Source organism: Aphelocoma coerulescens, chromosome 2, assembly GCF_041296385.1.
Source record: "Aphelocoma coerulescens isolate FSJ_1873_10779 chromosome 2, UR_Acoe_1.0, whole genome shotgun sequence".
NCBI classification, from domain to species: Eukaryota; Metazoa; Chordata; class Aves; order Passeriformes; family Corvidae; genus Aphelocoma; species Aphelocoma coerulescens.
In genome coordinates, this window is record NC_091015.1 from 41679279 (window position 1) to 41751367 (window position 72089).

The window sequence follows — 72089 nt, forward strand, 5'->3', positions numbered from 1 at the left end:
TGTTAAGCATGGGAATGGACTACCCAAGGAGGGGTAGTCACCATTCCTGGAGGTGTTCAAGAACAAGACATTGTTTGCACTTAGTGCCACGGTCCATCTGACAAGGTGGTGGTCGGTCACAGGTTGGACTTGATGATCTTGGAGGCCTTTTTCAACTGAAATGATTCAGTGATTCTGTGATCAATATCAAATAAACTGACAGAATAACTGGAAATAAAATGATGGAGTCTTATAGGAAACATGGCAAGGTATGGAGAAATCTGATTTCCTTTCTGTTCTCAAAAAAAAAAGTCAACAGTGGAAGCAGAAATGTGAGACATACTTCCAGGGAAAGGCTGGTTACATTCCTGCAATGAAATCGGGGTAGGTAAGAGCACCAGATTATTGAGGGTACTAGTGATACATAGGTGACAACCGTATTTTTAAAATGCAGCATATGTGCATCTTTCTTCTTATCCTTCTTATATTCTTCTGTATATCAGGGAATGCTCATATAATTATGCTGTATCTCATAGTAAAAAAAAATCCCTGAGGCATAGTGCAGGTAAAAGCCACATAAAACTACCTGGTTTAGTTAGCTCTATTAAAAATTTAGAATTAAAAAACACCAATAAAAGGCAATGTCCCATATCTTAAGAACCATGAGCCATCTTAAAAAGAAATTGTCACCAGACACTCACAACTGAATGGGGCCATCAGAAGTCAATTTTTGTGGATTATTGTGAGGGTGAGAATAAAGCTCAGTATTTCTGCTAGCAGCTTTTCATTTGAGTGCTCATGACCAGAAGACTGGTAGTGGGGTAAGACACTGACAGCCCAGACTTACACACAAAAATATGCTTTACCACGGAGAAAAGAGAAGATGGATCTGGAGAGTGGGTGATTCTGAAAGGAACAAGGCAGTGGCTCACATTGCATAAGCAAGCTGCATTGAACAGCTTTAACGAGATGTAAAACCAGCAGAGTAATGACTTCTGATCTCTACTGCCAGATTTATTTTTATCCAAGATGGTTTAAAATTAAATGCATAAATAACCAGGAAAGGACACACCTCCCCTGCTCCCAGGTATGTATTTTGAATGCTGTGCTATAGTTAGTTCCTCTTTTGCTAATTTTCTTTCTGGCTTTCCTTTTGCATAATGACAGCTTCAACAGATGGATAGAGAATCTTCATTCCCAGAACACAGGTTCAGTTTGTTGGTTATTGCAGCCTTCTGGAAACTGAGGATGTGAATCTGAATGGTGTTACAGAAGCAAATACCACCCACTTCTCTTAACTGTTGTGACACTGACCTCTAAGCAGAAAGCAATCATTCAAAAGGTGACTATGATATTTTCTGTATTTCAGATCACAAGAACAATCCTGGAAAAAAGCAGTCAAGTACTTACATGCAAGCTCTGAGTCATGAGCAGAGCGACAACTACCTGGAGCCCTGACTCAGCAATTGCAGCACCAGGAAGGGACAGGATTTCATTCCCTTTCGCAGGGTTAACATGTCCTACTGCTAGCTCTGGGCTGCTCACCTCCCAGAATAACCTGGTTTTCAAGACATCAGTTTGAAATGGTTCAACTCATCCTGTATGTAGCAAAACAGACTTCTCTTGGCTTTGGGCCTGGAAGAGATTTAGGATGTGTTTTGGATAAAGGCAAATGACAAGGCTTACTACAGAGGTAAGCGTGTGCATTTCAGTGGGCTTTGATATACATGAGAGACTAGAATATCTAATTATTACCTATTAGCTGGTTTTGTTCTCCCCTGTGAACAGGAGGAGGATCATGTACCACACTTATTTTAGAAACTGATGCTGTACTTTATACCAAAAAAAGGAAAGTATTACATAATCCCATACAAGACTAGATCTATCCAAATGAGCAGATCTTTAACTGAAGCACTTATATACAATTGTACAGGCAGCAACAAATGGAACTTTCCCAAGTTGTTCGTAGAGTGGTTACACTTGAATTGTTAAGACTCTAAATAAACAAGAAAGCTTCTGTATCATTAAATTTCAATTGGATGTACAACGAATAAATATCATAGCTTTTTAAATATCCTACTTATTATGAAGTCATATTGTGAAAAGCTGTACTTTTGGATTTTACCTTTTTTCTAGTCATTAACTTCATCTTCATTCGAGTAACTACATGTGAAAATATCACAAAATCAGTTTCAAAGACATGCCCCATCATAGCTGTGAACTAGTAGCCAAGAACAATTTTTACGGGATGGTGCAATGTTTGGCAGTGGTGTTTTGATTTCATCATTGGGAACTGTAAAGGAATTACTGAAATACCAGGTGTCTAGACTGGTATAACTCTCAAAATGAAAAGCATTAAACTTGGTACTTCACAAAACAAAAGCAAACCCCACCCCTCTACTCTGTAAAATAAACTAAGAAACAAGGAACTAAAGCTTGATTATTTAACTGATCTTGATACCTCCTTCCTGCCCGGCAAAGAACCCACCCAAGCCCTTGCACTAACACCAAGTGATAATCTAACCTCCTTCCCTTTCAATATTTGCTTATCCATGAGTAGAAACACCATAGTATTGTTTCTCCAGTGGCAAATGGCTGCTAGTTACCTACTGTAACAAGACTTTTAATTCATTGCTGTCTAGGGCTGTACACACAGAAAGATGAAATTGTAAAGGTCAGAATGGTCTTTTCCCTAAAATGTAAAAAAGGATGCATGCTCAGTCTACAATTAAAGTTAAATTTTCTCAGTCTTCAGTGTTATGCAGAAGCAACACTTGTCTTTGTACAGATTGAAGAGCCAAGCTAAATTGTGCCCCCTGCTTACTTTGGGCAAAGTTTGCTCCCTCCTGAAGTTTTTCTGATGATGGATAACTTACTTGTTATAAATTGTAGTCTGTAAGAATTAAAGACCACACCTTACTGAAAAATCCTCTTCCCTAATTGATCTGGAGAAGAAAAAAGTTGTGAAGAAGAGCAGCTTGGAGATCACAGTCTTCCTTCACAAAGGCGCTAACAGAACAAAGTGTCACAACTCTCACCATGCACAACTCTCTTCACTATCATCAACTCAGAAGACTGTAGAGCTGGGTACAGCTACATTCTCTATCTACAACTGCTCTATTGGGATTTTGGCATGGAAAAAATTAAGTTCTGCATAGCCATAGAAGTGCTATGACAAACACCACTTCTGAAAATTGGAACAGTAATAGACTACTACAATTTGAAGTTCTCTCTGAAGCTTTTAGTAAAAAACCTGCTGTTGGTCAACACTGTGCCCATAATTGCAAGAAATGCTGTTTGCAGGTTAGTCTGGAAAGAAAAAAGAATCACAAGACATATGGTAGCAATCACTGAGACCACTGTTAGTAATCTTAGGTCTTTTCACTCATTTACTCTGAGTAAAGCCCTTTGCAATTCCATCATTAAGTACACTACTCCATACAACTCAAATGCAGCCCATCCTACAGCACAGCCACAACTTCAGTTACCCTGAGTTTTCTCCCATCTCACTCTGGAAGCACAGCAGAAATGCTGTGGAACAGCACATTGCTGAAAGAGCTTTGCTGGCTCTGGTCCACAATACTAACTTTGCCACATTTGTACTTCCCCCACCAACTCAATTTAGCATCTACCTTTTTCCACGTGGAGCTTTTCCTTGTCTCGGTTCCCAATGATGTAAATCTGGGTATCCAACTTTGCTCTGCATTCCCACTGTTTTTCACTTAATTTCATACACATACAGCAAGCAAGACTTTTAATTTTTTTTTAATTTACAGTATTGATTGCTCCAAATTATGCCTTACTGTTGGTACACAGTAAATACATTCTTCTGAACAACTTAGTATGAAAAAAATGCAGTTAAAACATTAAAAATACTGCTTTACAATGTGCGAAACAGAACCTTCAGAAGTAAGGACATTGCCTACAGCCAGGCACAGAGGAAGACTGCTTGTTTTTGTCTTATTTTTCAGTCTACCAGCACATTCATTCCCCTTCATCTGAAACTGCCTGTAACAGTAGATCTTAGGTGAACATGTCTGCTGAATTAAGAAGATTAAATAACTTTCAGCTTGGCCTTTAGCACTTGTATTCCCAGAACAGGATGTTTTTCTCTTACACTAAGAATGGCTGTTCTCAGAAGATTTACTGAGCAAAGGGCATCAATAACACATCAGAACTGGAGATGTTTCTAAAGGGGAGTTATACTTTATAGGTGCATGCAGTTGACAAAGTCTGGATGAATTAGGTAACATGCTTCCCCTCGATAAAAGACAAGTTGCTAGGCACAACTGCCAGTTCACAAATAGTACTTAAATCAGATGAAATGCATTTTTATCACAAGCTTTAGACAGATTAATATATACTGCAACACCTAGCACTAATTAAATTTAGAAAAATATTATGTTGGGATTTTTTTTTCATAGTCTTCGCTGTCTTGTTTTTAATGTCACAGAAGATGTATGGCAGATGATGCCAAAAACCACCCTGCTTTTTAATGTTAAAGAGCTGAGCTGTCAAAGCTATTATTCTGCTGAAAATTACTCATTTGATTATTTACACATTTTTTTAAACAATGAAGAGGCAGGAAATGTTTATTTATTGTTTTTTAATATTTATGATCAAGGATGACTGAACCCAATTACATAGTCTTTGTTAAGTTAATGGCTGCCAAACAAGCGTGTACTCCCGTGACTCACCGTGAGCAAAGTTATCTGATGGGTGAGACAGATTTTAAGGTTAGACACAGTACATGTAAAAATAGAAAGTTTAAAAACCAATCTCGTCACAGACATTTCCATTGCCATCTCCTTTGTGAAATAAATAAGGCAGCAGATAACTTTTACTTTGCAGTGGCAACTTTGAGGTATGCTATTAAATCTGCTCTCTCGCCCTTCTTCTTAATACCCGCAAAAATCATCTTTGTTCCGGGAATATACTTCTTTGGATTTTCCAAATACTCCATCAGAGTATCCTCATTCCAGGTGATACCTAAAAAAAAAGTAAAAAAATAAAAAAGCTAATAAGTTCAAAATAGTAAACATTCATGTTATGGTCCTCCACTCAATTTTTGGCAGATTTTTAAAACTATCACCAAGAACTGAATATTTCTGTCCCCTAAGGGCAGCTTTAAGTTTACCTTTGTTCTTATTAGCATCCGTGTAAGAGAAACCCTCAGCTTGGCCAGTCTTACGTCCGAATAGGCCGTTCAAGTTGGGTCCAGTCTTATGCTTGCCTCCCTTTTCAACTGTGTGGCACTGGGAGCATTTCTGGACAAAGATCTTCTTGCCTTTCTCAACGTCTCCCATTGTCAGTACTAGACCAAGAACATACACAGAGGTCAGTATCGCAACCTCAAGGTCACTGATTGAGCTGAAACTTTATAAAAAGTGTCCCGCTGGTTTACAAAACCAACAAATGCAGCCCGTGAATCTGGCAGTTCTCCAGCACACTTTTTACCCACAAGCTACAGCTCCTGGGCTTGAAGATTAGTATGGAATCATAAGACTACCTAAAAGGTATCAAGGTGATAAACATGCTTGAAGGGCACAAAAAACCTTCCCTCAGACAAAGTGATTGGCCCACAGCATTTAAAGGGTACGGCGATAATTTCGGAACAACAAATTTAACACAACTGCTATGCATAGCTCGTACACCTGTGACAGGAGGGCTTCCTAGTCATGAACGACCTCGTGTAAAAGCACAGGACTCTTGGCAGCCTTTTCTTCTGCAGCTGAAAAAGCGCACCAGCCACGCACCTGGGCAGGGCCGGAGGGCAGACAGCACCCGGCTGTCACCACGACCCGGGATGACCCCAGGGCTCCCGCCGGCAGCCACGCGTGAGGAGGCGGAAGCTCCCAAGGACGCGCGCACCGCCGGCTCCGGCTCTACCCGCGCCCAGCCTGGCCTCAAGCTTCTCCCCAGGCTCCCACCCGCGGCGGGGCCGCCCGGCCCCACGGTGACCTTCCGCTGCACCCCGGCCGCCGCCTCAGGCCGCGGCCCCAGCAGGCGGGAACGGCGCTCAGGACGGCCGAGAACAACGCCCGCTCGCCCCGTTCCCCTCCCGGCCCTCACCGCCCCGCAGGGCCCAGCTGCAGCCCGGCCGTCCAGCCGCACCTGCCTGCCCGGCTGCCCCCTCAGACACGGTAACCGCACTCCCGGCACCTCCTGCTCCGTCTGCGCCCAAGGACACGCTGTACTCCGCCCTATGTAACCCGGCACCGCCGCAACCAACCTCTGCCGGCACCCTTGGCCCGCCTCTCCGGCCTAACAGCCAATCAAGTGCCGGCTTCTGGAGTTCTGATTGGCTGCAGTGGCTGTCCGCCAAGTGACGTCAAGCCGCCGGAGGGTAGTGGGATAGGTTGCGACCGGCGGGCCCCCGGACTTCCTTCCTTCCGCCCCTTCTCCCCTCCAATCCCGGCGGAGTGACGTCAGACGTCACTCAGGTGGGAAGGGGGCGCGCGGGAGCGGGGCGCGGGGGTTGCGGACGCATGCGCACAGCGCAAGTGGGAGCAAGGGTCGCGCGCGCCCTCAGCACGTGGCCGAGGCGGAGCGGTGGGCGGGGCCTGCGCAGTGACGCAGGAGCCACGCCCCTGCCCGCGCGCCGTGGCGGCGGCGGTGTGTGGCGGTCGGGCTGTGAGGGCGGGAGCAAGGGGCGGAGCCGCAGAATTGCAGGGTCAATGAGGGCCGGAAAGAGCTCCGGTCGTCGTGTCCAACCTATGGAATGAACAGCACCGTGTCGTTTAGACCATGGCACTAAGTGCCGTGTCCAGTCTTAAACACCTCCGGGGATAGCGACTCCACCACCTCCCTCAGCAGCCCACTCTAATCACCCTTCTGATGTCCAGCCTGAACCTCCCTTGGCACAGATTAAGGCTGTGTCCTCTCCTATGATCACTGGTTCCCTGCGAGAAGAGGCCAACCGCAACTTAGCTACAGCCTCTTTTTAGGGAGTTGTAGAGAGCGATAAGGTCTCCCCTGAACCTCCTCCAGGCTAAACAAACCCAGCTCCATCAGCTTTTCCTCACAGGGCATGTGCTCCAGACCCTTCACCAGCTTGTCCATGAGTTGTAAAAGCCAAGGGAATAACAATGTGGAAGTGTCACAGGTAGCCAAAGTGAGGCGAAATCCCCCTGGAGAACATGGCCAGGAGCGCCTGCCAGCATCGCCTGCCAGCATGGCCTTAGAAAGGGCTGGTGGGGAGCGGGTGTGCGGCTGGATCCTCTGTCTGTGTGGGATGCCAAAGCCATCCTGTTCTGACAAAGATGCGAGGGTTATGGAAGGGACTGCCACATGAAGGGATGGAAGTGTTCCAAACGCCAGTCCAGCAGTGTGGTGGTGCTCGAAGAGGACATGTCGATATTCCCACATAGTGGGCTTCCAAGCAGAATTTAAATGATGAATTCCAGACATGACTGCCATCTCACTCTCCTTGGCAAGGAGGAGGAAGAGCTGTTGGAAAAGCCCAGCGTAATAATGTCTAGTGTTCACAAGAGTTGAACTGTTTGCTTTGACTATGGACATTAAAACAGATTTTCCACTGTCTGGCATTTGAAAAACATTTTACTTCTGTGTGTGCTTTTATGCTGTGCTGAAACTGGTGTAGGTGTGCCCCTGTAACTGCCCATGGAGCAGTGCTGATGTGAAGTGTCAACATGAAGCAGAAAGGAGTGAGGACTGTAAAAATACATCAAGGGTTCCTCTGATGGCAGAATTTTGCACATAATTCACAAGAACATTCAGAAATCATCACTCCCTAATTCAGACAGTGCATTGCCTTCCAGAGCTCATGGTGTCTAGAGCATGACACACAGGTTTTGTGCAGTTTCTAACACTTCATCACAAGGTATATACAAAATATGTGTTCTTAAACTTTTAGTAGTTTATGCTATAATCTTATTGACAGTTCACTGGCCACAGTAAAACTGTTTTGCTTACAATATACAGATAAACTCATGTACATGAAGAGGGAGGAAATATATGCAATGAAACCGCTTTAAATTTGCTTTGAATTCTGCTGTTGTTGCCCAACTCAAATCTCAACTCATATCAGACTCCCATCATTATAAGGTTGACTGGAAAATATTATTTTAAAAACTAAAGGCATCCTCTGTTTCTTTTATTTGCTGTTTGGTTTTGAACCTTCGTGGTGCCTTTCACTCTTTTTTTTAGACTTTTTACTATGATTGGAAGGACGGAATTTCATTTAGTAAGGCTTCTGTGTCTTAGATGATTCCAAGGGCCAGATGTAACTTAATATCACAAGACTCGTGATAAAACCACGAGTCTCTCCTATCTTTAAAGACACAGGGAGCTGAAAGCACCTTTTAAGCTGCTCTAAGAAATAACAGTGTCAATTATTAAGCTTCTTTAAGCACTTGATTTGGACTGATGCCCGCTGACACCTATTCAGAGGTTCTCCCTTTCTTCACAGAACTTCAAGCATCTGTAGCTCTCTTCATTTCTGTTGCATTTTGCTTTTTAAATATGTATGTTCCATTCCGAGAATTGCATGTTGTGCTTCACAGTTAACCCTTCCAATGCATGTGGAGGGACATTGTAGCAATGCTTTTTCAGGGTTTTTTCAGGTTTTTTTCCAAGAAGCTGTTTTTGAAAACTGCAACTTAATTCAAGACAACTGGATTGATTTTTGTTAAACTTCTGAAATAAGGAAGTAATGCTCTTGGGGAAAATACTCAACCTTTGAGCTTTTCAGTGCTAAAGATTAGTATACTAAAATCAGTCTATAAAATGAACTGTTATCTTCTCAGCCTTACACCTGACTACGCCGATGTCTGCAGTGTGACTGGCTGCCAGCAGTCATGATGTAATACCCTTTCCCGAAGGTGTAAATGAGACAAACGCAGTATTAATGGATTTCCATACTGTATTAGTGGAAGCAGAGCTTCTGCCTGATATAACAAGATAGTCGGTTAAGGGATGTATTTTCACCAGTAAAAAGAGGTCTCTTGAATGGAGAGGATTTCTCATATCTTTGAGCCCATTTGGGCATTACTAAGGGTGGATCTGGAGCAACTTGGTGGTAAGAACTGACCTGTAAGTAAAGTAGAAGGTGCAGGAAGGGGTGTTGTTCAAGGTGCCCAGTGTTTACTTTTTGAAATGTTCTGTGATAGGACAGTCTAATAGTGAAATTTTTGCCTTCTCTGCTAAATATGGCATCTGCAGTGTATGTGTTAAATCCTGCATGTGACTTCCTGTGTAGGACAGAGTATGTTGTGGGGCTTCCAGAAGCAACACTAAAGACAAGGGCAGGGCTTTTCTGGCTTTGTGGGTTTGAATTGCTGGAGTAAACTAAAGTGACTCAGGGTGCATTTTCAGTGCTCTATACTTTTCTACATACATTAACATTCATTAGACTATTTGCCTTGGTATGGTTTGCCTAGAAGGCTCATATTTTAGTCTTCCAGTTATTCACTGTGGTTACACCTGGAATACCTTTGCCTTTTTACTAGCTCAGGCTATTACATGCTGGAACTATAGTTATTTTGCAATCAGAATTCTGAGTGTAACTCTATGTAATGTCCCAAAGGAAGCAAGAATAAACCAAATGTGCCAAATCCAGTAGTAAAGAAAACATGTCAGAAGAAGCATCCATATCTTTTTAAAAGGGACACTGAAAATAAAAGGAAAAAAGGTAGCCTTGCATTGTGGGCCTAAACTGGAACTCAGGAGAATATGTGATTTCTTTTCTCAACTCTGTGCTAAACTTCTGGTTTGGTCTTTGATAAATACCTTAGAACCCATTTCTTATGGAAATCATCACCTCATCCCTGGTGCTGGATGTACCACCATCCTCCAAGGTGCTGGAGTACCTTGGTCATTTTTAATCCCCTTATCATGTGGAAGTGGGACAAGCCTGAGTTGCTACTGGTTATCAGCAAACTGTGCTAGCATTGGGGAGTCTGATTTGTGCTGGAGTCATGGTGGTGTGATGCTGGTTTTAAGAAACAGTTTGGCTTATGATCTGAGTCATAAATCTTACCTCATCACAAAGTAGTACTGATTAATTTGCACTGTTATGATTTCTGAATTGTACTGAAGCTATTCAGAAAACATGGTTTTGGGTTTTTTTTTCTGATTTTATCTTTGCCTTTGGAATTGTTTGGGAGAAAGGTATGTCTCTCCATGGGTTTTCAAAGCCCAGTTTATAAAGATGAAAGAGTTATTCTGGGCTGGGCTTGAAAAGTTTTTTATGCTAGTATCCTTCAGAAAGGAGTATTCCACAGAGGCAAACATACAGGTTTAGGGTTACTTTTCAACACTTTCATGTTACAAGTCCTGTCATTTGGAATGTACTGCTGGCCTTACGTTTATTATGTCTTTTACGTTTTATTTATGTCTGTTTATTATGTCCCAGGCTGTTCTGGGAACCTGTTCACCCTAACAGCTAAGGAACAAAGTCGAAAAGCATTAGAGACTGAAGAGGAAATAAAAATGCCTGATGAATGGCGTGCCTCTAATGATTACTGCTTGTTGTGTTTTATACAGTCTAAGACAGAGAAGCCAATTTTGCTACTGCTTTGAACAGCTGCAAGGGCAGTCTCTGAGATGATGCCGTTCCTAAAGGTCACTATGTAGTCCTTCTTAAGACAAAGCTAAATATTGGCCTAGCATCTAATTTTGTGTAATATTTTCCCGAACAAGTCTTGGTTTTATTTTAAGGACTGCTTAAAATAAAAGGCAGTGTATTTATTCTTTGTGCAGTTGTCTCTGACAATGTTGTGATTTTTATTTTTTTTTTCAATGACAAGTGTTACATTGACTTGAGTATCTGGATTGCATTCAATGCTTAATTGCCATTATTGAAAAGGTAAAAACTATTCCCAAATTTAAAATAACTGCTGGTGTATTGTCCCATGCCTATGTTATAAAGACAAATTATTTGGGAGTGGAACATAGAAATATTTTCTGCAGCCAGTGTATGGAGTGGTAGTTGAAGGATTTGATCTTAGCAGAGGAAGGCAGAACTTGGAATTCTTCCCATATCTGCTGTTCCCGTGTTTTTGGAGAGTGAGTTTGGTAGGGCTGTGAAAACAACTACTTGGCACTAAGGGACATAAGAATGCCTCTTAAGTGCCAAGTAATGAGAATTGCCTGGCCAGGATGTTTTAAGTCCCACTTTGGCACAGGGTGAGGCATTGCTGCTCAGCATCACAGTGAGCTGTCAAAAAAAGGACAAGAGGCACAGGTAGAGACAGCAGCCAATCCAGCCAGAGTGCAAAGCATGGTGAGCAGCTGGGCAATTGCCAAGCTTTCATAGCTGAATCAATTGCATAACCATTATAATGCCATGGCTTACTGAGTGATAAATTCACTGATGAGTTTAACAGGTGTGAAAATAGCAAAGTACTTTGACCATTCTTTGATGCTGTGGTTTTATGCCTCAGGCATGGAGATTTATTCAGCAGCCATTTATTGTGCTATGAAGTGTCTCCAGGACTGGGGGTGGTAGAGGTCTCTGTCATTCATCTGGCCTGTGGGGAGCTGGGTAGATAAGAAGATCCAGGGTTCAAAGTCACTCTTTGACAACTTAAACACAGATCTCAAGCTGAGAGCATTGACTTAATGACTGCCTGGGTTGCCCTGCTCAAGCACTTGTCCCAGTAGCTGCCTGTGGACTGATAGATTTCTTGGCAAGTAACCTTGGACCTCAGAATAAGATAAGAAGTGTAGGATACAACTTCTCTGTAATCAGTTGGTGGTTTGAGACGAGTAACACAACAGAGGCATCTTGTTTGGATGAGTACAGAGGAGCAGTGAATACAAAACATAAGTGCATGAAGTTGGGGTAATTTGCATTGAAGTGTGGAATAGCAAGGAAGGACTCAATGCAAGACTTGTCCTAGGATGGAACTGCATCAACGTCCATTTTACTATCAGAAAAATAATTCTGAATCCTTAAAAACCAATTCTCATAGTGAAAGTAGGCCAAAAAAAGAGGTGATTCAAGATAGTAATTAAAAAAACCAAAACCAAGCAAACAAAAAACCCAAACTTTTTAGTTCAAGGACAAAGTTAATTAGGTTAACCCACAAGGACATCCACATTTGGAAGATTCAGGACCCAGCAAGTTTTCAGAAGTTCAGCTTTTCTTAAAAATATAATTGTGTTTCTTTTGGAAAAGAACTTAAAAATTAACTTTAGAGATTTAAGAACTGAAAGGCAAATGAAAGGGTATTCTTTTATCAAGTCCATTATGTTTTTAACTTTAGAGCTAGTCTCATGCTATTGTGGAGTCTGCCACAGTTTACTGGAAAGCGTAAAATAGTAGAGGTGTAATAAATGTCCTTGAACATTGTCTGAAAGTCTGATTCCATCTGACAAAAAACAAGCCACAATAACAGTAATTTCTATTGGCCTCAGTTTCTACTTTTGAGTGGCAAGTAATTGGTCAAAACTACCACATTTTCCATTATTTTTTTTTTCTTTGTAATGAATCAAACAGTTGGAAGAATTTCAGGACTATCCTATTTGGTGGAGATGACAATTAGCCACATTGATAACACATTTGCTTTGTGTATCTGTGGGAGCCAATTTCTTCACATTTACATGATCATTTGTGATGTTGTCTTCTGAATAATCCAAGATATAGAATGAGAATTACCTCTGCAACAGCCTGGATATTGTGAAATTAGTCTCCAAAGCATCAACTTAGCCCCAAGAAAAGCTTAAAATTAAGAGTCCTTTTGTAAGGAGATTTGTATGGTTGGGTCTCCTTATGTGATGATGATATGCTAATCTAATGTAATCTACTAAAGCCTATGCAGTTTTTGTGTCTAAGGTATAGGCCAGATAGGAGGACCTTCATGAAAAGTGAGCGCTAGTATGGCCCCATGAGTCATATGAAAGTTTTAAAAATAAAAGCTTTGCTTACCTTAGAATTTTCAAAGGAGAAACCTTTTATAACATAAATAGAAATTAGGCCATAAATTGGCAAATTTATCTCCACTCTCCCAGAGAAATGAAACTGGTGTGCTTTGGCAGACTTAATGCTTGTAAGTGTAAACCCAGTTCTCTGCAAGGCTATGAGAGCCCTGTGTAGAGCAGCAGGAGGAGCTGTTGAATGAGAAGCCTGACCAAGTTTCAAGACAACACATTCATGGATTGTCTTCTTCCTAGTCTTCTTCATTGAGAGGAAGTCATTGATGCAGGTGGTAGAACACATGGGGTGTTTCTGTTAGTGGAGAGGTGGATTTCCTCCCTGTAAGGATCTTATGCTTGTTTTGCTGCCTGTTGTGTCGAGTTTTCATGGGTTTGGTGACCAAGTAATCACCTGGCTTGTAGTTTAGCATTAGATTTTAATAGCCCAGCTTCACTGCTTCTTTTTACATCTGACTTCAAGTATGTGTCAAGTGTTCTATCAGACCAGATTTGGTCTGAAACAGAACAGATTGTCCTGTTTCTGACAGTGCTGAATGCTGGATGTTTTGCACACACAAAAAACTACCCAGGATGACTTTATAATCCTAAAGCATGGAGTTTTAGAGCTCTGAGAACACTTAATCCAAACTACTAGTGTTGAAGATGTTTTTCTTATACTGTTAGGACATGTCTCTAAGGCTTTTTAAAAAACGATGTCAATCTTTTTGCCTTTGTCATATTCCCAGACTTTTTTGCTTTTTGTTACTTAGGAAGTGTGCTGAACAAAACTAAATGCAAGATACACGAAGAATGTAATATTCTGTCTTCTCTGCTGCTAAACATTAATCTGTCCTGAATGGTACTAGAAACAGAGCATCCAGGAAGTAACAACCATTTAAAAACCCATTTGTGGCTGAGTTGTCTTCAGCAGTTCTTTGCAGTAAGTTTCTTCATACTTCACTTTTAAATTTCATCTGTTATTATGCTGCTCAGTTATTTTTGTGCTAAATCCTCTAGATGCTCTCCTGTACTCTTCTTGTGTCCTAATAAATGCATAAATCACCTCTGTTTTAACAACTAAAAGTCTCATTGTTTCTGAAATGTGTGAAGGTGGGATAGAAAGTGAGTATCCTCTCCTAATGGAAAAGAAGGTGTCTGACTCCTGTCCTGTCATTTTAGTTATATCCTTTTGGTAGCCATGGAGCCCTTTGTCCTCTGAATACTTGCACAGAAAATAGCACGCTGCTGGGGCACTGTGTCCTGACTGACCTCCTGAAGATCTCACACATGAATAAAGCCATAGGGGATTTATGCCATGATTCTTTGCTAGTATCTTTTTGTAAGGGAAAGTTCAGTGGATAAGGACTAGCTGGAAGCAAGGTTCTTTTTGAGCCATGTATTCAGGGTATGATCCTGCCAGTCTCCTGAACTCTGGTGATTTGCTTGAAGGGAGAGGGAAATGTATCTGATTCCTTGATGGGACAGCTTAGAAGAATGCAGTGAAAAAATTCTCAATGAAAAACACAATGGTATTTTGCTCCCTCTTCAGGTTCTCTCTAGGAAACAACTGAATAATCCCTCATTTAATTAGGAGTTTAAAAAAAACCCCTGATGAATGTCTGTGTGCTGTTTCTGCTTCTCTAATCCCCACTTGGCTGCAGTTTCTTAAGATATGCATCGAACCAATATGAGCTGTTCCTGCAAAAGCTGTTCCAGTATTATGTTCCTGAAATCTGTGTAGCAGCATCATAAATCTGTCAGCACATGGAAGATAGCAATTTAAGTGTATTCTTTGCATTCTATTATGAGATAGCTTTCCACAAAGGTTTCCTTCACTGCGTTCTTATTTTCAAAAATCTTTGCAAAAATTATTCAAGATATTTAAATATATTGTATTTGAGGACTGTTTTGTTTAGGTGGTTTTTGTTCACACTTCTCAGGAATCTAAAACAGTTCTGTGACCACAACATGGCAGCAGAGCTGTTCTTTCCTTATCTCTTGCTCTTAATTATTTTTATAACCACCAAGTTAATGCCCATTATTAATCCCTGGGTACTGTACTGATCACTTTCAGCCATCTAGGCCTGACTCCTGATAACAGATTACATGTTTTCAGTAGCTTTCCTTCTTTTAAAGTTCCTTCAAATCCCTGGGGGGACTATTAAATCCCATTCTCCCTCTACCATACCTCCCTTCAGTTTAAATACAGTCTCTGTGGCCTTTCCAGTTCTCTGAAACATTCTTGTTTTAGACAATGAGTGAAGAAGGAGAGGCAAGAGTCTGAAACACAAGCCACAATAGTCTGACATAGGGATGTGTGTTTGGAGAGGCCACAGTCAGCCTTAGAGCATGGAGACTTTGGGAATATGCTGTGCACAGACAAAGAGACTCCACAGCTCATGAGAATCATGTTTGTGCCTGTGTGTGCACGTAGCAGTGCTGTGCTTATTGGCATTTGACTCCCTGCAAAGTAGCAGAGGATCCTTTTCAGTGGAAGTTTGGTGTTTGTGAGGGCCTGCAAAGAGCCGTATTGGGTCAGTAACTGATCCCCAGCTGTTGTCGGCAGCTGCGTCACAGCTCCTTTCATAAACGGAAGCAGCTTCTTTTCTGATCCTCTCCTCAGCTATTCCTGAAGTTCCACGCTGTGAACGTTAAAAATCATCCTGTGATACCTACCCTAAGTTTATTCCCAGTCAGACTGTAATGCTCATTTATTAATCCATTTGGCCTTTAATGAACCAACTCTTTCCATAACCAGTATTTATCCCATTAATGTGTTTGTCTAGAATAGTCATGTTTTCACAGCCTCTAGACCCAGACAAGGTCTTCTGGTGTTCTCAAGTAGTCTGCACATGTCCTGGGATACTCTAATTGCTCTTCTCTTTACTGTTTGAACTTACTATAGTTCTCTGGGAAGGGCCAGATAATTTGTATTGAAGTTCTTTTTATTTGTTATTCCATTTTTAAAAGAATGTGTCAGTTAAAGAAATAAAAAGCATTGAAACCATAGGACTTGTGTCTCTTTCTCTCAGTAGTGTTATCTGTGAGGAGTTTTTCTCTCTCCTTTTACAGAATCATGTAAATGTTTTTGTGCTGCTGTCTTAGAAAAGGAATGTTGCAGCTCCAGCAGTACTGTCTGGTGCTGAGGAGCTTCACAGCTACGGATCCATTCAGGCAGTGTTATCTCTCTTGGCCCATCCTCTGGTCTCCATGCAGGCAGACATGTTTCTTGATGCCAAAGTTTGTGCAACAAAATTCTACTTTCCTCATACTTTATACCCAGTGGTAAGCTTGGCTTACTTAGGCTGACTGGATTTTCCCATATTGTGTGTTGATCCAAATATCTGGGCTTGAAGTCTTTGTAGGTAAGTGAACATGCAGATTTTGGAAGGGATTCAAATTTGGGCCTTCCTGAAAGCTGCTGCCTCTGCAATGCTTCTGTTTGCAACATGTCAGTGATTTTCAGAAGGTTGTTTATTGTTGGGCTTGAAGCAATATAAGGAACTTTCTGGTAGCATGGCTGAGACAGAGTGTCCTGCTCTTGGCTCACATCCCATTTCTGGTCTGTGCTTTCTGTTGCTTTGCCCTGCTAACCTAGGCTGGCTGCTCTTTTTATTTCACTCACCTGTGAAATACCTCACATTATATTCATATATTTCACTCACTGTGGCTTAGCAGCTGGTGAAGACAGTGGGAATGCTGAATACAGTGAAGGCATCTGAACGCTGAAGGAGTACTGTTCTTGCAGAATTGATACATGGGGATGTTCACCTTGAAGGAAGCATGCAGTGCACCCTTCAGGAGGTCTCACTTGTGACAAACCAACAGAAATGTTTCTTTCTTTACGGAGAAAGTAGCAGGATTTATACTGCCATCTATGTCTGTTAGCAGGGACTGCTTATTTTAGCTGACCATTGCCCGTGACTAGTGAAAAGGCACAGTTAGAGGTCACTGAGGCAAAGAGAAGCAGCCCAGACCTTTGCTACTGGCCCTGTCATATAGGGAGCTCAGAGACACTCTTTATGCTTTAGAAAATAAAAATGTACTGTTCCACTCCAGTGCATAAGATAGAAATGGCTGTAGATGTCTAGTGCTTTCTTCTTTCTTCTATAAGCATCTGTCTTCTCATATGAGACCTCACATGTGGTCTATCCTACATGATAGTATAAATGTTGATTTGCAGTAGTGTGTTTTTAACTTCTTTTAGAACAGCTGCAGGTGGTTTTTAGGATGCTCACTTGCACGTGACTTTTTAGCTTTCTCAACCGCAGTTTGATCCACTGCTCGCATGCTGTTAACCTGTATGAATAATTTGCATTGTTGAGGCTTCAGATACTGGTGCAGAGCCAAAGGAACTGTTCAAACATAAATTTGAGTCCTGTAGCCAAAGAATGAACTTCAGCAGTTACTGTGCTGAGCAATCGGAATGTTTGATATTCAACATATGTATGCTTTAAGTGGATGAGTGTTGTTCAGGTAAATCAGCCTGGCCCAGGGTAGGCCTCTGCCAATCACACTTTGGAAGCCAGAGGACGATAAAACTGCTCAGTTTTGAGTTATGTAAGGTGCGAGTCTGGATTTCATTTCCAGAGACAAAGTGTTGAAAGTGTTCTTTGAAGTGTTCATTATCATAAAGCAAAACTTTTTTTTTCTTCATCTCTGAAGAAAACGTTAGGCTGCTTTTCCATTTCAGATACAGGGATTCAATTATCAGAAATTTGCAAATGCATCAGAAAATGTAAATTGTAAATCAGAAGGGATTTCCTTACTTGGATTTGTTTTAATCCAGTAGAAGAAAAGCAGGACAATTTGAGGACTTATTATCCAGGGCCATTTTGGACTTTAACTAAGAAAATGACAGCACCTTACTTAGTTGCCCTGCTTTATGTAAGTCCATGCAGTTTGAACCCGGAAGTGCTATAAAGCCAGCAGAGCTGGAATGTGTTCCTTCTGTTTTACCTGCAGAATTGCTTAGTCAGTTACAATTGCTTACAGTTACAATCAATCAGAGCGGTGTATATAAAGCCATCACAAGTAATGATGCATTAGCAAAACACAACTCAACTCTCAACTTAATTTGCTCGGCTTATAGACCATATTATGCTCTGCTTGCATGAGTAGCATTTAATGCAGATAGTATCTTTTCACTTTTATACAGGTCACAGAGAATATAAAAAGTGTTGAAGACAACAAACACAGAAGTTTTTCAGTACTATTTTATACATTCTTAAATCTTGGCATTAAAATAGAATCTGCTGATGTTGTTGATGCACCCTGAAGGAAGAAAGGCAAATCACTCATGCAAATGGAGGAGTGTAAACCATAGAAACTCTGGCAAACTTATACTGGTATGGTTAGTAAGGAAGCAGTAGTCTGCAATGGTAGTTAAGTCACTTACCAAATACACAGTGCAATAAGGACAGTAAATTGGTGGGTTCAGTCAGACTGTCTTGAGTAATAGCAGCTGAACCTGTAGCCAATACATTTCAGTCTCTACAGTGCTGCCCCATTCACATGAGAGCTGCCAACTCGTTCTATGGACACTGTTACTCACATTACTCAAGGTAAAAGGTCTTTTGAATTGCTGTTGTGTGTTTGTGCCACCTTAAAATGATAAGATAAAAAGTAAGCAGATAATCACAATAACGTCCCCTCCTGCAAACCCTCAAGAAGTCATTAATCCATTACAGAAGTTCTGTCAGCCGGCTGTGTCAGGACTGATTTAGTATTCTGAACTTTTGCCTCTGCTTTAGAGTGAGCTTTCCCCCGTGCTTAAGTATTATCAAAGAGAAGGTTTAATTCTGCCAGCTAAGTCTGATAATACTCTTGCCAGTATTACTTGTGGTGGAAGTGTGAGATTCTTAGTAAATACAATACCTACTAGTTCCTTGTCTTCACCTAGTTCTCCAGTCAGTCTGCAAATTGCTGTTACATAACAGTTATCCGGGATAAGGGGATATATTGGAACTATTCTTAATCAGAGACATATGTTATTGTCACACATTTTTATGGGTTAGGGAAATCAGAATAAATGCACAATTCCCCTGAAAAATCTCAGATAATTTACAGTTTATGTGTCCTTTTGTTACTAAATGACAAAAAAATCAATGTCTTTGAGAAATTTAGGAGCTAACAATTTGTGGTCTCACATTGCTATCCCAACTAAATTAATTTAATAAAAATTGCTTACCTGTGAAGACCTGACTGTATGTTGTGATCTCCAGAGCCCTTTCAGTGTTTTGTAGCATATTGGTTATTCTTGGAGACAAGTTATAATTGAGCTCTTTAAAAGTGGGGTTGGGGCCACTATCTTGGGTGGATTTGGATAAAATATTTCACCCTTTTCTTCAACAAACAAGAAGAAATAGGTAAGGTATAAACCAAATATATGTGCTGTATGGAAAAGACTATTTTAAAGACTTGAAATAACGTGTTGGTCACCCTCCTCTCCCTCAGTTATCTGTTTAGCAAATGCTAATAAAAGTAAAATCTGGTGGGAAAATGTATTTGCTGCAGTATTAGTACTCAAGTGGAAGTTTCAACAGGTACATAGTTTAGCTGAACTCAAGTCAAATAACTTGAAATCAAGTTCTCCATGATAGTCACATATGGTAGGCAGGGAAAGCTGTAAGCTTTCTTTTGTAGTCATGATTATAAAAACTGCTTTAAAATGAACTGCCTCTTATTGTTTCCGTTGCCACATCTGTACACAGTGTGTCTGTATTGATCAGAATGACAGATGGATCTGCATTTTTAGCTGTAGATGAGTAATCACTATAAAGACAGCTGTGCTGGTGGGAGAGGTGCTTTCTGTGAGCTGCTGCTAATATCTCCTTTGCCTTTGGAAACTGACCTGATGGATGTGCAAACAGAGCTCATCTTCACTCTTTTGGTACAAAATCAGCGGGATTAGACCAGATCAGCTATTTAATCAACATAAGTTAACCCAGTGATGTGTGATAAAATCTTTATGGAACTCTACATGATCATCTGCACCACTAGATCTGGAAATCTGATTGTCTCAGGCAAAGAGGTGGTGACAAGCAGCTGAGAGCTGGATCTTATACCAGATAAAGCTGTCTTTGCAGAAGGCCATCTTCCCATTGCCAATTGCAGGAGCTCTGGGTTGATTCACACACCAGCATGGAAAATTCTTATTGCATTTTCTGTGCACGATTTTTACAAACAGAAACAGGAAACACTAAAGCTTAATGAATTGTGAAGCTCATTCTGAACTCCTAATGTCACAATAAGGCATAACTAAGTGTTTCTAGATGTCTTGGAAAAATGAAACTGCAGTGCAATTAGTTTCCAACCCTGTTTCTGTCACCACTTTTTCTCTTTCCAGTCTTTCTGCCTCTGTTTCCTTATTTACCTCACAATGATGCTGCCAGCATTAATTACTTAATAGATACTATGAGTTTTGTAAAGGTGAGATGTGGAAAAGTCTTTGAAACACAACCTTCTGTTGGTAAAAGTCACCTGAGTGTGGTCTGGGTTATCCATATTTAACCAGGGATTTCTCCTTCAGTCATGAGAACTGGAGTGTCCCAATCTCAGAGAAAATCAAAAACATATGGAGGGAACAGCAAATGAAGTTAAAGTATTCCCTAAGTGCCAGTGTTAACTGTCTCCTTAGCTGGTAATTCTGAACCTGTTAAGCTTTGCTGGAAATAGATTTTGGTCTCTGATGATCTTCCTGTTGTGCAAAAATAGGCTTTGTAAGTCCACCTCCACACATGATTAGTGTTTCTTAAACTGACCAGTGATCCATGAAAACTGACTAAAAGTGACTATTCCTAACATTACATATTCTGTGGAAGGATTTTGGTTTTGGATGGACAAATACTCCACTAAAAATCACTCATGTACCCAATTATATAAATAACAGTACAGCTATGTACTGATGACTGGGAATGGCACCTAATTAATGCAAATTGAGCTCCCACTTAGCATTATCAGCTTTTACTTTCCTGAAAAGCTTCTTATCCGTGCCACCGTATGCTTTTTCTGTTTCAAACAGTTACTGCCAAACCCTTCCTGACAAGCACTGCCATGGCACATAGAAGTGCTGGCTTTCTCCTGTCCCAAATTCCCCATAACCCTGTGTGGTCAGTAGCTGCCAAGGGCTCCTCATGAGTTCATTCAGGTGATCTTTGAAATATTCCAAAACAAAATACCTGTCAATTCAGAACAATAATTTCATGCCCCTTTCCTCCAGTATTTTATGTGAAACACTCTCAAGGTAAAATGCTTCTGGGTAAAATGAAAAACAAACACCTTGTAATGGCTTGCATAGTGTTCTGCAAATAGTGAATGTCTAGGGTTTCATCTCAGACTTCATAAGGGATAGGAAGAGTTAATTTTTCTCTCTGGATCTTGTTCTACCATTTGTGTAGTGATAAAATGTTTTAAAATCACTCAGGTCTTATTTCAGGGGTATTTCTGTTGACGTCAGCAAAGGTGGCAGGCATAACTTTGGCCCAAAAAATTCTACTTTTTGATCCCACTGAAAATTTTTTTTCAATTTTCTTTCCCTGTTTTGGACTGTGAAGAATTAGTTGTCTGGCAGAAGATATGAGACACACTAAGTGATCCATCATGCCTTTGTTGAGAATGGCAGCTGTGCTAACAGCTCTCGGCTTCTGAGGCTACGAGGGGGCCACATGAGTTGCTTTTATTCTCAGTGCTGAGACATCCTCCATGAGACTGCAACTGTCAGTACATATACCTTTATTTTAAACCAAGGTGCTTACCCTGACCACTGAGGAATTCAGATTCTGTTAAACTCCAGCAGAAAAGCATCACAGCTGCCATAGTGTTTCTAAGTAAGTTCCAAGAATAAAGGACAAACCAACGGAGTTCTGTCTTACCTCTGGTGTTCCTCAGAGCAACTAGGTTAAAAGCCTTGCTAGAGATACTGGGATGGAAAGGTTGATGACTGCTTGCATTGATCCCAGTATCTCTCCCCTCAGGTGATCTGAAGTTTGGGAACACAGTGTACCTCTGTGTAGGGTAGAGCTGAGAGGGGGAAAATGGCAGGCACAGTGGTCTTGGGTTGGTTTGAGTTGTCAGGAAGAAGGACAGAAAGAAAGAAAATTTCCTTATTTCACATTTCACTGAGCTTTAGATTAAATATAACACTTTGCAAGAACAGGGAGAGATGTGAGAATCAAGAAGGAGTTATCTTAGTTCTTTAATCCCCTTTTGCTTGCACCTTGCAAAGAATTCCCAATGATGCTGCCCTTGCAGCTTTTATACATGATCAATCATACTGATTCTCATTTACTTTTATGTGGCTTAAGGGAAGGAAAATGTGGACTAGATTCTTGCACAGCTACAATTAATAGTAACTGAGTTTGTGCTTGTGTAATCAAAATTTGTCTCTAAGATGACATTTATTTCTGGGAGGAAGGGGGATAAAGCTAAACTGGAGATTTTATGGGATACTGAGAACTGAGATTTCATTGAGTGCCCATGTTCTGGTGGCTGTTCTTTACAGCTTTAAGTTTTTAATGATAGATTAATTAAAGACTTATTAAAATCAGGGGAGTAATGAAATTTGAGGAAAATTAAAGCAGAGGTTTATTCCAGTAAGAAAGACTAGCACCCTGTTTGGATTCTTTTAACTTTAGCACCACTGCATACAGCAGCTTACTGAGAGTAAACACCTTCCCCCAATTGCTGTGTAAAGCAGAGTCACAATCTTGTACAGGAGCCAGATTAATTCAGTTCCTGAAGCTGTGCATCATGACATAACGAGGTCTTACCAAGCCGGACTTTTCTGAGGCTTCTCTCTCATAAATCTGCTTTATGAGAGAGAAGTTGTGCTTTATAGGTACTCTCAAACACTTTAATTTACCTTAGGTAAAGAGGCCATGAACAGCACAGCCAAGAAAACCCAATTAGCCCATAGGCAAGTCAGCAAGATCAGTATTTGTTAGGGGAGTGTGTGTGCTAAGCAAACACTGCTAATCTTCTAAAACTGATAATTGCATGCTTTCTTCAAGAGAGATTTTTGTGCCTAATGCTGTTGCTGCTGCTTATTGCCAAGGAACCTGCACTGTGCAATTATGGCTATGAGAGGAACAACATGCTCTTTTGTTTCATTAAGGAAAGATAAGATACAGGTGAAATGTACCTAGCCAAAGTGTGTGGTGGTTTGGGAAGCCTATATTAGGGAAGAAATGTAATAGCTTACCTGAAGCGACCTACTCTCATTTGCATCTCCCACACTTTATCTGAATCAGTGCAGTCAATGTACATTAGGGACAAATCAATGTGCAAGCAGTGCAGGCAGTGTTCTTACTGATACCACTCATTACAGGAGGCACATTTTGTGTTGCCAAGTGCCAAAGACTGAAAAGACATCAGGAACATGTGATGTGATGAATGTCTTTTTAAAACAGAGTGAAGAAAAAAAAAATCTATCTTCTTAGACTTTTGCGTAATAAGCTCTATATTAGTTAACAATGGGATGCAGTATTAGTACAAAAAAACAAATAAACAAAAAAAATTCCTCTTATCATTAATGCAAAACAAAAACCATAGCCTGTTTATACGTGCAGAGAATATACCTATTCATACCATGCTAATATGTTATTTATATTTTACCTTAGAGACTTATTTTTTTTTTAAGACAAGCAGGATAAAACACTAAAGGGCAAGAATTTAATCACTAAGCCTGGCTAAGAGTCTCTTGGCAATTTTACCACGTCATAAAAATATCTGAGGTTGAAAAAGTAATTAATTTGCTTAGTTTTCTTTGTGGTATAATAAAATATAAAAGAAATGCCTGAAGTACAGTATTACTGGGCTAATCTAAGTCATTCACTGAGAGCTACAAAATCTCGTGCCTTTCATTAGAAAGGCTTGTCTACCAGGCCTTGCTTCAAAGGGTCTTTATGGTAAATGGGTAGGAGATGTCAGATGATAGCCCTTTTTTAAGCTTTATTATTTGTACATTGTCACACAAGGTTTCTTGTTTCTTCCAGCTGTATACCAAAATCTGCATATTGCTAAACCCCCATTTTTTCCTCAATGAGAAGAGAGATGTCCCAGATTCATTTCCAAGGAGGAGATAATGGTAACTGCTCAGGGCTCCTCCCCTTGCTCACCTTGAGGACACAGAACTGTTGGGATGTTCATAGGCCCTGCAGAGACTCCATCATTTCAGCTGTGGCAGTTCCTGTGGGAACTCTTTTCCTCCCATGGCTGGGGTTTGTTCAGTAGCCTGGTTAATGACATAGCTGTGACTTGGGAGCTGCACCCAAGCTCTCTTCAAGTCATCTGTGACTCAGGGTGCAGCTGGGCCACTCCATCATTGAATTAGTCTCTGTAAAGATAGGTGTTGCACGGTTACAAAGAGGAAATATGTCCCTTCACTCAAAGAGTTTAAATACAGTCCTGCACTTATTTCTCTGCATATTAACATGGGTGTTTTAAACATAAACTTCAACTGCCAGATCAATTTTATTCACACATTCTGATACAACATACAGAAATCATGCACTTGATTGTGGAATCTGTGCTGTGATGCTATGGGGCTCGCTGCAATCAACATGAGGTGTGATATCTCACAAATTGCTATGCCAGAATTACTCATACCTCAACTGAGCTGAACAAAAGATCTGCTTTTTAATGTGTGATGCTACAAAGATAACAGGACTTGTGTTGAATTCTGGCAACCATTTGTATATTGTTACCTTTATAACAAACTGGGACTCTGATTCAAACTTCGTGTCTGTCTTAATAATGGGAAGCCTTTATAGAAATGTCATACTTACAGGCCAGCAGTCTTTGAAAGTTTATTTTATGGATAATTCTAATTGATTTTCCATTTCTACAGTTAGAACTGGCATGTGTCTACTGGTGCTGTAGATGTGAAGAATACTTCTTGAAGTTTCTTTTCAATTCACATTCTGTTACAGTTGTATTATTGTAATAGAATGTGAATTGAAAAGAAATACTAAGAAGTATTTTCAATATCCATTTTGTTGTGTTACAGTGTGACTTACTACATTTTTCACTTCAATAATTGGACATATTGCTGATACACATACACATAAATAAGGACAGTCAATCTGCTTTGAGCTCTGGCATGGCAGAGCTACTTAACTACCATTGTAGATCACTTTTCATTTTAACATCTAAACTTAAGGCAGCAATAAAATAAGGATGAACATGCATTTTCATGACTGCCATGATTTAGAGAAGGTTTGTGAACTCAGGTTGTAACAGCCAGCAAAGTTTTGCATTTTTAAGGGTAGACAGTTGTTTAGAATATTTGTTATGTTTTTAAATCAAACCTGAAGCCACCCAGAATGGGTGGCAGAAGAGAAGGAAGAAAGCTTTTTCAGGCAAGGAAGTAAGATATTAACAGTTTTTTAAAATTTGGCACTGAGGTGTTTTCACCAGAGTTCTCTTAGAATTTTGCTGGAGTCTGCCAGTATCACACAAGAAACAGTTGCTCAGTATTGTGTTACCTGCTCCTTTATGTTCAGTCAATAGAGCATATGGAGTCTGTCTGTCTATTGAAAAGAAGTCAAGGCTCATGGTGGAGGGATTTATGCTTCCAGCTTGGAAAGGCCCAGAATGAATCTGGGGAGTTGTCCAGATGAACGCCATCCCATTTCCCTAGCGATGACTGCACTGTGGGCACTCTTCAAACACTTTTTGATAAAATAGGCATAAATCAAGTTTCACATGAGAGAGAGTATCCTTATGGAGACTTTGGCTTCTGTGCAGAAGTTCTGCAGCTTCCCTCATGATGTCAGAGAATTAGGTGGAGAGATGCACTTGCTCAGTAATAGTAATAAGAGACACATTGGAACCCATGTGACCTTCATGACGGTCTCCCACTTCAGTACTTTTCAATTCTCTGACACATGCTAGGGGCCTCTAAAGATCTGTTTCTTTTCTCAAGTGTGGTTTTGGCCTGAAGGTGGTGAAGCATGGGGAGCCTCATGACCTTCATCTTCTTTTCCAGATCAGAGAACATTTTGCTTCTCTTTCCTGTTACTTTCCCATGTATTCTGTAAATTATTAAGAGAATCAGATGTATCACTCTTACCAATTTTAACAGAAAGGAAATTACAACTGGAGAATAAATTGTTTCAAATGTGTAAATTTACTTTCTCTGCAGCCTTTTATTCTTTCAGAGGGAGGCAATCACTTATCTTGCCTAACCTTAAAACCTACTTGGTCAGGAATCTGAGGTCTGGGAACCACCACGGGGTCAAGGAGCTGGGAGACAGCCAGAGGAATGTAAATACTCTGTGGCATGATAAACAGCAAAACCATATTAGAACCCATAAGGCAAAAAAAAAAAAAAGACAATTTTCATTCATTCTGTGCTGTCACTAAATACACTGGAAACTTTATTGGTGTGGCTTGTCAATGGAAGGACAGCTGCCAATGGTCTAACCTGATGTGTGCGTGTAATTAAGGCTCTTGGCAGTGGCTGAAGGGTGGTTTTTTTCAAGGCCTTTCCCAATTTTTGTGGTCTTGTTTGATGGGAACTTGAGGACCCATTACACCTATAGAAGCGAGAAAAATGTATTTTCTCCAGTACATTTGAGTGGGAGGGCATATGTGTGTGACCCAGTGCCAGTGCACTTAGCAAAGCACATCTGCATGGTCACTGATTGATTCTAGTGCAAAACTGCACAAGGATAGATAGTGTTCATCCTTACGGTAAAGGCATTGTTGGTCCATGAAAGTGTAAAGAGTTATTGCAAATACCTTGTAATTCATTTCCCACAAAAGACAGTAATGGCTCAAAGGAGCCTTCACAGGCTAAAAGGTAAATAAACGGAATGTTAATAGCTCCCTGGTAGGTATACTTAGCACCACTCAGAGTGCATTTTTCAGGAAAGGTTCCATGTAGCTGTCACCATTTAATAGTTCCTGATGGCAGGCAGAATATTTGCTCTGAAAGACCTTGGACTATGAACGTGGAAGACTTCTGTGTGTGTTTTTCACTTTTTATTTTAAAGGATATATTCTTTCCTTCAATTTAAAGGTCTTTTAAAGACGAAGAAAGTAGAATATTATAGAGAAAGAAAATGCTTAAACTAGGACAAATGAAAATGTTTTTAGAGACCCAGCATATTTCAGGTTAAGATGTGAGTGCATAATAATGGAGAAAGCATTTTAATGATCTATTGATCAAAATACTCAGAGTCCAAGGTTATGTACTTTTCAGTATGTATGGGGGCAGAGTTTGACCTACTCCTGTAAAGTCTCCTTCCTCCTTATATTGCTGGTACAAGGGCGTAGAGTCCCAGCAGTCCCTGGTTCCTTTCTTTTAAGGAAGAACATCCACAGAAAGGTGCTGTGATCTCTTCCTCATCCTCTACCTGGATGATCCATTCTGGTGAGCAACTGTCACGAGGAATGCACCTCACAGCCCTGTAAAGTTAACTGTGAAATCATCACGGAATTATTCTCAGGTTTCTAATACACTTAAGTTATCAATGCTGATATAAGAGGTTGTTTATTTTCTCCTTTTGAAGTATTTACATCTATGCTTCAAACTACCTTAATCTAAAAGCTCAGCAGTTTGATCAAGTTTAAGTGTTTTGCTGGTGCCATCAAGTGGCAAAATGTTGGATTGCAAAACTCCCACAGCATTCAAATTCAGTCAAATACGTCTTGAGCAGCACCAATGAGGAAAATAATCTTGAAAAGCCTCCTCCAAAAATACATATATATAAATATGTATGAGAAAAAAGGACTGAAATACATATGGTGTCATGGTTACTTCAGTTTGATCTGGATTCTAACTAGTAGAAAGGCTAATATTTTTGGTATTACTAGTTGATAAATATAGGCAACATATAAAGCAAATTCAGAGATCCTTGTTGAAGAGCTACTTGAACTGAAGTGGCACAATGCCGTATTCTGAATTTCCTTCCCAACTGTGTTTGCTGTCCTTTGTTACTAACTAATCCATTTTTACAGAACATGGCCCTTTGATTTCATATCATAGCTATACTTCATATCATCAGAGTAGAATGAATATTCAGTTTGCTGCTATATTCACTACATTCACAATATGGTTAATGGAAAATTTAAACTTACAGGTCATCATTCATACACACATCACTTTTTTTTTCCCAGCTGAGTGGCATTGTGTTGTTCATTAGGAAGGCCTCTGTGCAAAGAAAACACATAAATATATAAAGCTTATGCTCGATTTCCTTATAAAAATCCGAATAAATTGGTATGATTTTGTCTTGATTTCTCAGGGGACTGCTAATATCAAAACTCATAGATGCTGCCGGTGCGGAAATTATCCCGTGTTTCAAAATCTACATCATGCAGGGCTGGATTTTGAGAAGTGCTGAGCACCCATGCCTGACTTTAAAGTTCCTGAGAATGCTGAGCATTTCCCCCTGTGAAAGCCTGACTCTTACAGTTCCTTACCACAAACACCTAACACTCAACAGGAGCTGTGGGAATGCCTCAAATGGGTACAGGCTCCAACTTCTTACCCTATAAGGAGTTATTTCTACACTGTGGGGATTGCTTTCAGCTCCTTCTGATGCCAAAGGGATCACAGAATCCAGCCAAACTGCATGATGGTTTTCACTGACAAGAATCTGGAATACCAAAACCAAAACCAACAGCAGAGAGCGAATGAGAGTGTGAAAATGATGGAAATGCAGATGAAAAGATCAGCCATAGCCAGTAAGATTTTCCTGGCATTAGAAAAAGCCTTACAGTTTAATTAATTCTCACTGTGGATACGTCCTGAAGTTTTATTTACAGATTTCATTATAAACATATCTATTTAGGCTTTTACTTTCCTCACTGAAATTTGTGCCAGTACTATCAGAGGCACAAACACAAAAATGCTTCATTTGCATCTTGCCTGCTTCAGCTTTTTACTCTGTAATTATTTGCACTAGAGTAAGCTTTTAATTAATATCTAGCCTGTATCCCTGGTAGGTTTCATTGAGATCAGAGAAACTGTTGCTGTTGGGGTTACCATAGCTCTGTTGCTTGCCTGTTCTTTGTGTTTTACAGGAACTTAGTATGGAGGAAAGGCTACTCTCTTTTGCTCCAGAGTAGCACCATCAGGATTGTGGGTACCTGTGCATGCTCTGAACAACTCTCCTGCAGTAATATTTTACTGTGAGAGTTGTCTAAGATAAACGGCAAATAGATGTCATTAACGTAGGTTTATGAAGTAACTTGCAAACCTCTTCTCCCGTTCTGACTGCTATGTTGGCTTTCTGAAATGGGATGAGTTGTTGCTATGACTCATCTACTTGCTCATGAAGTACTGTGCCTGAGTTGGCCAAAATCTCTTCTGGCTTGCAATGTGAGGGTAGGAATGTAGAGACACAGACTACCTGCCGCCTAGGCAATTTCCACCCTGTGGAAAAGGGAAGGTTTGTTTCTAGACCTCTTCTTTCCTTTGGAGTGGGATTTGCTTGGATTAGTTAGGGGCTCTACACTACTCTGCCTGAACAACAAATAATCCAAGGGATTCAGAAAAGACAAACACAAGAGCAATGAAAATTCTTGTCTCAAGCTTGTTTTACATTCTTGCACCAGTCCTATCACTGGGATCACAGCACTTTGCCATGGTTTTGGTATGGAAGTCCCATCAGCATCATTTAACAAGAGCAAGTGCTAGACTCTTCCCCTGGGATAGGGTAACCGGTTATAGGTACAAACTGGGGGATGAGAAGCTGGAAAGCAGCCCTGGGGAAAGAGGTGTGGTGTTTGCATTGATTGCAAGCTGTACGTGAGTCAGTAGTGTGCCCTGGCAGCTGAAAGGGCCCGCTGTGTCCTGGGGTGCACCCAGCACAGTGTCGTGAGCCAAGCGAGGGCAGGGACTCGAGGGCAGAGTCCTGCCCTGCTCTGCACTGCTGCAGCCCCACCTCGAGCACTCTGTGCTGCTTTGGGTGCCTTAATGTAGGAAGGACACCAAACTATCAGAGTGTGTCCAGAGGAGGGGACCAAGATGATGAGAGGTCTCGAGGGCAAGACTTACAAGGAGTGGCTGAGGTCACTTGGTTTGCTCAGCTGGGAGAAGGCTGAGGAGTGACCTCCATGCAGTCTACACCTTCCTCAGGGGGGCAGGGGAGCGGGAGGTGCTGCTCTCCTCTCTCCTCTTTCTGGTGACCAGTGATAGGACATGAGGGAATGGCATGAATCTGCACCAGGGGAAGCTCAGGATGGATATTTGGAAAAGGTTCTCCACTGTGCGGGTGACCAGTCACTGGAACAGACACCCCAGGGGAGTGATCATGGCACCAAGTCTGTCAGAGTTCCAGGAGTGTCTGGACAATGCTTGTGGTCATGGTTTAGTGTTAGATAGTCCTGTGAGAAGCAGGGAGTTGGTGACCCATATAGGTCCCTTCCAATTTGAGATATTCTATGATCATTTCACAAAAAGGTTAGCTCTTGATAACACAGAGGGAGGCATGTTTCCAGTCTTTGAGTCATGTTTAACTCTTTGACATTCTATCCTGCATCTTCCATTGCTGTTGTCCAGGAAAGGCTGCAGGACTGAAGGCTATCCTTGGACTTTTCTGAATCACTCTTAAGCAGCATGTCCTGCTTCCAAAGCTTTCCTAAGCAGCGTGCTCTGCTTTCAAAGCTTTCCTGTAAGTCAGTAATGGTGATCTGAATGCTACACGAGTTTCTGAACAACAGAGATTTGGCATCATCATTTGCCTATCTTTCAGTTAACCAGTCTTTTTTTTTTTTTTTTTTTAAGTTATGCTGTCATGAAGAAAAAGAAGTCTTGAAACTGGTTTCAGTGGAAGCAGCACCTACCCCAGTATATTTTAAAGAAGAAATCGACTGTGGTAAGAGTCTAGGAAAAGGAGCCCTAATTCCAAAAGTATTCCCCAAGGAGCTCCTCATCTGTCTAGACATATTGCTTCTTTTACAACATCTTTCTGAAAAAGCTGAGCATTGACTTTTCATGTTTATGTGTATGGCATTTGTGTATGCTGTAAATTAGGCCAAAAGTTAAATCTTTAAGCTCAGGAAGTGTGTTTGAGACAACAGCCAACAGTAAATAATTATCAAATGATGGGCAAAAAATAAATAATAGAAATTTAGAACTTCAAGTGTTTCAGCAAAATACCATGTGGAGATTTCTGAGTACCAATATATTTCCACATTAATATTTAGGGCATTGTGAAAAGAATAAAAGCTTAAAGTGCCCATTTTTGGAATGCAGATATTTGTCCTTGTCAGTCTAAATTTCTATCCAACCATTTCACTGCCTGGTTCTTTTCTTGGTAAAAGCACTTCACTTAAACATTTTGACTGTGAAAAGTAGATGTCTTAGCCTATGTTGGCTGAGGGTCTTCTCTGCTATCATAAGGTTGGCATCCTGTAGCAAAGGTACATGGAGGTCCTTTTCCTTTGCTCAGTTGTCTTGTGGCAGTACACGTAGAGCAATTCCTCCATGCTTCCTGTCTGCTCCTCAGGGAAGCTTGCAGCAATTAAGGAATTCCCTGAACTCTTTATGTCTGAAAAAAAAAAAACAAACCAACAAAATGTCTTTTGACAGCAGCAACAGTGATGGTTACCTGAAGTCTTTTAAACAATGACAACTTGGCTCTATTTTCATGACTCTGACTTATTCAGCTTATTCTGGCTAATGCTGTTAGGATGAGCTGTCACCAGGAGAAGTTAGTACAACAGTGATTGGCAATTGGTTAATGAAGGTTGGATCAAGGCGATTATGTTTTGATCAGTGAGAGGAAGAAAGAAGGCAATGAATACATGCAGCAGGTGCATCTTGCAGTGTAATTGAGTCTCAGCTGCCAGCACATACGTACCTGCACTCTCCTTTCAGTACTACATAAGTAGCATACGGGCAGCAAATATATGCAGTAGCACAGATGGAAGCTTTAGCATCTAATTCCCACTGATTTCAGAATCTGTTATTGCTGCCTTTGAAAACTTCCCCTCTCCATCTCTAGAGAGGGGTGAGAAATAGTTTAGTAGCTGTAGTTCACACTGAGTGAAAGCTGTGCTAGGCACTCACATGGACATGCTAGAGGCTGAGGATACCCTGTACATTTCCATACATTGGTGTCATTTGAAATCAAGCCGTTTGATGTGTATGATGAACCAAAATAAGAATCTGATGTGTCATAGATTATCAGAAAACTTTTCTGGTTTTACGTTTCTGAAGGAACTCAAGCATTCATTTACATGTTCTATCTAAAGTTTCACCCCCATTCTGAAAGTAGTCAGGCAGATGCCAAGTCACCTATGTGGCTGCGATGTTTGTATTCATTAAGCCAACTCTCACTGGAAACATTAATAAATCATTCCTGTTGGCTGCTATCTATAGGCTACTAAGTTGCAGAACAACCACTTTACCTTAGACATACAAGAGAAGCATTGCATACGAAGGTCTGATAGTCTATTCAGCTGAAACAGGACTATGTTAAACTCAAAATATTTACAAGTCTCCTTCTCCCAAAGAAACATTTATAGCCAATGTTGATCCAGTGATATTTGAGATCTCAACGACACATTAAAAAATGTCTCAACCCAGAGATTATCAAAAAAGGGCTAAGGTGAACATAATTTTAAAATGTCTATTGTGAACAATCCTTAAGAGTCTCAGCACTATAGTCAACGATTTAATAGAGACTATTAGCATTTCTAACTTCCACAATTGTAGATTTATTCTGAATTCTGACAGACAACTTCCAGCTTTCTGGCTCTTTTCTTCTGAGAAAAACCCACACCACCAAAAAACTAATGTTCTGGGATCAGAACATCAGTTTGGTAGTGCCTTCTTTATTATTAAAAAGTTACATTTCTTCCCTTCAGATTTGTTTTGTATGTCATGCAGAGCTCAAACCAGAGTGTAAGAATGCAGTGTCTTAAATTATGAGCTTGTGAAGGCCTCCAGTAACTGATTTGATCAGTGCATGGAACCAACACATCTGAGGGTGTGTGCTGCCAACAGCTTCGAGAAGGTCTTGGAAGGAGAGCTCTTATTCATACTGGGATTTTAATCCAGGACTCCACTTTTGACGTGAATCTCCCAGTGGTCTCTGTTTTTCAGTGCCTTGGTCTTGGAGTGCATGAACTGGATTCCTTATGGATGTAATTATCTGAAAGATGTGTTCCAGAAATACACCAGGAAGGCACCACAGCCACAAATGGACCCTTAACCCAAAGTAAAGAGCACCTGAAATGTATTTTTCTGCACCTCTGATTCTCAGCACCCACTGTTTCACTCTACACATCTCCTGGAGACCACAATACATGCCAGGTGACATAGTCACTGAGCAACATAGTGATTTGGAATTCATTGCATTTTTTTTGGAGTGGGATTGGCTGAATTTGTATTTATTAACTGTTTCCCAATAAACCTATAAATAACTACACACATAATCTTAGTATATCAATGCTGAATCTGACTATCTGATCATAGGGTAAAATACATAGAATACCTTGTTTGTATATATATATATATATATATATACAACCTAACATTATTCAAATATATGTACATGCTTCTGGTTAATCAGGGGCACAATCTAGCTATGCAAATATTGGTAACAAATGCTCTAGTCCAAGAAAATAATGTAATAAAATTAATTCATGCATTATTTTTAAAAGCTGAGAACAACTGTTCTATTTATTTATTTACTTATTTATTTGTATTTATGCGACTAGGAAAAAATGCAACATTTTAAAAACATGTATGATATTGTAAAACATGCAGCCATCTTCTTTTCAGGTATGGATTGTGAGTTCATGTGAGTGTGTGTTTACAGTAGCAGAAAAATGTAGCTTACTACCTGTGTGACAATAGAGATTTTCCTGGTCACAGAGAAGACAATGCTACAACCTTGCTATGTGTATTTCATGTTTGTGTTTTAGAGCTGGGTCTAACATAGTTGTCATTTGAAAGATGCTTTGCTGTTGTATTTCTTAATTTTTCCTTTTGCTGGGTATCCTATGTAGCTAACATGATTATTTTCTGTATATTCATTAAAATTTAGATCAGTTCTATAATTCAGTAAACTTCCAAGCTTATTAATAGTTAAAAGAGTGCAGATGGAAATTCACCAAATTCCTGCAATGCAAGGAATACCACAAAAACTTGCCTCAGGGCAGATATGTAAGTGGGAGGCATCAAGACACAGTTTGACAAGCATGATAATCCAAAGTACTCTGACTGGAATTCAGATGTTGGATAGGAGACATTACAAGTAATGGAAGAAGTTATCAACAGTAGTAAACCAGAAGTCTGTCAGAAAGATAGAAACTAAGACGTGATTTTACTAACAATAGAGATAAAATCCCAAATGAAAGAGCACTGGAGGACTTGAGGCTCACTCTGGAATCTGTTATGTGTGGAAAAAATACAAATTTAGTTTAAATAAAAAATTGTCATGAGTGCCAAGCAGCATGTAAGTTCAGCTTTCCAGACCTTTAAAAACTGCAGGAATTCTGCCATATCCTGCCCTCCAGCTAATAGTATAATTAAGCCCTCAAAATACAGTGAAAACACATTGATTCTTGAAACTTCCTGATTACACATTGGTGATTATGAAAGCAAAATGCAAGCTTCCTGTAATTTTAAATTTTAATTTAAAAGTTTATTTCAGTAATTATAGATCAACCTGTAATCTAGGAGAAAAAAAAAAAGGTTTAAAATAGGAGTAGGTACGATGATAAATGTTGGTGATTGATTTGTGAAATATGCTCATTTTTTCCAAATTAGAAATGCAATATACATGTTCATTTTATTCTTTATGAAAATTATTTCAGGAGATTTTGAATGCTAAAGCCACAGTATAATTTATTTTAACAGTCCTCCTTTCAGCTGTAATGAACATATTTCCTGGGGAACTGACAGACTATTGCACAAAGTAGAAGATATTCTATTTCATTAAAGCAAAAAGAAAAAAAATGTGTCTTGCCAGAAAAACATAAAATATAATGAGAAAATACTTTCAATAACACTAAATTGGTATCAAATACTTCTAACGGAATAATTTACCTTTACAAGTTCTGTTCTTACCTGTCTTTTGAGACAGTTGCACAAGCAGGAATTTGAAATGGAGTTAGTACTACATTCAAATGGAAGGTTCTTGTAGGACTTCAAGTCCCTCATTTTCTTGGTAGTGTTGGGGCAGGTTATGTGGTAGCATCATGCTTCATATTTGAACTTCTAGGGGAAGATGCAGGATAAAATACCAAATACCAAAGCATTTGTTACTGCATCTAGATACTAAGGAGAAAACAGATGAGTTCTGCTTAATTCTGGCAAATGTCAACAAGAAACAATGGTTGCTTTTACTACTGCTACTGGTTATTTGTACCAGGTTACAAAATAAAACAAACATACAAACGAAAAGAAAAGAAGCAGATTAAAGAGGTGTGATACTATTGCTCTGTGTTACTGATGAACAGAAGCTGGAAATAAGCTTTCAAGTAAGAGCAGAAACAGGACTTGCACAAAAAAAGACTTATGCACAGTAAGTCTCACTTGGTGAATTCAGATTCACTGTAAAGTTCCAGTCCCACTCTGAAAAGGATATTAAATTCATGATACTTTTAATAGAAAAGACTTTTTTCCTTAATTGCCGTGTTTCTTGTCTCTACTGTGCTGAGGGGAAATGCTTCAGTCCTCCTTTCACTCGAACAAAGTTGTATTTCAATGCTGGTTGTTTAGCTGTTTGTGAGGAGAGGAGCTGTATTAGGCCAGTATAAACCCCTGAGCTCTCCAGAACTTCATGCAGGCATTTATATCTAGACAAATTGCCTCTGCTTTGAGCTGCTCTGCTGTGCAAAAGAAAAGCACCAGGACTTTTACTTTCTATCAAATGAAGCTTTGGTTCACAGTGACCAAGAGTCTTCTCTCAAAAAACACCATCAAGTCCTTAGATGAAGTAGACAAAGAAGCACTACTGCTTCTTCCCCCATCCTCCAAGAGCCAGCAGAGCATTCCCTTTTATCTGTGCCTTCTTTTTCTGGGACAATCCTGAGGAAACCCTCAGGAACCTGTTTGCTCCATGACAAGCACAGTAGGAGTGTGTAATAAGGGCTAGGTAAGTTCACAAAGAGAAGCACTGAATTCACTCTGCTCTCCACACACTGTGACAAGGCTCATTTTGACAAAAACCAATGGCTCATCATGTGAAGAAGGCTGAGAGACCTTTGTTTTACCTTCTTGCATTTTGAGTTGTATCTTTAAGACTTCCGTGTTGCTCTGCACTAAATGATCTGCTAGCTTTTGGATATGGATCTTACAATGGGAAGTAGAGTCTGAGGAGAGTCTCAAGGAGAAAGGAGTCATCTGACTGGTACATGTTTGCTATCCTGAATTTGGCAAAGCTTTGACAAAAAGGATATATTAAACAAGCCCTCTTCTTCTCTGGCATATGTTAGTAAAATACAAAAGATTTTGCTTTGCCTTATTAAAGTAGAGAACTAATTTGAAACTATTTGAAATATGTTATTCTTCCAGGATGTCTGGGAATTTGGACCATAAGTTTTTGAAGAAAAGAAGCTAATACAGCATATTCAAGTGAAAAAAATGAAACTAATTCTATCATGCTGGCAGTTTATAGAGTATTGAGTGGCTGCTATGGTGTCTACATGAACACTATGGGAATCTTACACTGGTGACTCAGATTCAAGTACAACTGGCTTCCAATGAGAAATATGTTCTGAGTTGTTGATCCATAATCTGCAAGTGGGCAAGAAACAGAAATCAGACTTTCCTTCCAGCAGAACTGCTGTGGTTCTATAATGTAATGCAGTTCTGAGTCCACACTGTTCAGACCCCAGTGGAATTTCCTCTCTATCCAGCTTTATTAGCCTTTCTCAGAAATTTATTTCTGGTTGCCAGAATTACAGATGGAGCCTGTGACTCATAGATTTTTTGCCCCTGCTCGTTGCACATATAGGGAGGTATCCCATTTCATGACTTCTCTTTGCAACTCCATGACAGCAGCTGCCAGGTGAGGCAGGGATTTATGCCATCAATTTTACTTCATCAGTCTCCTAGCATTTCAAGCATCATCCATAGCACCAGATCGTGATTTGACTGCACTCATCTTCGAATCCACAATGTACACACAGTCTTAAGCCCATCTGCAGTCTTACCCAGCATACCAGCACCAGGACCACTGGTTTGCAGTAATCCACACTCCCTCATCAAAAGGGTCCTGAACATCTATGTCCCATGTCCCTGCAGCTGCACTAGCCCAAAACCACCATTGAAATAGTAAGACTTGCCTTCAGCTGCAGAAAAATAGTTCATCGTACAGCGCTTCCAGGTGGCTGGCTCAGGGACCTCAAGCTTCTAGTCATTGACACCTCCCTTTAGCAGCAGGATCCAGACAAAGGGTCAAGATATCCCTATGAACAGTGTTGTCTGGACACAGGCCAATGCATGCAGAGGGGCCCACACTCTGTCCGGTTCTGTTTCCTGGCAAACTGACCCAATTACTTGGCAGAAGAAGCCAAAGGGATTTTAGCTCAGTGACCAAAGTCACAAGTCCTTATTGATCCAGGGGAAATGACCTACAAAGGAAATCATTAGTTTCCAGGATGATATCTCTCCAAAGCAGGAGCCACAGTCATACACATTTCAGCCCCAGAGCTTTCAGAAATCCATGGTCAAGAGAATGAATTATCTCACTGGGAGGCTTTGCTGAGGCAAAGCTCCCAGTGGGAGAAAATAGGAAGGTATAGGACAGTGATACATGATTATTTTGAGAAATGATACATAAGTAAAACTTGATTTCTAAATGTATCAACCTTTCAAGTACTGTGCTTACAGAACCCTAAAGAAATATTATTCCAACACAGGAGATAATATTTGGAGATCAGCCCCTCTCTTCCCAACCTTCATTGTCTGTCTCTTTGGAAGAAAAGCATTAATAGGAAACTCCGAAGGGCTGAACTCTGAACTAAGCCTACCTTCTCATTCAGTGCAGTGCACTCTGACTGTGCTTTGGTCTGTGTTCTGGTAGTATTTGACATCACAGCAAGAGGGTGTTGGGGTCTTCTGGAGTGATACATAGGATTGGACAGCTGGTGATGTCAGCAGGAGTTTAACTGTTGAATGTGGGGGAAGGATGTTAGAGCTGGGATCCAAGACACACATAGGTCATGTGGAGTTTTACCTCTCCTGAATAAAGCAATAAATACAGCCACAAACCAAGACAGTTTGCTACAGAAAATTTGATTGGGAAGAACGGAGTGAAGTCATGTGGATATTGGTTCAATTCTTGACAAATTGGCCGAGCCTAGTGAATTTCAAGTAAGGCAGGCAGCCCAGCACCAAGATTTCTGTGAAGTGCCAATTTTTATTCCCATTCTTGAAGATACCAGTATTCTTTGCTAAGGTCTTGTGTGGGATGTTCACACCATCCTTCAAAACAGTTGGAGTTGGCCACCACTGGTGAGTTTGGATTCTGGTTAGTTGGCTTGCTGGATGTTTTTGCCCTCCTATGTTTGACAGACATGGTGATAGATTTTGATCTGTTTTACTTTCTTCTGCTGACCTTTTCTTTCTCTCAATGTGTTTTTTGTTTGAGTTGAATTGGCCTCAAAATAAATGGATGCATTTGAAAAGAGTGTTTTTTCTGTTGTTTTTTTTTTCACCAGTGAGACCAAAACTAGCTGGAGGTCCTACTTTTCTTGGAAAAGCAGTGTGAAAAAAGCTGGGAGCATGTCTTTTGGCAGGTGATAATACATAAATTATTGAAATAGGTATTTTCTAAATACCTATTAAATGCACTATTGTGTTATTAATAACCAGTCGAGATGGTTTATTATGATTTTGAACCACTGATTTGTTTTTAACCTGGATGGCTTGGCCATCACATTAAAGTGAACTAAACTTTAATGTATGTGTCATGTGCAAGTGATATAGCTGTATCAGTGATTTCCAGAGTTCACAAGTTTAATATATTCTGAAAAAAAAATATTTCAGTATTTCTTTTTCATGCTTCATCTTAGTCTAGAGCTGAATGTTTGGAAAGGCTCAGAAGAATATTTTCCTTCATTTCATTAATTACTCAACTGTTGAAAAATCTCTGTTATTTCCTTCCAAAAATATACTATGGAAGAATTAAAGTTGTGGTTTTAGGATACAATGGGAATGACCTACCTCAGCTGTTATTATAGAGGGTGTGCTGACTGGAAAAAAAAGGCTCAGGACATCACCTCTACACTCCAAATCTTCACACAAAAGAGGTCACCCCCAACACGTAAATCTATCAGTACCTAAGTTGTGTGTTTTGCTGCCAGCTGTATCTCCACATTACTGGGTTTCTTTGGAAAAAAAATAATTGGGAGGATGAAGGCCCTTGATACATCTCTGTATAGCTCCCTTACCAGGCTGCAGTGGAACAATGGTGTCAGGGAAAGATGGATATCACAAAATCACAGAATGCTTGAGGTGGGAGGGGACTTCTGATGGTCACCTGGTCCAATCCCTAGTCAGGCAAGACTGTCTAAAGCAGGCTGCCTAGGACCATGTTTCCAAGGAGGAAGACTTCACACCCTCTCTGGGAAACCTTGTCAGTGCTCAGTCACCCTCATAGTCTAAAGTGTTTCCTTTGGATTGACTGTCCTGTGTTTCAGTTGGTGTCCATCACCTCTGGTCCTCTCAACTGGGAACAAATGAAAAGAGCCTGGCTCCATCTTCTTTTGCAACCTCCCTTCAGGTGTTTGTACACGTTGATGAGACCCTCCCTGATGAGACCCAGACTTTTCTTCTCCGGGCTGCACAGTTCCTGCTCTCTCAGCCTTTCACCATATGAGAAGTGTTCTAGACCCTTCATTAGCTTAGTGGCCTTTCACTGGACTTTCTGTAGTAGCTCCATCTCCTTTGTTCTGGGGAGTCCTGAACTGGATGCAGTACTCCAGATGTGGTCCCACCAGTGCTGAGTAGAAAGGAAGGACCACTTCCCTCAACCTGCTGGCCACTCCTCCTCGTGCAGTCCTGGATACCGTTTGCCTTCCTTCTAGTGAAGGCAGGTTGTCGGCCCCTGTCCATCTTGGTGTCCACCAGCACCCCCAGTCCTTTCTGCAAAGCTGTTTTCAGCTGGTCAGCTCTCCCATGTGCTGGTCCTCCTCGCAGCATGCAGCTGTTCCTCCCTACATGCAAGACTTTCCATTTACCTTTGTTGAACTGCATGAGTTGTTGAATTGCATGTCAGTCCATTTCTCCAGCCTGTTCAGATCCCTTTGGTGGGCATCATGACCCTCCCAATTTTCAATCATCAGCAAACTTACTGAGGACACACCCTCCCCCATCACCCAGATAATTATGACAAGATTGAGCAAGTCTGTCCCCAGCATTCTTTTCTTGGGTACGTTGTTCATTATTGGCCTTCAGTTAGACTTTGTACCACTGATCATCACCATCTGGGCCCAGAAATTCAACCAGAAATTCAGTTTTCACTCTTATTCAGGCCATAATTCATCATCTGCTCTGTGTGAGGATTTTATGGGGAACAGTGTCAAAAGCAAGTCAAGGTAAACAATGTCCATTGTCCTGACTATGTCTGTCAAGTGGTCATTGCATTGTCAAATATCATCAGGTTGGTCAACTATTACTTTCCCTTGGTGAGTCCATGCTCCTGGTCATCTTGTCCTACATGTGCCTGGAAGTGGTTTCCAGGATGAGTGGCTCTGTACCTTCCTAGGGCTGGAAATGATTCTGACCAGCCTGTAGTTCTCTGGGTCCTCCTTCCTGCCCTTTTCAAAGATACGAATTCCAGTCCTCAGACATGTCTCCCAGTTGCCATGATTGTTCAAGGTTTAGAGCGGCCTCAAGATAGTATCAGCCATCTCCTTCAGCACTCACCTCAGCAGAGCCCATAGACTCATGCATGTGTGTTCTAAAGGCTTTTCAAAGACTACTACGTAAAACACTCCTGTGCTTTTGGTCCCATCTTGTGTCATGAAGAATACAGAGAATAAACTTGTCACAACCAGTTGTACTTCTAAAATGCTGTGAAGATCAGAAGTCAGAAGCAAAAATGAAGTGGTATTAAGAAGCATAATCATTCAGGAATTCTTCCTTGGCAATTCAGGAAACCCAAGAAAAGGTGACTTCAACCCAGTCCTAAAAATGACAAGCCTGAAAACTATACTACTCCAGCTATCTACCTAGGCATATTAAAAATGTTCTGCAGTGAGTTCTCCTTGTAGTGCTTCCATTTCTACCTCTCTGTGGTTTTTCTTGAGAGCTTGCCCACTGTTTTCCCCTCTTACTCCACTGCCCTGTTAATTGCTCCTATAATCCCACAGTCAAGGCCTGTCCAAGGTTGTTCCCATGCTCTTGCAGTTATGTGGAAAGTGGGATAAAGAAAACTATCCCCTTTGCTGGGGCTAAGAGAGAATGGAGCCTTACAACAAGGAATTGAAAGCATAATCCACCTTTTTAAGCAAAATACTCCTCTAGCAAGGACTAAAAATCACCTGATGACTGACAGACAAGTAAAATACTAATTTGTATTTAGCTGTGGTATATATATGATCTCAGGGAAGGGATCTTATAACCTTCCCATTGACTAATGCAGAAAAGATGAAGACTTGCTGAGGCAGTTATTAAGCCAGTACCCCCTTCATGCTATAACTCAGTATGCTTTGGATGGTGAGATGGGACAAAGCCAGTGGAAACCAAAATTAGAAACCTTGTTTCTCAGTGAAGAAAGCTCTGTTACCTACATAGTGGTGGGTCAAGAAAAGGTGAGGCCAGTTCAGCTCAAGAGGGAGAAAAGTAATTTATCTAATTCTTTCTTCCCCCATAATTTTCATGGAGAAAATAGAGGGATGGGAGCATTTTGGTTAAGAAGACAGAGACATCATTCTCTGGACTTCTGACTGATTTTGATATTGTGAGGGCTACAGATGCATTTGGATCCAAAAAGAGTCAAAGCAAGCTGTTTATTGAAGGGAGAAATTATACATATTCTTATCCTTAAGATGGTGTTAAAAGGCAAAAGTTAGAAAGCATTGATAGATAGCTTAATACACACTGCAACATCTCTTCAGTCTTTATGTCAGATGTCACTGTAATTTCTTTTTTTTAAATTTATTTGTTCTAGGAATAGTTATTAAAAGACAGAAAGTTGAGATGGCCAGACTTGTTAAAGTTCATGAGATAGATTTTGTAGAGCTAACGGCGTAGTTTTCATTTTCCTAACTCCTCCAGGAGTTTTTCGAGCTAATTTACATCCCAGGTTCTATCAGGGAATACACGATTCTTCCCAAAATCAAGCTTTACAAAGAGTGTTCTTTCTGCCCTCTCGTGGCCACGAGTCAGTTTTGCATCGGCGAGAATTCCATACTTGAATCGCATTTCGGTAATTGCAAATGTCTTGCTTTTACTTTAGAGAGCAGACATAAGCGTTGTATCTCCAAGTCAGTTTTTATGAAAAATGCATTTATGTATATCTTTCATTTGAATATAATACTTGATGATTTAGATTATCAAATTAATTACATACAATTCTTCTAGTTTTATGTCATAACCCAGAGTATGAAGCTGTGACTTGCATGTTACAAGAAACAGTTAAAGAGCATTTATTCTCTAGCAACTAAAGCGATTTTAGTTTTAGGGCCTTTGTCCCGCTTTTGGTCTGTTCACATGAAAATGTTGTATAATTGCATGTGTCAGCTTCTTTACAACTTCAGTGAATCTTCAAGTTATTTATAAATTAAATTGCACTCAGTTCCCATGTCATGTCAATCAATCAACCAATCCATCCCTCCATCCATCCATCCATCCATCCATCCATCCATCCATCCATCCATCCATCCATCCATCCATTTATTCCACTGGAGTTACTTTAAATTTATCCCAGACTGGTGGCAGGATCAGACCACAAGGTCAATTTCTATTCTAGAAAGATCCTATGCATTGTCAGGGCAACCATGTATCCCTTGTATGAATAATGCTGTCCACGACAGACTTATAGAGGGTTGAATTGTTTCAGTTAAGGCTGATGCTTATCGCATTTTCTGATAGTCAGTTGTCCAGAGACAGAACAGGTACATATGCATGCACAGTGATTTCTCTTGTGCTTATTAGCTGGTGAGGGTCTGAACATGAACTTTTGTAGCACACATGTAAGAGCATACAATGCAATAGTGATTTAAGAGAAAAGCATTATAAAAAACAAGAATAGATGCACTGTCAAATAATACTAACAAATGAGAATATTGTTCTGTTATGTGTTGGAAAATGGGGAAAAAAAAAACCCATTACTTTACACATTACCTGCAAACTTTTTCCTATGTGCTCCTTTTCAGTCAGCCCAAATTACTGTATCCTCATTTTGGTGATTTCTGGGGTAACTAAGAAAATCACTACTGCACATGTGCCAGTGCCAAACTGTGCATCATCTGCATTTGGCAGCCGAGGGGAACAAGACCCAGAAAGAATTTATCATTAGTTGCACTTTTGAGACAAGGGTGGGCTCTGAAATCCTCCAGGCCACCCCTGGATTCATAACATCTTATGCAGTATAAATATGTGCAAGAACACATTTGTTAGGAAACGTCTTGAAATACAGAACTTCCAGAAACATGCGGTGGTGGCTGAGCAGACACAGGAAATACCTTCTGAAAACTGTCTGCTCTTTCCCCTCCCCTGCTCTTTTTGCAGACTGACACATCAAGAACGATTCAGAATCACCTGGGTTCACACTTCTTTCAAGATTCCATAAGCCATATGTGATCCCAGTATAACTACACTATAGGTTGCTCTGGACTACCTCCACTGGTATTTAATTTCTTCACAGAAATCTAAATTAAACTTCTGACTTTTCTTTCATAGCTGCCAAAAGAAATCAGCTGCTGAATTGGGCTGTACAATTTCATTTGAAATGCCTCTTGAGGGACAGGCAAACCTGCAGCTCTCAGAATTGATGATGGGTCTCTGAAGGCAAGTGGGTACTTAGTCAAAATGGTAACTACACTCAAAGACAAGCTCAGCACCAAACATATGCTTCTATGTTTTTCTTGAGCTGCTCTCTGCAACAGCAGAGGTCAAAGAAAGTTTGCCTCCGTTCTTTTACAAATAAATTTCTCCATATTGGCCATAGAATAAATTCCAAACACTTTTATTGCCCCAAGATGTGGTTATATTTTAAGTACACACAGAATTAAGCAGCTGAGAGAAGCAGATGATTTTTAAAAGTTCCCCTCTGTTCTCCTTCGCTAATTCATCCAAATAGGAAGCGTTCCAGGTTTTGGAGCAGAGATTCCCCTGCATCCTGTAGACCCAGGTGAGGCAGGCTGTCCCCCTGCACCCCATGGAGGACCCCATGCCAGAGCAAGTGGATGCCAGACAGAGGCTGTGACCCCTGTGGGAAGCCTGCGGCAGAACACATTTGCTGTCAGGACTTGTGATCCTGCAGGGGACCCACGCTGGAACAGTCTGTTCCTGAAGGACAGGACCTCGTGAAAGGGACTCACACTGGAGCAGTTTGTGAAGATCTGCAGCTTGTGGGAAGGACTCATACTGGAGAAGCCCATGGAGGAGTGTCTCCAGGAAGAAGGACCTTACGTTGGAGCAGAGGAATAGTGTGAGGAGTCCTCTCCCTAAGGGGGAAGGAGTGGCAGAAACATCACTTGATTAACTGACCCCAACCCCCACTCCCCATTCCCTGCACTGCAGGGGGGGAGGAGGTAGAGGTAGAGGTAGAGGTAGAGGTAGAGGTAGAGGTAGAGGTAGAGGTAGAGGTAGAGGTAGAGGTAGAGAATTTGGGACTGATCTTCCTTATCTTCATCCATGAGCCTTTTGTTATATTTTTTCTTAACTGTCCAGCTGAAGATGGAAGTGATATGGTGGCTTTGGTAGGCACCATGTGTCCACCCTGGATCAGCCCACCACAAGCATCTCCACAAATTGTAAATCTGTTTTCAACTGAAAACTTTAATATAAAGCTCCTCAGAAGTATAAGACGTGCTTTGAACCTCCGCTATGCAAACTAATTTAATGTTTTCTTTTATGTGAGGTGGAGCAGCTTAGGAACTAAGGGTCAAAACCCAAGCCAAGTTTTGATTTAGAGTATTCCTAGTAGTTGCCTCTGGTTTTAAACCACTTTTCATCTATCACTTGTTACCTGTACATGCACAAATGCAGCATTTGCAAAGAGCTACATGGCTCTGTGTGCCCTACAACACTCATATTGCATTGTTGCATGTCTGAGCATTTGTGCTACATAATGTACTACATTATGCAGCATGTGAAGTTTAGCTCCAGTTTCTATAATTTAAACATTTATATCAGTGTGGCTGAGGAATCAAATATATGTGAGGAGAAAGGAGAATAAGTGTTTTTTAATACAGTAAAATGGGAAGCTGCAATTGAAAGGACTGAAAATATTCCTTGTTCGGTTATTAGCTCTGTATGTAAGATCAACCCTCTGGGTTCATCTAAATTACTGAAATTCTGAGAGAATTTAAAGAAGGAAGTTTCTGATACAAGTGTTGCTTTCAACTCTGTATGTTAAACCATGAACTGACTTAGATAGTTTTGTTTTCCAGCTTGTGCCTGTGATTTCCAATGTGTTGCAAGAGAGAAAGAGCTGGACATCATTCTGTATGGTAATTAATAGGTGTGCCAGAAATCAATTGTTATGAGCATCAGAGATGAGATAAATATATTAAGTAAAAATGCTTCAAAGCCAGAGCAAGTGTCCTAAATATGAGAGAATAGGGGGAAATAGCTAAGTAGTCGTCATGTTCCAGAAAATGGGAACTGTTAATTGCTCCTACCTACCTGCACCATTACTGCTATTGACTAAGAAACCTTCTGCTGTTGCTAGTGACCTACTTTTGCTTGGTGAGGACTTGGGATCAAAGTCATAAAGGTATATAAGGAAATGGACCTAAAGATTCTTTGTGAATTAACAGTCTTGTCTTAGCCTTGCACCTCACAAGCTTGAAGAATCATAGAATCACCAAAAAAAATTGGGTTAAAAAGGTCAGTCCTCTGGAGATTACGTGGTCCAACCTCCTGTTGAAAGCATGGCCTTAAAAGAAATAATTATCTGCTGAGGTATGGCAGTACTTGGGTGCCTCTGAAAATTTGGGATTTAGCAAAATGAATTTTCCTGTGCAAGGTTTTTCTGACCTATGTCTGTCTTAATCACCTGACTCCTTTTTTAAGACCTGCAAACAATGGAAACAACCTCCTGTTTTTCATTTCACTTTATGCACTGTCAGCATGTTGGAGGATGGTAATAAAAGGATGGAATGAACTTGAATAGCATTTAATACCTTCTGGTTTTAGAAATCTGTCATAACCATATACCTTTTTTAATATTTCAAGTACAATGGTTGCCTACAGAGGTATCTGAGTTTTCTGAAAGCCATTCTAGAATATATCTTCTACCAGTTAACTCTAGGGATCTAAGTGGATAATTTGGATGACAACTGTAAAAGAAACCCATTTTTTGTTGGTTTTCACTAAAATTTTAATTGGATACAGTTCTGAGTAAGGCCATAGGACTGACCTTCTGGCTAACCACTGCATAGGATACATTGTGCAGAGATATGAAAGGATGAAAAAATGTATTTTGCCCCATCCATTGTTCTTGTGATACAGTACACATAAGGATACTGTAAGCCTCTCTTTTCTTTCCTAATAGCACAGATTTTTCTCATCCAAACTCTGTGCCACAAAAGATCTAAGTGGCACTAGCTGAGACCCTTCTACATTATGTCATCAGGAGAGCAGCACAAATGCAAATCAGATATCTATGGTTGTCAATGCCAGATGTACTTTAGTGGGTGGCACTAATGAAAGCATTTCCAATTCCTGCTAATGGGTGCTCTTAAACTCGGGGAAATTTTTAAAATATCTTGTTTAAGGTTTGGAAATTTATAGTGGTCTGTCATGACTAAGGATAGCCCAGTTGTCATATTTTAAAGAAAATGCAAAAGGCAATTGCAAAAGTAATTGAAAAGAATCTAAGACTGACAGATTTCAAATGCCAGATTCGCAAGTCTGGCTCCTTCTGAGGGTAAACCAAAAGTGTCACTTTACACTCCACTAAATCTGTCCAAATGATATATTGAAATCAACCCCATGATGAGCCTTTGGACTTATAAATTAATCAGTATGTTGTCAGCTGTCTTCTCTATAAGCTTAAGTCAGAACCTAAAATAAGCCAGGTGTTTTTGCATGGAGACTTTAATAATAGGCATAAATATTACTTGTATGGCAAGGAAGGCTGGGAGCTCCTGAACCCTACAAGAATTCATGCCAGTAAGCCTCAATAGTCTGTCAATTGATTTACTTGTGTCCTTTCCTTGCTTTTTCCCAGTTCATGAATAATATCTATATATGGATAATAAATAATCCAGTGAGTGATAGCTAGAGCAATGTATGTTGCCTGTTGTGCCCCTTCTCCTCCTGTTGCACTATACAGTGATTGTTTTCTTGGCTCATGTGCTCTCAAGCCAAACAGAAATTTTGCACAGCATAGCATAATTCCTACTTTATGTACTTTTCACCTAGCAGTTCCTCTGCTGAGGGAAAATAAATCAAAAGCCATCTCCTGTATCCATGCCATGAAGTTTGCAGTAAGAGGACAACTTAATTGTACCCGGTGCTGGGCCAATGTTTGGGCTTCTGCTTTCCTCCCACAGCAGCTATCATTAATGTCAATTGATGTGTACCCTTTCCCTGTTGCTAGGTGATGCATGCCTTAAAAAGGCAGCTTCTATTGCTGTTCAGGGATTCTCACAAATCTTCTTTGCTTTTGGTTCTGCACACATGATGTGCGGTGAGGTTTGCAGGACCAGAAACACAACTGAGAATTCAGGACGTTTCCTTCTGTTGTCCATTTGACTGTAAATCACTTAACGATCCTGGTTTTCCTGACTAAAGAAAAAGTGACACTTGTTCTGGTGGTAGGCAATGGCAAGACTTCTACTTCATAGCCTGGGTCTTTGACTTTCCCCCCACACAATTTGTTGACCAGTGTCCTTCACCATGGACTTGGCTGCTGCACCCAAGTGTTATACTGCAAAACAGGTCTTTCACAAGTACTTGTTAGGTAAAGTGTCTTCTGAGGCTCAGAGAGAAGCCCTAAGATTGGTTTGGGATTCAAAAGGTGTAATCTCATTGTTTTTTATCTGTTTAGAATTTCCTATATCTTTGTTATTTCAGGTATGAGTGAGTAGAGAGAATAGATATTCTCAGGACTATGGTCTGATTCCTTTGGATTGAATTAGATTCACCAGGCACAGGTTGAATAATGTTGTATTTCCAGTAGCCTCATTAACTTTGTAGAAGAATGGCAACTCAGCCTCTGTCCTGTCTATGAATTTATCTGATCAATTTGGTAGGTTTTTTTCCCAGGTTCTTCTAAAGGTATATGGAACAATATCTGGTTACTGGTTACTCAGCATAAAGACTAAGACAAGAGACAGGAGAAGTAATAAACTCTCAGATACCCAAACCTTGTGGAAGAGGAGGTAACAGGACAGTAACAAAGAGCAGAACCCCTAGATCACAGCTTGATGGGACTTGAAAGGAACCACTCAATGCCTTGAGTAGGTTCAGCCAGACACTGAATGGACACTGTGCATGGACACTGTGAACATGAGTGTGTATGATCTGATAGGAAATCTCAAGCCAGGCTAGCTGGCAAGTAGAGTGAGTGGTCCGATTGCCAGCACCTGAGGACTCAAAGGGGTGTGGAGGTGTCTGAGGGCTAGGAACTGGAGAGAGACACGTTGTCTGGTTCCAAGCTATTGAACTGACTGAGCATCAAAGGGCTGCTGATGAAGGGACCCATTTGTGTGTGTGATTCTAATGTCAATTTAAATTTGGACCAGCTGGTGAGCAGAAGAAGACATGTAGGAGCCAGCTACCAGAGAGACAAGTTGCCTTTCAGATTTATATCTAAGATGACCCATAAAAACCAGGAAAAGTACTTTCTCAACACTTAATTTTCTTTAGCTGCATATGACACAAACGCTATCAGCAGTTTTGATTGTGCTTCTGATTGTTATTCACATTGTAGGCTTCTTTTTATTTGAGCCATGCATCTTTATTCATATTATGCTTCTTTTAATTCTGCTTAAAATGCTTTAAATTATACAGCCATTGTTCTGAAACTTGGTTTTACAACCAATAGGACATAAGTAGCACAGAAATAAATAGAATTTATACTACACTGCCACTGAAGTAATCTACTACAACAGTCACTACAATTATAATTGCCTTATATGTCAAGGGTTTGCACAGAATAAATATATTATGCATACATGAAGGCAGGTTTGCATTTCAATTCACATATGTTTCCTTTTCATGACCTTTAGTTTTGAAAACACAGTGCGGCTTTTCCAAGTCTTTCAGATTCTGTCTTCATAATTTCATTCCAGTATTAACGTAACTGTTAAAATTCATATCCCTAAAAATACCAGACAAACAAAACAAAAGCTGTTATAATTAGGTGAGACAGTGAGAAAGGAATGAAAGGAATCAAATTAAATAAGAGAGAACCTTGGCTTCTGATATATCAGTTATCTTTCCTGGCCTGAACTTCTGCTTTGTGCCCGTGTCAGGGGTAGCCAACTGAAACTTGCTTACAAGACAAATGGGCAGTTCCAGTAAGGCAGCAGTTATGATAAGAAGGACTGTTATTGAAGAGCTGGTTTAAATTATTCTTAGTAATGGACAGGAAATAGTTTTCCTATCCTGAAAAAAATTCTGAGATGTCATAAAGAATTTTTCATGTTAAGTTGGAATAAAAATCAAAATCTCAAACACTGTCTCAGTAAGAAAATATGAAAAAAAATAGGCTCGGATGAGAAAAAATCATTTTCAGAATGCTGCTATTCAGCTTGGAATTTTGTCCCTTTTTAACTCTAATTTGCATAAATTTAGAAAATGGGAGAGTAATTTTTAGGTGAGCTTGTAATTTTATAGTGCTGAAATGGGATATTTTAATGATTCTGAACCTTCTTCACCAAAGCTATAACTTTTCAAAATGAAACCTGATCTAAAAAAGCATCAAACCTAATCCTGTCATATGAGTATTTTCAGATTTGGCTATTTGGTACCTTATCATTAGAAAAGATTTTATAAAAAGATTCTCTACTACTTTTGATGAGATTTTTTGATTTGATGAACTGCAATCTTTCTTTTGGCAAATTGAACTCACATTGAAATGCCTAGGAATATTCCTAGAGCAATTCTAGCTGTATTTGATCATCACTAACCTGTGATTTAATATGCATTTTAATATATGGCTTGAACACTTGTGTAACATTACCTGGTTCAGATTCCTGAACGTCTCGAGGCAGATTGACAGCCAGTGACTTCCCAAATCTCTGTGGCAAATTAAGAAGTGATTGACTGGAACCTTTAACAAGGGGAGATCTCCCAAGCCTGTGTGATACCTTTGGAGCCTGATAAGGTATGTTCTCTCCAAAAGCTCTTCCAAATCTCAGGGGCAAATTAGCAAATGGTTTAATGCTTCTTTCTTCTGGATAATTTCTTCCAAATCTAAGCGGTAAATTAGCAACTGAATTTGGCATCTTGTTTACTGTAAAAGGGTTCATTTTAATGATATTTTTTGATCCCCAGTCTTCCATTTCTTCAAAATTGAGACTCCTCTGCTTTTCTTCCAAAATATTATCTTTAATCTATAGAAAAATAATTTAAAAAAGGATATGATCATTTTATCGGGCATTACTCCAGCTACCAATCACACAAAGTACTCAATTTCATACCTCCTTAGAAAGCTGCTGGGTAATGATCCTATTTTTCTGACTATGCAATGCTTTTAGTTGTATTTACTAAGCTCCACTGTAATGTGAGCTCCTTCATATGGATTACTTCATATGCGGACATTGTCCTGCTTACCTTCTCAGAACTCTGACCACAAGAGCACATCTCCATATCAGTATCAGCAAATGGTTCAGCTCAAATGGTGTCAGTTGGAAATATTTCTGGGCACAGGTGCCAGTACCTGTGCAATCAGTTAAGGGTGGACAGCAGTTGCTGTCAGGTCCACGTTTGCAAATATCACCACCTGAAGTTGTCTGGAGGGGAAGATGCTGAATATATTTAGTGACTTGACACAGACCCAGACTTACTCATCTGGTATGGATGAACAGGAGGATGGACCAAGCTACCTGAAGGTATAGCTCATTTGTTTCTAAGCATTGGGAGATGCTTTGGACCCAATATCCATCCAGGCTAACAGACAGGGAAGTGAATGAAAAGTATTTGGGTCAAGATCACATCATGCCTGTTCTGGCCTTGCAGCATAGAGGTTGTCCTGAGCTTTAAATGGCTTTAGTCCTCCTATAGTACAGGAGATCCATTGGGAGCTCCTGGGCTCCTAACTTCTGTGCAACCAGCACAAAATATACTTTCTGTATCTATGCTGACATACAGTGAAGAACTGAGCCTAGCCTATTACCTGTCTCCTGATGTAAAGGGCAGCTATTGCCTGAAAAACAGCTTTATCAGTATGACCCTTCATATAGAGCAGTGCTCTTCCCTTGGCATATTGAAAATCACTTACTTTTGTGACAAAAATAAGTTTCCAAGCCTTAACAGCAAATATGTACAAATATGGATTTAAATTTCTGTTAAAGACACAAATGCTACTAATCCTAATTTCACTTCCTTGTCCCTATTTGACTTCCCTGTGAGTGTCTCCAGTTACTGGCAGAGAAGGGGAATGAGCCATTCTAGTTCATACTTCATGATTAAAACTTAAAATAAACTATCCCTCTGATTGCACCTGCATACACCTTCTGGAAGTATATAAAAGGCAGTGAGCTAAAGTCCAGAGGATTTGACTAGCATAATTGAAATTGTATTTTGTTTTGAAAGATGTTTATTATACCAATGATGATAAGTCAAAAAGAGAGGTTGGCTCCCATTTCCTAGGGAGTATTTGCAGGGCAGACATGAAAAATAATACAGATGAAGTGTGAAAATTTCATTTGTCATCTATTGAGACATAATAAATGTGTAACCCTGCAAAGAAATTTTTACAGGCAATTTCCAGAGTAAAATTTTAAGACCATTAACTATATTAGATTTAAAATGTTCTCTGTTTATCAGTATTCTTTGAGTATTACAAGCATGCCTTTATTAATTTTGGATTAATAATCTCTTTGTTATATTATGTGCATAAAATGCCTGACAGGAATGTTAATTGAGGACCCACTGTGTAAGAAACATTTCAGAAAAAGTCTCAGCCTAATCACAGAGCTGTATTGCAAGAAAATTGAAACACACAGTATGTGTGTCTGAGCAAATGAATTTCTTGAAAATTCTTTCAACAAGCTTTTTTCATACTGTAATGCTGAATGCTGTGGAATGAGTTTAGGAGAGCCTGTGCCAAAACACCCAATGTGCTCAGGATCTGACCCACAGTTCCCCAAATAATGTCATAGCAATACAGATCTTACCTCGTAATATTTGTCATCATTGTCTTCTCTGCTCTGCAGCCTGGACTTCATTGGTTCATTTAGGCACATGCTGTTTGATATGAGAAAGATCACTGTAGCTAAAGCAAACAGAACAAACTTCTTGGTTGAAATTACTTTCATTTTTCTCAAGTTAAGCTTATGTAGAGAGCTCAGAATCTGTACAGAAAATAAAACTGCCATCTTTTTATATAATCAGAAAACAAAAAAATTTTTTTTCACCATGACATCAGTCTCTAAAGCTCCAATTCCCAATATTAATTAGGGAAGTAATTTGAATGTATTTGAAGAACGTTGGGAATTTATTTTGTGAAGCTTTTTAGACAACATAACTTCGTGTTAAGGACACGCTGACTTTACAGATATTTTCTTCTGGTGAAGTATGTCTTAATTAGCTAATTTTGAGAGCCACAACAGTAGGGATATACAATAGCCACAATGCTCCATCACTAGAGGACAATCACCTTGTTTCTTTCTTTTGTATCAATGTCCTCAGAAGGACTATAAAAAGAAGCTTTCCTCACGTAAGCATTCTTCTGCTTAAACTATCCTTTTGGACCATAGAATGCTTGTTTATACTTATGTACACCTAGGAACATTGTCCCATTGAAATCAAGTGCTGTCTATTGGAGTTGTTGATCAGGTCCTAAGACATGTTATGCATCAATGTGATCTATTGACGTGCATAGCGTCTAGGCTCTAAATTGGATGTACTAATTTGCATTCAGAATGGATTAGGTACATGCTTTTAAAACCCTGCCTATAAGTTAAATTTTTAGAAATGCCAAAGGTTATGTTACATCTATATTTTTAAGGCCAAATTTCCAATGGTGTTTTTTAAAAAGGTATCTGTCACTTTGCTGAACACAGTGAAAGCACTGGACTGCCCATGCCTGTTCTGTCCCAGAAGGAGATTCAGGATGCACACTAAACATACCCTTAAAGTGCACATTGAGTTGGTTGCTAGATGGGCTGGTGAGCCAGGCTAACATGGGAAAAAAAGCATATTGTGTTGTTCTTCCATTTGCTATTCCTAAATTCCTGAACTGATTTAAATTAGTACTTAAAATCAGCCCCATATGGAGGAAATCTGATTGCTCGCATTAAGTGCTCACACTGAAAATTGGACTCTAGACATGTTATTTTGCAATTCAACACCAGAGTTTTAAAATGTCCGTTCCATCACAGCACTGGCAATGTTGTCCCAAGAGAACATGTTTTGTGCTGTGGGCAGCATGGATAGTATAGAGTGTTTATCTGTTGACAGTACGTTACTGTCTTTGTTGCACAGTGAAGCTGAAGGATTTGAAAGTAACCTCAGTTTTTAATTAAGTTGGCTGTTTTGACAGGTGCATGCATGGAGTAATTTCTACCTTAGATTCTCTGAAACTGAGATCCTGAAAGCCATAAGCAGCCTTCAGAGGGAAATCCCATTGAGAGAGGTGGAAGTGAAAAGGAGACAGTTTCTCTTAGATGAACTTCCCCAGGTGGAGAGAGTGTCAAAGACTCTGCTCGTTTTTTATGCGACAGAGATCATCAAATTGCTAAAATAGATTAGAATGGTATCAGTAAGATAATTAGGAGCTCCTGTGAGAAAAGAGTGTATTTTAATCAGTAACTGGCTTTTGTGTGTCACTTTCCTTTGCCATTGTACATTTACATTTACATTTTTACACTTACATTTTTTTACTCTTCGTTTCTTTGTGGTGTGCAATCCTTCTGGCCCTGGCTGACAGCAGAAAAGGTTGGGTTCAAAGACAATAGAATCATAGATGGTTTTGAGTTGGAAGGGACCTTAAAGATCATCTAGTTCCAACCCCCCCACCATAGTCAGGGACACTTTCCCCTAGACCAGGTTTCTCAGAGCCCCATCCAAGCTGGCCATCCACTTCCAGGGATGGGACATCCACAGCTTTTCTTGGCAATCTGTTCCAGTGCCTTACCACCCTCATAGTGAAGAATTTCTTCCTTATATCTAAGCCAAATCCACTCTCTTTAAGTTTAAAGCTATTGCCCCTTGTCCTTTCACTACAGGCCCTTGCAAAAAGTCTCTCTCCAGCTTTCTTTAGGTACTGAAAGGTGCTATAAGGTGTCTCTGGAGCCTTCCTTTCTCCAGGCTGAACAACCCCAACTCTTTCAGCCTGTCTTCACAGGAAAGGTTCTCCAGCCCTCTGATCATCTTCATTGCCCTCCTCTGGACCCACTCCAACAGGCCCGTGTCCTCATTATGTCAGCAGGCCCAGAGCTGGATGCTGTAATTCAGGTGGGATCTCATGAGAGTGGAGTAAAGGGGCAGAGCCACCTCCCTCGCCTTCTGGCCACACTTCTTTTGACGCAGTCCAGGTTATGGTTGGCTTTCTGGGCTGGAGGATCGCTTTTCTGGCTTATGCGATGGGAATAAGCACAGTTCTGTATAGTCTCAAGGGGCAGTGGCTCCCTTTGCATTCCCTGAGACTGTTCTACAAGGTATTTTAGAGTGGGATGTGGTAGATAGGGAGGGAAAAGATACTGTACCAGAAGTGATTCATGAAGAGGGCTTGTATGAGCAAACATAAACCATGTATGCAGGAAGTAAGAAAGCATGATGATGCATTTGTCCTCACTGTGCCTTGGTACTCTCAGAGTAGGTGACTTGTCTTCTGTTTTTAAATAATATTCTTGGCAGGGAAATGGAATTTTGGGGATACCAAAGTGTTGGTATTTGCAAACCTGAGCCAGATTTTTTGGAAAACAGAGGGAATAAAATGTCAATGGAGAAGACCTCTAGAAGGAGCCCATGTGCTCTTAGTGCTCTGGCAGGTCAGGGACAGCAATTGTCTCTTTCACCAAGGGCTGAATGTGGGTTCCTGACTCTCTGGAGCCTCATGTCAGTGGGCTTCGATCTGTGGGAGTAGACAGATTTTCCAAGTTCCTTTTCTTTATGGTAGCAATAAAGACAATAAAGAGTGCAATTCATACTCTATTATCTATCTAATGTGGTCATTTACCACTGGGCCTTCCTTTTATTTAGCTGCTGGTTTATGAACCTCTCATGATCAATGATCTTGCAATTAAATCTGTGAAGATGTCTGCCTTCTAAATTAAATTGTATTGGCAAGATCCAAACATTCTCTCTTTCATTGTTTGGCATAAATACAAATTCTGCTTTCCCTGGACAGAAAAAGAAAATGTATTTCTGTTGTCCAAGCCAAACCAGGCTTTCTTGACATTCAGCTTGTCTCCTAAGTATGTTGATTTTCTAATCAACATAAAGTGAAGTTTTCAGGTGTTTTTCAGGCCAGGCAGTCAGGGAGTTGTGTGTCCTTGTACTTTCTAATGAATTAATTTGCCTTTGATGGCTCTACAGCAGGAACTCCTTGGAAATTTCAAGTCAAGCAGTTACAGTGATTGTTCATTATCTTTCCTGAGGAAGGACTTGTCAGACCCTGCTGCTGAAGTACCACAATGGATAATATGAGTGCTCTTCATCAATGTGATCATGACTTCTAGTAGCAGCATAAGCTGGCCCAGCTGACTTCCAACTGAGGCAGCTGAAGCATCCTGTCACGATCTATTAAAACTATTTATTTGTGGAGGGAAGATACATTTGTGGGTGACACATTGTGTTGTAGAAGTGGCCTGTTTGTTCTTTAATTGCTTCTGCTTGGTCCACAAAGGGTCTGACTAAGCCACGTGGAGGGGAAACAGCTCTGGATATTGTTGAAAATAATTTTTGAGTTCTTGGCCTCTGGTCCCACACTTGTTTTGTTTTGCTATCTTACATCACTCATCAGAAAACATATTCAGAGGACTTTAACATAACTGGAATTCTGTTTTGAAAATTCCCCAGTTCAATAGGAAGGGGCCGTGCCATCTACATGTGAAACAAGCCTCACAGGCAGTGACAATTTAAAGAGTTTTCCCACTGGTGCATACTAGAGACTAGGACAAGGTAGTGTTTTCTTCTGTTTTTCCCTTCATTTAATGTAGGTAGGCACATTTTGGCACATAGGTAGGAGCAGTTTGGCTTTGTGCTATAAGGATAAGGTGGATCTGATCTGCAACAAGTTGGTGGATATCTACTTTAAAGATTTGACATTAAAACATAATTAGTAGTAATGGCAAAAAGTAGCTGAGTTTCATAAGCAACTCCATGCACTGTTATTTGATTCCAGTGAAAGAACAAGTTTTAATATTGCTCTTTTTTCATATGAGATTTTAATGATGAATCCTTATCCATTATTAACAACATATTGTGTGAAAATTGCATGTTATATGACTCATGCCACCAATCAGCATCTGTGCATTTCCATAATGATAAATCATTCATAATATATTCATTTTGCCATTATGTATTACATGACCTATCCTATGGCTCATTTTGAAGTAAGAAGATTTAAAAATGTGTAACTTTTTTGTTGGCAAGCAATTCTATTCATTTTTCACCCATTCCTATGGCATGCAGTAGGTTGTGTTGGCTTTGCTGTGCTGTGTTTCAGTTCTGGTGCACAATGCAAGGTGTATTTGCCTGGAATATGTATGACTCCAAGCAGATAGACATACCTCCACTTCACTCGGTATCCTGACACTGTATACAGATGTAGGCCTGGTGTCCCTCTCTGATAATAAATATTTCAGTGATCAGGGGAACCAGTGAAGCTTGCTTTCCCATAACTTATTGCTTGAATATTAAATGACAGTGTGTATTCTCTGAGGTCCAGTAAGGATTAACCTTACTGTAGGATTTCTGTATGAGCAGTGTCTCTATCCTCTCTTGCTATGCCTGTTATTTCAGAGAGATTTTTCCCTGACAAATTTAACTGAACTTGACTTCTAGACTTGAAAGTTGTCATGGGTGACTGACAGACACACACTCATGCAGAGAGAAACAGATTTGTCTCATTTCATTAGAAAACCAGTATCAAATCAGGGATGGCTCTGCTGAAATATCACAGGTATAAAGCCTCAACAACTGTAAATTTACTGTGGACACAGTGATAATTTTGATCTTTATTAATGAGGCATTAGCTCAGCTTTTGGGGTTTCACAGAATAGGAGAACTTGGTCTACTGTGAAAGAATAGGGAACTTACTCTACTGTGAAAGGCCCATTCTTTGTGTACTGTAGCTTGGTATGGAAAAATAACATTTATGAAACAGCCCTCTTTGATTTGCAGAATCAGACCCTTAGTTTTAAACTACATTTTCAACTACATGTATCTCTGAGCTTTCCTGTGAGCTGGGTAGTAGTAAACAAAGGACAAATCCATTCAAATATCGAGGTACAAATAATCTTATTTTAAGGTTAACCCCTATGAATCAGTCACCAGTGTTAGAAGATATTTTCCACCTTGATTCCCTGAATCCAGACTATAGATATGTAACTTCATATTTTAATCTTTTTTTCCTTGAGCTTTTGGAGCAGTAGGACAGCATGAGAGACACGAAAACAATGAGAGGCTTGAGCTGTTATGGGAACAAGCTGAAAACCACTTTGTCTTCTTGGTAAATAAGGTGTGAACAATAATTCCAGAGTAGACAGGTTCTTCAATTATACATTTGTGTTAGTAATAAAATAAACATGTTTTCAATAACATTTGGGATATAAATATGTTCTTTTTTACTAACTACTCTGCAGAGTGTAATACCATACTTACCAATCTACTATAGTTTGTAGGAGCTCTTGCTCCTTCTTGTCTATTAAAAATTAAACCCTTTTACTATACATTATTAAAAGTGCTTTGGTTGGCTGCAAATCAAGAAAGTCTTCATAAAGTCTTACAAGAACGAGAAATCTGATTAAATCTAGAGTCCACAGGCAGCAATGGAAAGTGCATGAGAAAAAATACAACATTAAATTATGCTTTAAAAACTCCTTCAGGACTTTAAAAAATCATTAGTAGATTTTATTCAAGTTAACTATTAACCAAGGGACTCCTAATAGATTCATTATTCCATGTTTTCCCTTCACTTTTTGAGTCTGGAACCTGTGTTAGTTATAGATACAAATACCTTCATTCCTTGTTCTCCCCTTTTTCAGAATGGTTTTTTTCTTAGAAATATTATGCTCTTTTAATAGTTCCCCTGTGCCTTGTATATAAACACAGGAGTTTGAAGATTAAATTATACATTAGCTGAATTGTGGGATGCAGGGGCTGATTTTCACTTTAGGGAAAAATGTAAGCAATTTAGGAGAGGAAAAAAATTAAGGGAAAAAACCTGTGTTTCGTGGAGTAAGAAGAAGACTGCAAGCACTTTACTGACAAAGCTGGAGAAGCAGGTCCAGCTTATTTGAGCAAGCCTCCTGCCAGGGCCACCTTCCAGGAAGAGGGTCAAGGGCTTCTCAGCTGGTTGAAATAGGGCTTGGGAAGAGAGGTACCAGCTTGATGGAAAAGACACAAGATTAACAGTGCAGACAGTGGTCCAGTTACTGCCGATTTTGTGCGGCTTTCTTTGACAATTGGTACTGGATATTGCTGGACAGCTTGGCTGCTTCAGCACTGAAATTTTTATGGTCTTGTGGAAAAAAAAGCCACTTCTCTCCCCTATTTTCCCTCTCTCTTAATTTTTTTTTTTTTTTTTTTTTGGTAATTGCGCTTCCCTGTTCATCTGAAATACAGAGTATAGATTCTTGTGAAGATCTGATCCTTGTGGTGTGACTATGGGATCAGAAGGTTTCTAATGGGAAGACTGGGAATGATAAGGTGCAAGCCAGTACTGGAACCCATGCACTGGCTGTTCTACAGTGCTCCTGTGATATCTCAGGGCAGTTGAATGAGGAAAGCTTATGAAGAAATAAAGAAGAAAAAAAAAGCACTGAGAGGACAAATCTAGAACCTGAATACAGGATGGGACATGCCATTTTCAAATAAAAGGATCTAGAGGAAAACAACAGGATTACTCAGGTTTAATTATTGTGATAGTTTGGGGCTCATAGTGAAACAGCTGTGTTTGACCTCACTTTGTTTTGAAGGAGAACACTTCAAAACTGTTGCACAGGGGTCCCTAATTTATTATAGAACCTGATGAGTTGGAAGGGCCCCATCAGAATCACCAAGTCCAACTCCTGACCCTGTGAAGGACGCACTAAAACTCACACCATGTGCCTGTGAGCATTTTCTAAACCTTTTTGAGTAAAAAAACATTTATTTGTCCTCCTAGGAGTTATCAGTAGTGTCCAGCATTTCTGGGTTGGGCTGGCAATGGCCTGGAAATGTCACTCTTTAATTCTTGACGTATTAGCTTGGGCATCAGGAACTTTTAATAGGGCACTCTTCCTCAAAATCTTTATCAAATTCCAAGTCAGTTCATTTGCTTCTCAGTTCCCTGAGCCTCGTGCTGATTTTCTTAAAAGACAAAACCAAGGAGTTTTAGTCCTAATCGCAAAGGAGCTCTGGTGGCAGTTGCTGCATTGTAAGGGAAGCGCTAGGAACAATGAGAGCTGTGTGTGGTGCCAGGGCAGTGAAAGAATAAGAGGCAGAAAGCACAGGAGGAGAGCAAACCTGGACAGTCTGTGCAGGATGTTGATCCCAAGCTTAGTTCCTTGCTCTTGAGTATAAGAACTAAGTAAATTTTGAGTTATAGGACTGTAATTCCATTGCTGCATTGTGGTGACTATATAAGGCCACTTGAGGTCTGCTCTTATAGTTTATGATTTCACCACAATCCCCTGGTGGATTTACAGCCCTGTAATTTTTTACACTAGTGAGCTGCTATTTTTCTGTTTACGACAGTACATCACCAGAGAAATCGCTAATGGTCACCTAGTCCTATCATATAGTCCCTTATACTCTTGCATTTGTTTTTGATGAAAAAATTTAAATTGTTCTTCAGAAGCTGATGGCTGGGCACAGAGGAGGGAAGCTCCTTTTCTTCCTCTCTATCTCTTCAAAGATTGTTTAATTTAGCAACTATTTGTCTAGATGCAGGAGAACATAATGACTATGAATTTCACGTCTCGGTATGACAAACAGCTGTAAGACTCCTACTTTCACATATTTTCCTTTCTCTTTCTTGCCCTCCTGCTGTATACTAATTTCTCAGCTAAATTTCATCTCACTAGCCTCTTGCACAGGATGTCACCATAATAGAAGGCTGAGGGGAAGTCAGTGTGGATCACCACAGGTGATACACAGGACTGAGGAAGAAACAGGTCTTGGGCTTGATCCCACCCTAGCATCATGCCATGGATTTTAGTTCAGAACAGATGGACATAATCGTTAATTTGATTAGTTGTGAGTGTGGAAGGGAGGTAATCACAGCAAAAGGGGATGAGCACAGTAGGCAGGTAATTTAAGTGTCATATGCTTGTGTGCTGTGGCGTCACAGCCGTATTCTGCTCCACAGGTTATGGTGCCAATTACTTAGTGCATATAAATAAATAGAAGCATTTAACAATCAGCACAGTTGGCCAATCTACCCATTGTACCCTGAGTACTGAGAGAGAAGGCATCACAGACTTGGCAACAGGTCTGGGGAGCTGGTTAGGAGAGTTAAGTGTTTGAATAGAGAGGTAGGGGATACCCAGAAGCTTTTGATTTTGATGGAAGTACTGACCTTGGCATTTAGAATAACTCAGTGTCTCTATTAACATCTTTCAGTACAACTTTCAGTGATTTTATGGTAGGTCAAAAAGCATGTCTGTGGTCAAAAGGAACCGAGCTTGTCTCCACATGCAGACTAATGGGTGTATAATAGACTTGTCTGCAGGACTACAGTTTTAGATGAATACAAATTATTGAAAAGGGGTTTCATTACAAATACCGAATTGCCTCTAATTCTAAGCTAGAAAATTACCATTAGACTGTCATAGGATCAGTTACTTGTGGAGGTTTCTTTGTTTCTTTTTGTTGTAAACAACAAAGTGCTGGATGCGATATATGATAATCATTCTTTTTCTTGAGTCTGGGATGTGAAGAAGTATACTAAAAAATCTATCTTGATATCTGCTTTACCAAGACTCCTAAGATTGCACATTTGCTTTGATAAAAAGCTCACACATCCACCTCCTTGACACTGAATCTACCGATTTAGAACATAAGCTGCTATTTTCAGGGCATATTTTTAATTAAACTATAGATAAAAACCTAAGATATATTAACAAGTGGGTTGTAGATGGTGCCCTCCAGTCACTGGTCAATGCAATACATTCTGCAATTCCAGGTGAGGCATTTTTAGTCAGATTTTAATACAGTCTATCATAGGTTGGGCCATGGTAGTTCTTAAAACATCTCAGAATTTTCTATATTTTGCTTACTTGTAGACGTTCATTATCGGTATAATATCTAAATTAGGCTCTTACACAGTTTGGCCACCTTCTTCCTTTGGGCGCACACTTGCTGTGTGCAAATAAAGGGAAAGATAAAAGCCACGCCGAAGGATTTATTCAGTAGTGCTACCATTTAACCACATGGGGGCATGAGATATTTAGTTAAGAGAGCTTTTTAGGGCTATGATTGGGAAATATGAGGAAAGGAAGCCTTCCTGGTAAACTGGAATCAAACTTGTCACTTGCTTTTTCAGATCTTTGTTTGCAATCAAAATACTTAGTAAACGGTTATTGCAAATGACATTAACCTAAAATACGGTAACAAACAAAAATAGAGCATGGGCAGGAAAGAATATCAAAACAGATTTCAAATATCCCCATTAGTCAAGCTAGCCTCTAAATATATTTTTATGATGCTATTTTGGTGCCTCTGTGAGCAAAATCTGAAATCTTCCATGTACCACTGCATGTCTGACTTAAATAACCTGAATATTTGTATTAAATGAGAAGGAGGGTGCTCTGAAATATAGCAACCTACATCTGGAGTAAATCCATTTCATTAATTGCCTAGATGACATTAATTTTTGTCATGCACTTGCAAGATGAGTACTATGCTCTATACATTACAGCCCAGATCCAGCAAAGCACATAAAATCATAGCTAATGATGTTACGTGCTTGAATAGTTCTCCTTGAGCACATGCCTTAAGCTGAGTATGTATTGAAGTGCATTCCAACACAGAGAAAGTAGCACAATCAAACCTTTAATTAGTTTTAAAATGGAATTCAAAATGCATTGCAATTCTTTGCACTTTACATTGGAAAAAAAAATGCATGCTTTGAGACTCTCTTGGGACAGAGATGACTAAACCTATTTATCCACTTTGGTTTCTGAAGGGAATGAATGCTCATTGTTTTCTGCTGGTTTTCCCCCCTAAATTTATAAATTTATTTTGCTCAGTCAACTGGTTTATTTACAGCAGAATATTTATATGACTATTTCCAAGTCCTTTTTTATATGGATTTTTTTATTTATAAGATAATTCACACGTTTTATTGGTATTTAAAAGGCTGGAATGTTTTTGCTTCTGCTCCTGTAGTTTTAAATCAAAGCAACAACGAGCAGCAGTAACACTGCATAAGCAAGTGTGCACAGTACCTGAAAGCTTGTTTCTTTTCAAAATAAGTAGAAAATTAGGATTTTTTCTGCACATTTCTGATCCAGATATTTAATGCTCCCACAGCTCAAAGGAGCCATAAATCTAGGTCTTGTATTTTGAGCCATTTTGTGCTTTCTCTTCTGCAGTATTCAGCATGTGCCTTTGACATACTGATGTCTGTCTAAACAAGATTGCTGTACACAGGTGAATTCCAAGTCTGAGAGGGAATACTGTCCTCTTGTCCTCTCAGAGAGAAGAAACTGAGGAAAGGACCCCTGAATTCAATCCATACTTCACCAAAACTTGGAGCACTGTTCTCTTTAGCTTTGCATAAACCCATTTTTGGTGTTAATATTTCTACAGAAAGTCTAAATATTGCCCAGAGTCAGCAGACAGAGGCAAAACTTTCTGAACATAATGTAGTTTGTACAGCACAGCAGAATTTGTTCTAGCAGACTACAGCTGTTGGGTACTTTTTCCTGAGCTATAAAACCTTCTTATGCAAATGCCTAGGCTTGGATCCATTCAATTTACTCCAAGAGTTTAATCTTGACATCTTGCATTTTTAAGTGCTCTATAAAAGCTTGCCTGAAAATCCTTCCCAAAAAATGCCGAAAAAACTTGAGCCTGCTGATCCACTTGTGTAACAAAGGAGCTTGCCTGTCTCTTGACTGTGTTTGCAGAGTTAAAACACAAGCGTGTGAGAGGAACTGCAACAAGCAGAGGATGGGTCCACACTGCGCCCTTAGCCTGGCAAAATGCCCACTGACACTAAGTTGCACTTTCTGTCCCCAAAACAGCCCATAGTAGGCTTGACTGCATTTCTTTTATGTTTGCTAAAATGTCTGTTCCTTGCTAGCAATGAAGCACTTGTGTATATTAATCTCTAAAGCTATCAGCTCGTTTCTGTGCTCTCTAAAATGAATGAGGCAATGAACATGGTGTCAGATACTGTTTTCCAGTAAGCTTTTCTGATCCACTAATGCATCAAATATATTTGAATTTACTATTCACATAACATTTTATGGAACACTATTAAGCCAATTTGGTTGATAACCACTGTAACCTTTTTAGTAAGTTACAGCACAGTGAGGTCACTATTCCTGGATGTGGTTTGCTGTATCATGCACTACGTGCTGATGCCATGACATCCTTGTATGAAGCAGGAGAGCACAGTTAGTTGGTTTTGTTTGTGGGATTTTTTTAAAGATTGCTTGTTTTTAAATTAAGAACTGATTAGAGAGAATGATTTAATACTGCTTTTCTTCAAAAGCAACATAGTCTTGGGAAAGGATCAAACAGTCCCTCTAAGCTGGCTACCACCTTCCTGACTTCATGTTGTTTTTAAATGAAACATCTGACACATTCTCCAGCTGGGATGTTATTTTGTTCTTCTTGACAAAGCAATTCAAAATTCACTGAAAAACAAGCTGAATGGGAAAGGGATTTTTTTTTTTTTTTCATAGACATCTGTAGCTTTCCTTCAACGCTGATGTGATCTTTCATCTGGACAAGAAAGGCTTTGATCCAAACTCTAGGATCCCCATATCTCTCAGTTAATTGGTGTTAGTGAGGTAGGTTTGACAGTCCTTAACGCAGTCTGTGGAATTCTTTGCTGTGTTAAGACCTGTCTATTGTGGCTTAGTCAGCTCAAAGACATCAGCTTTCTCTTGTTTGACTTTTGTCCCACTGGGGATGGTTACAGGTTTTATGTGCTTTCATTATTTTCTCTTGTAAAGCCACTGAATGCCAACAAAGCAAAACATTTGTGAAACTGAGCAAAAACAATGTCTTACAGACATTCCTGTAACCTCTGGTTTTCACACAAACTCACAGATAAGAGAGAAGGAGAAGGGGATTGCATTAAAAATCGAGCTCTCCATTTTTTAATAACTTGCTTGCTTTTGGGGGTGATCATGTCTGTTTCCCCATAATATATTTGTTAATTGAAACAATAGAAGCAAGAATCATAGCTCCTACCATGTGTATATGAGTTGCACACTGTGCATAATAATCTTATTCTCTAAAGAAATAAGCTCATTTTAAAATCCAAATTTTAGTGTGATTAATTGAAACAAAATCTGTGTCCTTCCTTCATGGTAGGACACAGCAGAATAAAGAAAATCTTAACTTCTCCACTGTGTAGCATTTGGCATTGAGGGTAATAACCTGGCAAAGAGATCTTACTGTATGGGGCTTTTTCACAAGCTCCTGTGTTAATGTGGACTGTACACAATGAATGGACACAGCCCTCACAACCAGACTATTATTGGAATTAAAGAGGAGACAGGAAAGAAATGCATAAAATTAATTTCCTTTTCTGGTTCAGGGGCACTACAAAAACCCATCACTTCTCCCTCAGGGTGCACTGTGACTCCATGTTCCCATACTTGGACTTCAAGAATATTACAACTAAAAAGGAAAAGAACATTAGTAATTACACTAACAGAGCACTAATATTATACCTAAAGAGCACTTAGAATTTCCTGGGTGGATAGTCCAGGTTTCTACAGCTGAAAAACTTGATGCTTTGTAATCCATCGTTTTTCCAATGGAACTAATCACTTTTTCTCTCAGACAGTCTTAACAATTACAGTTATCTACTTAAATTTCATATTTGAAAAAATGTGCCCAAAAATGTGACAATTTTTTTTCCTACAACAACTATTAGACTCATAAATTTTATTATGCTTTTGCTTAGACCCTACTCACTTCTTTACCTTTTCAACAAAGCTACAGCCTCACCAGAAAATGCAACTTCTTCACTTGTCTGTGAGATGATGGGAGTGAATATCCCCCCACAAAAAAGCATAGGTGAAAAGGATTCTTAGGCAGGTGACTCAATCAAATACAATCAGAACATGCAGCTGTCATATTCCCGAGGATCTCTGGGCAGTGACACTTTGCCAGCTATTCTTTAAGCTACAGCAAGCAGTGTAATAGAGAACAATTCCCATTTAAGTATCATGCTGAGCTGTTGTAGCATTGTTTTGGGTGCTGGCAGACAAACCAAAAGCTATTGACTATAGCAGTACTGCAAAGTCTCTGACTCCAAATTAACTCAACATTCCAGAACTACATTTTGGAAAGAGTGTAGGATCTTTGTGGTGTAAGGGTAAGCTTATTCAGGTCCTGATATCTGATCATGAGAGCATAATATGAATTTCAATATTGAAAATATTAAAGAATAAAGTAGATATTCCTCATCTGCTGGGCATAAAAAGCACAAAGCAAAAATCATTATTAGCTGATATGTTTGAGAAACTATGTGACAGCTATGACCCTACAGCTGTTATTGATCTTGGCAGTTAGAGGTTTAATATTGATTAGAAACTGATATACCACTGACATGCACATATCCATTTCTTTTTGAATTTATGTCTCATCTTTTTTCTTCAGGTTCATCTCTAGAGCAAAGATCTCAGAGTTCAATGCACTACTCAACAGCAGCTTCTGCATCCCACAGCTATTTTTTTTGGTGCAGCCTATTTCTAAAAGTTGATAGGAAGGCAGTGCCTTTGAACTACAGTGAATGGGGATATCTGCAGAGAATAAGGCTTGATCTTAAGTAGGAAGCTCAGGTTTGGAGGGGAAAAAAGGAAGAAAAATTAAATGAGGCTGTAAAAAAAAGATTTTTACATTGATGAAAAAAATCCAACTCATCATTGGAAATAGAAAGAGAAGGCAGCACGTAAATGGAGACACAGACTTATGATTGGTTTTTCTAATCAGGGCCAAGACAGAAGACTGTTAAAAGAGCTAGTCCAGTGTTCAGTGAAGAGATATTTCAGGATAAAAACTCTTTTCACAAGTAACACTGACATGCCCAAGTTAAAACTATCTGTGACAAGTGCGTCAGTGGACCATGAGATTGTTGAGATGTGTGTGACTTGCAGGTTGTTAGGAGACTGGGAGAGACATATAGATCCAGTGGCTGACTCCTTAGGTGCAAAGGTCCGTGCTAGGATTCATGACCCTGTGTGTGCTGTAGCTCAGAGAGCTTGGCCTGCCATAGTCTGATCTGCTGTCCACACCAGCAGCTTCTGCCTCCTGTGGGATAGAGCACCTGGTCTCTGTCTGTGAGGTTTGCAGCCTTCAAACTGCCGTTCACGAGCTGCTCCAAGGGCTCCTGGTTTTTTGAAACAGCCACAGACTGATATTTTTAGAAGTCATGGTTGCAAATGAAGGACACAAGAATCATTACTCCAGTTCTACAGCTGTGAGAGGCTGCTCTAGAGTCTGAAGAAGAAAACATACGTAACCTAGTGCATTAAACAGCCACTGTAGGGCTTGCCACTCATTGGACTGGGGATTTTTGTTTGTTTGATGGTGTTTAAGGGGTGCAATAATTTATTTTTAGCACAGTAGTGTCTGCTAAATTTTCCATTGACTGACTTCTTTAGGAAAGTGTAACAAATGTAGTGATTATTCTCTGGCATCCTGAGACAAGTGCCTGGCTGTTTCCATATCACTACTGAAATCTGAAACCAGTGAGAGATTTGGGCCAGTTGTTAAGTTACCTACATAAAATCTCCTGCATGAGCTTAGGGTTTTTCACATGTTTAAGCACCTAGGGTTGATTCAAAGCAACTGATGGAATAACCAGGCTTTATGCATTAGACATGAAAGGCATTTGAATAAATTCCAGCTCGGCATTTACGTCTGGCATTTTCAAGATTTACTCTTATCTCGCTTCCCTTCAAGAAAATTGGGATTGTGCTTTACCCAGCTTTTCAAGCATTTCCAGATAAATACCTTTGGAGAAAAGAAATCTGGCTAAAGAACGTACTTGCTTCCTTTACTTATTCACAGTTTCAGCAACAAACCCAGGCAGCTTTTTATTTTTAACCTCTTCAGGGCTGAATGTGTCAGAAAGTTGAGTCACAGCCCAAAGAGTTTCATTTACTTATTGCTAACATTTTGGATTGGCATAGATGTAATCTCATTAGGGTATCCGTGGAGAATGACATGTGGAGGGAAGTAGCTTCTATTGTTTACTTGTACTATATGTTGGGATAATCTGTGAAGCCCTAGTGGAGTTGTAACTCTGAACATGCTGATCAGAAGCATTAAGGAAATTAACATAAAGCTCTATTAATGGCTTAAGGGAATCTGACTAAACAAACAAGGCCACACTGAGCAATAAATGTGAGTCTCAGACTGCATTACTTTCCTCATAACTAATTAATTGCTGCAAAAGATTAATTTTATAATACAGCATGGATATCAAAGGGAATAGCTTTGTGATTTAAGTGTTACGTGTCTCCCTGGGAGATTCAGGTTCAGTTCTTCATGCAGCTGTTGTCAGCCTTCCAAAATATAATAGCTAAAATGAATTTCTTGGATTTTACTGCTGGAGTTTCTATGGAATAAAGACCTCAGACCTTCTTCCACTGAAGTCAGTGGCAGGTTGCTATTAATTTCAGTGGAAGCACAAGAAGGTACACAAATATTAAAACCGAATTCTGCTTTGAAACTGTGTTTGCACTTTTTCATAAATTTAAAACCATGTTATCATACACAAAATAGCTATATGTGGTGACATGAGCTCTGTATACCTCCTTTACGAGTTGGATGCATAATTAGCTGAAATTGATTGCATTGGTTTCTGAATCAAGACATGGCAGAACTGTGATTTAGTGTGTTTGGAAATGCAGGAGAGTTAGGCTATAAAATTTCTTGTGAAATATGTTAGAGGAGATGACTGTAATAGACTGCCTTTGTATGACCTCCGCTTCAGTCAGTAGTTAAATTCTGCCTTGTCCAGAAAAAAGTGAGGTGGACTTCCTTGGAGGACTTTGAGCCCAGTAAGTGCTTTCTTTTTGGAATGAAGCAAAGGACATCCATGATACTTTTTTATATGCTGCTCTACTGCTGTATACAGAAGTTCAAACTGGAAATTTCAGGTTAGAAGACAGAGCAGTTGTCTAAGAGCTCAGGCACACAGGACAGGACTCATACCAGATAAAACTATTTTCTTCTAGTCTAGTTATCTTTCTGAGTTGGTTGCCTTCATGATCCAGAGAGAAAAATATGCTCTTTTCAAGTGCAATTCCTCTGACTTCAAGATTTGCATTTTAGAAGGTAGATAGCACCCAGACCATCCCACTAACTCCACTTTTGGTTGTATGAATCCCAGCTGCAATTAATTTGTTGCTTTAAATAGCTGCCAGTGTTGTCTTTCAGTGCCACAACTGAGCTTGTGGTATCTACATGAATGGTTTAAGTAACAGCAAATATAAGATGACATGGCTGGGATTAGTCCCAGTGAAGAGGGTGAAGCCAAGTCACATAATTTTATATTTGCAAGGCCATGCACATAGGAAGTGTGCTGATAGCTCAGCTGATGTGTGATACCCTAACTGTACATCTGAGCCCAAAGGGTCATCAGCCAGGCTTGTTAATCACCTCAGTGAAGAATTGTCAAGCAGAACAATGTCCCTCTACTTGTAGATCTTGGCTGAAGCTGTTATTTGATGGTTGGCCTGGTCTTACCTCTCCAAAAACTTGTGAATGGAATCCAACAATTATTCTTGGTTTATTTTGACAAGTGTTTCCATTGCTTCCCCCTCACTTAATATTTATCTACATGAGCCAAGTTGGAGGCTTATGGTTTAAAGAAAATGAATGGTGAAATAAGACTCTGCATTCAGAATAAGGAACCTAACTAGGTGACCTGATTTTCAAAAATGCCAATTGCCCAGAAAAGACTTCCAGCTCTAGAGACCATTAAAAAAATCTTAGCTTTGTAACTGTTATTACAATTATTATTTATGGTATGTGTTGCTGTAGTATTCTGGCAGCGCACAAAGAGCCATTGTGTGAAGCGCTGTACGACCACAGAGACGAAAGTTACACAGATTAAAATTCCAACTGCCTGTTCCATGGTGGAAACAAACTCAGAATATGCACACCTCGCTCAGCGACCCCCTCGTTGGACAACGTCTGTCAGCTATTCAGATGTTCTACTTTCAGAATGAATCAGGCAGCCAGGAGCCTTTGCAGGGCAGACGAGGAGCCAGGAAGCTTTGTCCTGTGCACCCCATCATTACCGAGACCCCTCTGGACACTGGTTAAGGGCCCTCTCTGCTGTTCTCCATCCCTGGGCATGTCACAGTCACTCAGTATGAGCCCAGCCAGTTTTCTCCATGCAGCACTAATGGCTTTGGCTGAAGTGACAGGTCCCCTTATTTGTGGCTGTTTCTGTGCCTTTCACGCCCAATCAAAAATGTTTACAAAGGTGCAGTCAGGGAATGAAGGAGAGGGGAGCAGAAGAAAAGAAATCCAATTTGGTTTGGAAACAGTTTCAGAGCTTAATTAGTAAAGAGGGGGGTGGGAAGGGGGGCTGAACAGGTGGTGTATTATTCTGCCAGGGATCTTCAAAAGCGAGGGAGTGCATATTGTTAGTTTTCTGCAGAATGAAAAATGAGAAGGTCGACAGTACCTGGATACCTAAGAGCAGGTGAGCTGCCGAAGTAAGGTCAGAGTTATGCACACATAAGCACTCAAAAAATCTGCATAGAAAAAAAATTCCTTTTTAGCCACAAGGGGACAGATCCCAGCTCCGCATCGGAGATTTACATGGATTCATATTCATTACATTAGCAGTATCCACATTTAGCAGCGATTCCCAAAGGAGCAGGAAAATGATGGCCTCGAAGAAAGCTGCCACATTTCAAACTCTCCAGCTGTGCCTTGCCACCATTGCTACATTCCACTGCCAAATGCAGTAATTTATGAATTTGTCTTTTTTATCTGAAAAAAATGTTAATTTACAGAATGAAGAGAAGAATAGGAAAGCACTAACATGCCTAGAAAAGAAATGTCTGTATTTTCCTTTAACTGCTTTATAACTATTTCTCTGACGCTGTAAATGTTATTTGTGTTCACAAGGTCATTATTATTTTGCATTAGATGCTTAAAAGAAAGCAGGGGTGCTAGCAGATCAAGCATTCCAGCTTACAAAAGAGTCATTCTAAAGACATGCTAGCCCAGCAAGACTACCACAGAGTTTGAAAACATAGAGAATGAGTTATGAACAGTAATGATTTTTTGCTTTGTTTATTTAAGTACTGAGCATGTGCCATAAAAGAATAATAGATATTGCAGTTGTTTCAAAAAAGCTATTTTATGTTGTATTGGATGGAACTATGTACATGTGCATCTGTTCTGGTAGGGCAGACTAGGACTTACACTTTTTTTTTGGATTAAATTATTAGTAGAGTAAAGCAAAGTCTTTGTAATTTGTCTGACACCAACAGGAAAAAAAGATTATTCCTAATTAAATATCTGTCCTTCCCTTTGCATTGTTGCTGAAAACATCAAGCAGAGCTGTCTACAGGACCACTGAAAGAGTTTGCAGGCTGAAAAATATGTGCATAATAGTCTTACTTGTGGGTTGATTCTTTTTTGCAGTGTTTCAGTTTTCAGTCTAAGGGAACCAAATTGCACTGTATACATATTTGGATTTTGTGGAATATCTTAAGGCAGGAGATCCAAAATATAGCTTTCTGTAAAAGTTTCTGTACCTTGTGAGGCACCTTGGTAGAGGTGGAGCTTGGCAGAGTCCAAGAGCAGCTCTGCTAAGGCTATCTTACATTGCAATTTAATATGTTCAGCACTATCACTGGGATCCAGGATAATGACTTTCTGATTCAAAGAGTTTTACTACTGTGGTGTTGAAAGGAATGAAGATCCTGTTCAAGTGAGAGTAGTTCACATCCAGGGATATCTGCCAGCAGATCAGCAGGTAGAGCTGTATTAAAACATTTATGTGCTCCTTTGTGAAACCAGGCATTTGTAATGTTGACTAATTATGGTGTCTTCCCCCTGGTGCTCAATTATTCCTAGTTTTATGGGCTACTTAATGAAGCAAAATTCTCCATTAGTTTTTAAAATGTCTTTACCATCTAATGCTAGAGGCTGTCTTCTCAAAACGATGTCCATGTGGACCAAGGTCTCTTGCTCTCTTGACAAAATGGAGGCAAGGCACTGACAGAAGGAAATAATCAGCACAAGACTCCGGGAAGGAAAGGTACATTTCTCACCTGGCTGGTAAAAAAGAAACTGTATGGGGTGAAAAAACACCTCTTTATGGTGACTCAGTCCACCTTTTTCTGCACCAAGGTAATGCAGATTAACAGCCCAAGAGAAGACAGGATCCCTCCAGCAGTCTCTATCCCCACACCCCACAGGTGAAAAGAGCCAGCATGCCGTCCCTGCTGTGTGCTGCCTGTGGCATAGCAACCAGGTGGCATCTATGAGCAAGGTCCTCAAGAGCCCTGGAGAGCAGGCAAAATGTGTTTTGTTATGAGTCAAGAGGAAGGCTGGTATTGTGGCCCATCTCACAGGGCTTAGTCAACACTGAATT

The 72089-nt window shown here is 39.9% G+C and overlaps 3 protein-coding genes across 3 annotated transcripts; all 3 read right to left on the reverse strand.

Moving 5' to 3' along the window:
* Positions 1-3728: 3728 nt before the first annotated feature.
* On the reverse strand, positions 3729-6204 carry CYCS (cytochrome c, somatic). The gene is made up of 3 exons (XM_069007141.1): positions 6094-6204; positions 5117-5293; positions 3729-4968 (listed from the first exon to the last, which is right to left on the reverse strand). Exons 2-3 carry the CDS (start codon positions 5283-5285, stop codon positions 4820-4822), a joined length of 318 nt encoding a protein of 105 aa, XP_068863242.1. The 5' UTR covers positions 5286-5293; positions 6094-6204; the 3' UTR covers positions 3729-4819.
* A 9630-nt stretch (positions 6205-15834) lies between these two features.
* SPMIP4 (sperm microtubule inner protein 4) lies at positions 15835-35024 on the reverse strand. The gene is given in 12 exon segments (XM_069004755.1): positions 15835-15906; positions 15908-16343; positions 16524-16698; positions 18736-18825; positions 19049-19168; positions 21732-21879; positions 22987-23029; positions 27943-28015; positions 28349-28463; positions 31238-31361; positions 34892-34964; positions 34967-35024. Coding segments are annotated over 12 exon segments (1527 nt in total).
* A 14040-nt stretch (positions 35025-49064) lies between these two features.
* On the reverse strand, positions 49065-52437 carry NPVF (neuropeptide VF precursor). The gene is made up of 3 exons (XM_069005813.1): positions 52297-52437; positions 50139-50511; positions 49065-49274 (listed from the first exon to the last, which is right to left on the reverse strand). The coding sequence occupies exons 1-3, from the start codon at positions 52435-52437 to the stop codon at positions 49267-49269; spliced, it is 522 nt and encodes a 173-aa protein (XP_068861914.1). The 3' UTR covers positions 49065-49266.
* Positions 52438-72089: the final 19652 nt, after the last annotated feature.

Bases quoted from the DNA above. Each gene is read 5' to 3' on its own strand.
- CYCS (XM_069007141.1), bottom strand. From the start codon at position 5,285: ATGGGAGACGTTGAGAAAGGCAAGAAGATCTTTGTCCAGAAATGCTCC. The intron at 4,969-5,116 runs GTAAACTTAAAG...CTTTTTTTTTAG, and splicing joins GGATGCTAATAAGAACAAAG to GTATCACCTGGAATGAGGAT.
- NPVF (XM_069005813.1), bottom strand. From the start codon at position 52,437: ATGAAAGTAATTTCAACCAAGAAGTTTGTTCTGTTTGCTTTAGCTACA. The intron at 50,512-52,296 runs GTAAGATCTGTA...ATTTTTCTATAG, and splicing joins ATGATGACAAATATTACGAG to ATTAAAGATAATATTTTGGA.